Raw genomic sequence first — 72,089 nt, 5'->3', positions numbered from 1 at the left:
GGCGACCCTTCATTGTATTTGTTCATTTGTGTATGGAGAGCCATTCTTGGAGCCCATGGGACTCAGGCTAGGTCCTCAGGTAGAGTCAGACGCTGTATATACTAGAAACGCATATTCTTAATTCCGCGTTTATTCAATGTTAGCATTAAATTTGTATTGCCCGGCAGCGCGCAATGGAAAAACCTGAATTTGTTACATAAAAAGAAATGAAAATTAAAAAAAGCCGGGTTCCACCTGAGTACATATTAAATGGGTGTAGAAATTGTTCTGAAAATATTAATTAATTTAGACAAACATACGGGATATAATGAACCTTTGACATGACGCCATGATGACATGATTTTATTAGTCGTTTTATATCACCTATACCGTGTGTCATAATACCAATATTTTGTAATTTTATATAAGAACTAATATTTTGCATCATAAATGCGCAGTCCATATGTACAAACGAATACTAATCTTCAAGATATTAAGCTTTAGAAGACTTCAAAATAACATGTCACTAAGCAGGTCATAGGTGCTGGCCTTGTCCTATTGTACTTGTTCATTTGTGTATGGAGAGCTCACTGACCTGTATAGAGGTCAATGGGAGCTAGAGCTTCTTTACGGGGCACTATCGGTTTCAGGGCGTAGTTCATTGAACTCAACGGGCTGTTATTTGAAGTGCTTTTATGTTATTGCAAAACGGATCGTGGCGAAAGCTAATAAATAATTCATACCAGGGTTTAATTGATCTGGGATGCGGATATTTCATTATTCGCAAACCACCGGGATTCGATATAGGTTTGCGTTGTAAAATGAAAATGTGAATAAGAGTGTCATCCCCCTGATACAGTGAAGCAGATAATTACGCATTATGACTGAACGGAGGTGCAACTTGACAAAGGAGTGAGTACTGGCGCAAATAACCTCAGTAGTTGAAAGCGCCATACAAATCAACCAAAAAAACAAAAAACAAAGATACCATCACGGAGTTACGTAACTACTTCGTGGTCTGATAATTATATGATCAATGGTCTGATCTACTTCGGTTTGATCCTTTTAAGAAAAAAAAAATAGCTGATCATTTATAATGCATAAATGAATAAAGTAATGTAGTTACACAATTTGAAACATTGAGGCCGTTCTATTTTTCAAAGGTCATTTAACTGTTAAATGTAGTGGAATGTATCACGCATTGATAGGTAGCAGGTGGACCAAACTTTGTCAGCGGGTTTTGTTGCCGTTTGTTCGCAGTACCTATTTATCTAAAAAAAATAAGAAAATTAAAATTAAATTTAAAAAAATTCACAATATTCTTTCGTAAAATGGGGACAAAATCTAAAAACATTTCTTGACCCTTCTTCACATAAAAATGGGGGCAGAAATCAAGATTCGAACAAGTACCATTCACCATTCAAGGCGCACCCTCTACCGACTGAGCTAACGGGTCAGACAATAGAAGGGTGTAATTTTGAACTGAAGAATATTAAAAAATATGAATAAATTACAATGTTATAAAAAGATTTACCAAAATGAGTTAGGTACCGCACAGTGTCATCGACCCTATATCTTCATGGCAGGAATCGCCATGGTAGGTTGAATCCACAGCCACGATTAGCCATTTGGTTCAAACCTTTAAAGCTCTTTAGAACTAATAATTAGTCGAGGGACATAACTAAGGCTACTCACAATAGCCGGGTTATTGATCTTGGTTGTGCGTGAATAAGCTTGTATCAAGGGGGTGACACTAAATTCACGGTTGTTCTATTAGCAACGCAAAACCTATGAAAAATTCCGCTGGTTTACTAGTTAGAAAGTGAGGCCAGTTATCGATCCGTTATGAATAATTCATGTTCGACCCGTTGTATCAGGTTAATTGCTATTGGCAAATAACAACGTGGTTAGTTTTGCGAACTTTGCCTGTGCAATGAGAGTATAGCGCGCCCTCAATACATCTGGGCGCAAACCAGGCGAAAACGATCCAGTTTAATGAAATGGCGGACGGATATTCCCATCAGGCACCAGTGATATGTTTGTTTCAAAGAAAGTCTACTAATTTGATATGAAATGACATTTTGCAATAGCAAAGTCAAAATTAGGACTTGAGGTCAATAACATGAAGGAAATACGTGACAGAGGCAAGGTGTGAAACACAAGTAGTATTTGAAGTTAAAATAACCTTTGATACCCGACCTGACCTTCCATAGCTTTCCATCATGGCGCCTTATTCGTCTTTATGTATTTCTATATGCTCTCAAGTAAAATAAAATACCAATATGCACTAAGCAGACAGAATGTTACTTGGCTCCCAGCATGAATTATTGATTTTATACGGAGGTAAAGAAATACACAGTTGCCTGCAAGCCGTGCACCATACTCCAAATACTTCGGTAAATCTGAATAATGGTCACATGTAGACATATCATGTGTTCGGGAAATCACGTGGCAACATTTTAAGATTTCAGACTTGTTTACTAGTTAAATTGTCATTTGTACTGTTGATTATTTATCTTTGTTAATTAATATATCTTTTAAATGCTGATAAATCGTGGTTGGCTGCCCATATTATATGTTAAATTCAATGTTTTATGAATATAATTCTACCACGCAGAGGGGGTCACACAGCATAATTTCACACTACACGATTTAGCTAGATTTGGAGCTCTGCACTTCAAATTCACGTCAATTTCAAAGTTTATACACTTAATATATTTAATATAATACTTATTTTTTTTTTTTTTTATAACAAACTGGAACACGAAATGTACTAGCTTATTACCTATACAGAAAGGGGATTTATACACATTCACTCAGCAATTTGACATGCCTGGCGCATCAAGACATTCTCTGTCTGGATAACATGACTGTCGCCCTCAATACGTCTGGGCGCAAATTTAAATAACAATACGCTATTTACATATGAATGCGGCTTCATGCTAATGTCTAGTGCCGCTTCCAGGCCTATTCCGTGCTTGTATACCCCATTGAGGTCAATGGTCATCGACTGTTATACTGCCTACAGTGAGTGCAGCTGTACTACACGCTGTAGTCCATACAGGGTATTACAGGACCAACGCAATATAAAATGGTCAGATTTTGAGTTCAAAGCGCACGGCCAATTTTCAAAGCGCATTCTAGCGACTATCATATCTGTTCAACACGTATTTTCAAGTTTATGAGACCACATCTGGTTTCTTGAGAAAAATTCATTTGCGGGAGATATTCATCAATTTCTAACCCAGTATTCGAAGATTTTCGTCTGATATCAAAATCGTGCATAGCAATTCACGTGTATCGATCCCGTGTATTCATTTTAGTGTCCCTGCTCCACCAAATAATTATTAGCCAGGCGGTGTCGGTGTGTACCGTATAACGTATGAATCGATTTACAAATTAAGTCCAATGACACTTTGAGAAAGAATACCTGAAGAAACCCCAAAACATTTGCTGCTCTAGCGACTAACCTAGTGACCTTAAGCATTGGGTCATGTCACGATATTTTTTTCTGAGGCATTATGTCCAGGTTGCTCAATTTAACATACACGTATCCTTAATGCTGTTGTGATTTTACAAGGATGGCGCTCTCACATTTCTAAGAATCCAAAAGCGCCATTAGGCGACGGTTTACGGTATTATACTTAAACCAAAACTTGGCCACTGCTTTGAGTGTACATGCCTGCCTCGGCACGTGAGTTCGGGGCCCCTGACCCAGGGCCCCCATATAGTAAATACCGCCCTGGTTAAATAGGCCCGGGCCGTACTGCTCCTTGTCCATGGGCCCCTGATGCTCTTGCTTCGCCCCTGTAAGTTTGTTGTGTTTAACAGGTCACCAGAGCCATTTTTACATGTAATATTCAGACATCAAGTCCCTCATACAGAACTCCATATTAAACGGCCATGGTCTTTCGCTTAAAATGGACAGAAATCTGGCAGTTATTATACATATTATATCAGCATTGTAAGTACAAAATTTTATTTTGATGGAAATCTTACATTATGGTTTTAGGAGGCCGGCCTTACGGCGCCCTTCGACGTGATCTCGCACACCGATGAATACAGGATTGCTGTAAACCGTACCTATCTCATGGCAGAAGCATCTTTATTAATAGAGATAGACTTGTCTGTTGATACAAAGTGTCACGAAGGCAAACTAACCAAATAAATTGAGACCCACTTCAAAATGTCCAGCCATATGTATCAAAAAATAGGTGTTTACTGCGCCTTGGTGGGGTCCTAATTATGCCCGTTATATGACAGGGCTATAATATCAGAACATTGGTTAAAAATTTTAACCAACTTGGTTAAAATTTTAACCAACTTGGTTAAAATTTTAACCAACTTGGTTAAAATTTTAACCAACCATGCATTTACAGGTGAACAGCCCAACAGTTGGTTATATTGTTAACCAACCTGGGTTGGTTAACAATATAACCACAGGTTGTTAAAAACATTGACCAACTACTGGTTAACATTACGGTAACCAACCAGTTGGGCAAAACATGTTGGGCAAAATGGGCAAAATATAACCAATAGTTGGTTAAACACTATGAATGGGAATTTCTTTTCATTGTTCATATTTTAACCAATTGGAGACATTTGAAGGTAGGAAATTATATTATAAAGTATATCATTTTATCGGGTATAACACTTAGTTTAAGTGTGTGCGAGGCCAGGACTACGAGCAAGACTTACGATGCTTTATCGACGACAGCTACCACCACAACCGGTAAGCTTAAGCTTAAGCTTACGGTGGTAGTTGTCGTCGATAAAGCATCGTAAGTCTTGCTCACAGTCTCGGCCTCGCACACACTTAAACTAAGTGTTATACCCGATGAAATGATATACTTTATAATATAATTTCCTACCTTCAAATGTCTCCAACAGATCTTGAAGACCCAGATCCACAGCTTTGCAGCAAGCCACTCATATCGGCCATCTTGTTTTCTGAAATGCATTTTTGCCCAACACAATGACCAATCACAGTTCGCAAAGGAACACCATGTGACCATGGTTGGGCAAAACCATACTTTGCCCAATTTTATTGGCGGGAAAAGGATGTTTTTTACCAAGGTTGTGTAAATACCATATTGACAGGTTTGACCAACCATGTATTAAACTGTATTTTGTCCAACTTCAAGAATCTTAACCATTGTTGGGCATTTTTTAACCAACTGTTTTCTGCCCATTCATTTTTTATCCAATGTTCTGAGAGTGATATACTATACTCTCTATAGTCACCCTAACCGGGACTGAAAAATGCGGCTTCATTTAGAGTTGGGTGAACCTGTAACGTTTTAAAAGCATTTGAGTTCATATACTTCGCAGTCAATTTTGTAAAGAGTAGGGTGTATACCCCTGGCTGTTCCCAATCAGTCCCAGTTTGTTCACTGTTTATGGGGAGCCTTTGAATTGTTATTCTGGCATGTCTGGTGTCCTTCTGTTTAACTTCAAGTTTAAGCAGTAAAAGCTGAATAAATAGTGATAATGACATAAAGATCACAACTTGTGAGGTTGCAAAAAAGAGTCACACCCTTGCCGATACTTTTAATACAGAAAGAAACTAGTCTCTTTTGTATGCTATCGAAGACTTTCATCCCCGGTCTTTCATCATGATATTGATTCTCTCAACAAGATTTCATTACGGCAAAGTAGTCCCTGGTATAAGTAACACACGATGCAGGCCAACCCGGTACCTGGGCCTGGCAACCGTAAGTAAATTTACTAACAAGCCAGATCGGGTCAATTCTGCTCCAACGGATGTCGACTGAAAAGGGTTGCACTTACGTTTTGAACCAAATGTAGGATATCTTGACTGCCACCTCCTGGTATGGCAGTCAAATGGCATGACGCCCTCGTTTGCATTGAAATGAGATTTTCAGCAGATGAACAAGAGATTGCGATATCTAAGTTTAGTAGGCCTACGTCAACGCACTCGACTCCGCGTAAAGCATCATCATCATTATCATCATCGGCTGCCCATCGTGGTCGATGAAGACACAGTTGTCGAAGTTGATGGATGCCTCTTTCGCATATCCTTCAACAAGGTAGGGCCTACTTCTTTCGCTTCCGCTCCACTGTTTTCCCAGCATCGTGGATCTTCTTCCTCCAAGCGACCCGGTCACTAGCTTTCGTCTCCCATGATTCAACAGCTAAGTTTGCTGTCTTCAGATAACTCTTCACAACACCTCTATACTGAAGTTTCTGCCCACCACGTGAACAGCTCTGAGGGAATTCTGTCCATTCCATGAGCTTACCATTCTTTATGGACTTGGTATATCCTGGGTAGATAAAAGGTTAATCAAATGTCTGGGTTTGACTCAGGCCTCGAAATAAGAAGAAAATCCGGGTGCTTGCCTTTGAAATTTCAAGGGTCCTCACCAATTTTCAAGGGTCCGACCAAGATCCCTTCCCTTTGAAATCTCAAGAGAGAGAATTAGCTACGGTGATCACGGTATGTAGATTGTAGAAAATTGAAAATCCGGGTTGAAAACCAGATTTTCCAGTGGAACAGCAATGATTTTCTGCTCTTTGCTTGGTTCAATTTTTACGGATCACACGTTGAAGTGGGTCCGCGCCTGTTTTCACGGGTAGGCCTATTTGAAGCAAGGACGCGCCTTATTTCGGACGCTGGTTTGACTCCAGAGAGATCACCCAGCATACACTGGAAAGAAAACCAAATAATCTCTAAAATCATCTCACCCCAGAAAAACATTGACTTTATATTATGCCTAAACATAACCCTTATACTCTAACCATACACATAACTCTATAGATTAACTTTTGAGAAACAAGCTTATAAACAGCGCCACTCTTATTTTCAGCGTGTACGAAAATATGGACAAGGCACTTGGATATGGCGCCAGAGGGCGCATAGGACTTTGGTTTATGTTTATACAGACGATGGTGGACTACATTATTCAATGTGGCAACAGCCAAAAGCGTAAACAAAACAGACAATATGACGGCAACACTGTAGGGGGAAATTTTCAGTATATATCGTAACATATCGTGCGTTATTCATACAAAAAAATTTAAAAACAGTATTTACAATGAGGTTCACTGGCGAACCTCAACGGATTTAGACTGATAAAATAGTGCTTAATAACATACGTACAGTTTTGGAATAATTTGAGACATTTTTGTGTTTACGTGTAAAACCAATGACGACGTCAAAATTGAGCCAATAGAGACCTTGCGGAATGAAGTTACTTTAACTTTAACTTTAACGTCTAGAGGATTATAGAGGATTATGTATTCAAAACCACTCTGCCATTAAAGCCGCTTGAAGTTAAAGTTAACGCGAGAATCTATAGTGTGCCGTAAATTATGATGAAATACGTCATACTTTAGAACAATAGTTTGCCTATTTCCTCATAGACTACATAATTACCACTTATGTATTATCTAGTTAATAGACCAATTATTGGAAATCTAATTTGGTTTGGGTAAAAACATGCTACATGTTGCTGAAAATTACTGATTGAATTAAATCAAAATAAATTTTGTTCCAAACGTCACACTTGATAAATAATTTTGTGTGTGCTCATGACGTACACCAAATCAGCTTGCGGAACCAAGTTTTTGGCTTGACTTCAACGCCAAGGGGATTAAGTTCCCGTAAAATGGTCTGGTTTTACTTGAGCCAGCAGTGTACGATACTTCTGGAAGAGTAAAGCAGGTGCATAACATTTTTATATATAACATGTCATAGGTTGTGCCTGGTAAGAGAGAGAGAGAGAGAGAGAGGGTAGGGGGGGGGAGAGGGAGGGCATTGGAAGGGGACAGGGAGGTGCTTTGCTGGTAGCCAAGGGGGGGGCTCCCCCGAGGGACATCTTCTCTTCCTTCTTGACCCTTCCCTTTTGGATGCTGGCCGCCGTGATATTTTACGCTTTTATGCCTTTTTCTGCCATTTTAAGCCCATTTTTGTAAAAACGTTTCCCTTTGAGAATCGGCCCACGCCCTCCTAACAGAAAAACCCTGACAAAATCACTGGGGAGGGGGAAACAGGAGTGCGAGTGGGTAATTATATGAGGGTCAAGTTTGAGAGAGCGAGTACAGATAGAGGGGAGAAGGAGGGGAAAATAAGGAGAATGTAGGGAAGGGGAAACAGGAGGGGAAGGGGGAGAGAGATTCAGAAGGAGGGAAAGAAATAAAGAATATGTATTTCATTAGGCTTTGCGAAGTAAATTGGAATATGGAATTGACAAAGCTGACGAGCCTTTATTAAATAATTATATATATATATATATATATAGGCCTATAACTATCGTAAGAATATTAATTGAAACGTATAGGGCCTAGCTAGTTTCAAAATAATATGATAAGGAGATTAACGCTGGGTCCCGACATAATCCATGTTGAGTGGTATCGCGAGTTCATTCATGTTTACTCAAACGAAGCTCTTAAGGTAGAGTCTTTTGTCTTGAAGTGGGACTAATAACCATTTGACTAAACAAAAGAGAGAAATTTGGATGTAGTTGGTAACAAGCTCTTACACATGCCCTTCTTTTGAACGCACATTGATACACATGTCCGAGTTTAAGCAACAAGACGCTGTTGGTACAGAAACCAATCTGACGTTCGCGTTGAAGTGAATTTGAGCAAGAAATCCAATCAATATTTTTGAAGTTGCCGTTAAAGTTCCAGTAACTTCATTCCGCAAACGCTCTATTCTTGGCCAGCCCCCTGTGTTTATAGGACGTCGCGTCGTCGAACATTAGCTTTGTCGTCCTCATTTGTCAAGTTTTTGTCCCATTTTACATTTAAAGAATTTACCTTTTGTCGTCCCCATTTTACCCCTGAAAATTTCTGGAGGGATTCCCCCGGCTCCCCCTGGCTACCCCATAAAAGACACTTACAGCATTTTTAGGGCGCCCGCTACGGCGGTGCCCCTATATTGGCTTGACTTTGCAAAATGCTTCAAATTTCAGTCTTTTTAGATTTACTCTGCATCTGTTTTGTGTAAAAGTATGTGCTTAGAATAAATAACATAACTAACTTGGTTTTGATTTTGATTATATTACTGTTTACTAATATGCATTAAATGCAAGTAAAGTAGTTCTATACAGCGGGAATTAACGCTTGAAATACGAAATTAATAAAAAATGCCTTTTAGGTCTTCTATTTTAGGTCTCAACACTTTTCAAGAGATGGCGCTATTACGAACACAGAGTACGATCCAGGTGAAGAGCGGCGTGCTTTACTGGAATAAACAGAGATGGCATAACCGCGCACTCGTATGACACATATTTTGTCCAATAAAAGAGAGAGAAAAGACTGGTTTCCTCGGTAAAGAGCGCGGTGTCCGACTTCTTGGTCCAGAAAGCTGCTATGTCGATCAAGGAACCAGGAATTCCATCGATAAACCACATGGTTTCTTATTAAAAAAAAAAAAAAAAAAACCAAAAACAGGAATGGTCTCATATCCCTGGAAAATCTAGCGCGGTATAGTTGCAATATTGACAAAGTGGCAAAAATCCTTAAAATCCTGTGCGTATATGCTTGTCATCTTTGTTTGAAATACAAAATTAATGAGTTAATAAAAACACCCAATACACCATGACCTTGGTATCGCAACAAGTTCAAATGCTCTTAAAACCTGATATCCGTGACGACTTTCCGTTAAATTAATAACCAGGCGTGCAATATTGTCAGGTATTACAACCGACCGTTATCACATGTCCACTTGGAAAACAATCCTTAACAATTAAATATGCAAACGCAGAATAAAACAATTCTGCTCCACCCCCCCAACATGATTTCCTAACAATAGTAACCGAAATGGTAACCTGATCTTTATTCCATTTTAACCAATCCTCTTTCATCCAATGCAGTACGATTTTACACCACTCTCACTGCAATAGATATGTTTTACATTTCCAAATCTTTCTTTGCTTACTATGACATTATTGTTTTAAAGATGATCATGTACCCAAACGGTTACAATTCAGCACATCACATCAAAGCTCCCATTGGGCACCCCATTCCTTTTTTAAAGGAATTTTTATTGTGTTTGAAATCTACAGTGTATGATTTATGGTGTGATTAATTTGGTTTATGATCAATACAATGGGTTTGAAAGGTTATTTGTCTAACTTGTGGAAATTTGCTGCCTATCGGAGATTTATAAGTACCCCAGACATGCATGGCTGCCTTCCTAACCTTTATTTGTTAAACTGCGGTGTTTACTGGGCTTTTACTTACTTATCTGGCACCCTTGGGCAATCTGAGAATTATAAAGTCAAAGTTTACAAAGGTCAGAAATTCCTTGCTCAAACTGTTGCAATGTTAATGTATAGTTTGACACATCTACGATTATACCATGTATACACCATTTTGAATATTTATGTTCTGTATAGTCTCAGGGAGGATCGATCAGATCGCCCCTAATTCCGTGAACTAAAGCACTGTGACTGAAGTAATTAGTGAATCAACGAGTCAAGTTACTCAGTGAAGACAATAATAGAATTGAATCACATGACTCTATCTAAGCGAAGATAATTTGCAACACAAGTATTGAGTATTGCAATGTTTGTTCTTCAATTAATGCATTGTATAACTTACCCAAAATGGAAGGTAACGTTTGCTTGTTTTTTGTTTTGTTCTTTTGATATTGTTGTTACTATCTAGAAAGGCCAAGGTTAAATAGAGTGGTTACCACACCACAGCTGAACCATGGGGCTTTGGCATTATATTGTGGTATACCACTTTCACCCGGGACTTTCACTCAGGTGTCATACAATCTTGGGATATTTATATATGAAAAAGGACCCAAAATAGGAATATTGACCCGAGTCTTATGATGAGTGCCGCCTCGCTGGAAATTATTTTTATTAATATTATATTCTTTACTTTCCCCCCTTTCATTTGACACCACTCGGAGGGGGGGGGGGGGTGGTCATACCTTCTTGGCATTTCAAGATATGAGAAGGACCCAAAATATGAATATTGACCGGGTCTTATAATGAGTGTCACCCCGGTGGGAAAACTTATTTTAATACATTCTTTACTTTCTTCTCTTTCATTTGCACCACTCAGGGGGTAATACCTTTTTGGCATTTCAAGATATGAGAAGGACACAAAATATGAATATTGACCCGTGTCTTATCAGGAGTGTCACCCCCGGTGGAGAAAATAATTTTAGTACATTCTTTACTTTCTTCTCTTTCATTTGCCACCTCTTGGGGGTTCATATACCTTCTTGGCATTTTAAGATACAAAAAGGACCCATATGAATATTGACCCGGGTCTCATGTTGAGTGCCATATATTTTTATTATATTCTTTACTTTTTTCTCTTTAATTTGACACCACTTTGGGGGTCATACCTTTGTGGCATTTCGAGATATGTCCATTTCAGGCCAAAAGGTTAGTCAGTGATGACAAGTTCAGCAAAAACTATACCTGTTTCACATAAGGATGCACAGCAAAGCACACCGTGTGTACATTACCAAAATGTAGTCATCTTTCATGGAAAGTAGAGATGATGATTGGACAATGTTTTCAAATCACTGCTACATTAGCATCACATTGCAACATGTTATAACAATAAATTACACTGTTGGCAGCACCATGATTTTTTTGGGTGGGGGGGGGCATGGGGTAGGGGGCAACGTGAATTTCAGGGGGGAAAATCGACAAAAAGTGCAAATTTACGTAATTTTGGGGTTTTGCCTCAAAAGTGTATGTGTGTGTGGGGGGGGGGCAAAACTATTTAGGGTGCCCCCTGACTATGGCCCGGACGTGTCTTATCATAAACCAGACTTTGGCGTACTCCAAATCTCTTTCGTTCTGACTGGAATAGTAGCACCTTGGCTTCGCGCTTTGCAAGTGTTCTTCTTTGAGAAATCGTATAGTTGCATTCTTATTTGCTCACACTTGGAATACTCTAACCCCTACCCACTCTTGTTTTCTTTCAATAACTTCAAATTTCCCTGTCCCCTATTATCAATACGTACCAGTTTACATTGTAAGCGACTACTGTTATTTCATTCATGCCCAATCCTAATAACTTTTATTCCAATTCAATTCCAATGTATTGAAATTAAAATCCCAAAATTCATTTCAATTCAAATTTCAATTTCAATACTATTATTATTATTATTATTATTATTATTATTATTATTATTATTATTATTATTATTATTATTCCATTTAATCTGAATTTGTCTGACATGAAAACAAGTTGTCATTTTTTTTATTGTAAGATAACTTTACTTCGTTGAAAGTTCCATCGATACCTGACTTTGATAATTTGAAAAATCGACACATCGATTTTGGCAGATTTTATCGAAGTTAAATTGGGTTTAATTTGATATTTAATTTATTATTATACATATCATAATAAAGTTGTTCCCAGGTGGCACAAAATTATGACCCTAAACATTGTGTTTCAATTTTTTTTGTTTACTTAAACTCCTTTCAAATAAGCAAATGAAATACGGTACCTTGTCATGTTAACCTACTTTGCTTTGTAAATTTACGTGTCCGTTAGGTCAACATTGTAAAGTTAGGTTAAATTTCTTGATTCTATTTTCTTCTAAACTTTTCTTTTACTCTTATATTTATATATATTAAATTTGGTGAACAATACAAATTACAATGGAAAGAGACGCTTAATTAAGTAATGTGTGCAATTTGATTATCAGCACGTAGCTAGGCCACTAACCTTATTATTTAATGGTAAATACCCAACCTGTTATGCGATATTTCCTAGTTTTACGCACGATTCTTGAGGTTCGAGTAAACTTTGAGTTTTATATAGGCTATATTCAAGTATATATTCAAGTTTATTTATTAAAACCAACATATTGTGACCCGAAGGTCAAATTACATGTCAATGTACAGAGTAAAAGCAATCATTAAAATTGATATAAATATGAGTTTTGATTGGTAACTCAAGATGTGCTCGACATAATTGTTCAATTGCGCAGTCTCTCTCACTGTCACATATCATAAGTAGGGGCAGCCTATCGTCAGCCTACACGATAAATTGAAAAAGCAGTTTTTGTAACTATGAGAACAAAGTACAAAATATGGTTCAAGCATGCATTTAAACAACCTTTGCACAAAAAACCGGGACAAAAACAAATGATAATAAGACAAATTAAATGGAATAATCAGAAATAAATTAGTGTGATCAATTGATTATGGTTTTTTAGCAAAATTAAGTATCTTTTAACCATTTTTGGTGATAATTTTGCTTTGGCATTCTAAATATGTATACTTTTGTATTTTGTATACAATTTAGTACTTATGAGGCATAATTCCAGAGTAAAAACCAACCGTAACCAATTTTACGTGAGCAATGAGATCGTTTTACCACATCTTGCACTACCATGCACTAAATTCGAATCAGTCACGACATCGACAGCAAAGGTGTCTGACCTGAAACTGAAGGCACCTGACCATTTGGAACGTTTCATCCAATATTGCTTTGCAGACAGTAACTAATAGCAGATTATTGTAAATAACAATTATTGGGAATATAATGCGAACTTCACAGAAAACGCAACACCCGAGACGCAACAATTCGAATTGTCTAGTCATTTAAGGTCACTAATTATACGCTTGATGATTTTTGCCCATGACTTTTACCCGTGGTGGGTCTCGCTTTGGTTTGGGTGGGATATGCAGCTGAGCTGGGACTCACAAAATAATACCCGACTTTAAACCAAATTTTCCGAAAAACAGATCAGATATTTGACTAATTTTTGGAAAGTTTTGCCATCCTCGTACCCTCATTACCATTAGAATGGGCTTCTTTGTCATATATTAGTTTACAATTTTGTTTACGTGTTATACGTGGTGATGGTATAATGGACATGACAAGTTGACGCACCGCGTCCACACGTCCCGGGTGCGTCATATACGAAAAACAAATCCTAATGTCCTTTTAGTTTTACCATATCCCGCAATACCATGTGCCTAGTGTAAATACATGGACCGAATCGTCAACTCCAATGCCAGTAATAAATCATGGTAATCACCTTATGTAAAGGTGTCTGGGGTGTCTGGCATTCTGAAAAGCCGGGCTATTAAAAAGCACCCGACCTTTTGTAAAGCTTCACGCCATGTGGATTTCAAACAGCAAGTTAAAGTGTAAACACAAACAATTTCACAATCACTTTTGAATATGCAATGTCAGCCTAAAACACTTCTATAATAACCAGATAATGACCAGAAAAGATGAGAATCTTCTCTGAATTGACAGGCATAAACATGACTCATACTCTCGATATAATGACGAGTGTGAAAATAGTGTGAAAATAGCAGAATAGTACATGCATCCTCTTCTATCTTCTATAGGCCTGCAAGGGAGCAAAAAGGATTATTTTACATCATCTTCAGCCTATCTCAACATATCTTGACCATTAAAAGGCGACGAAAAAAGAAAACCTGTTCTACGGGCGGACGGACCTGCCAAGTAGGGTCGGTCGGTCAGGCCTTTTTTGGGTGTTTTTTTTAATGACCCAAAAATCACCAAAATCTGTAAATATTTGCAATTTGGGAAAATACAAAAAAAAATTGTTCCTGAAATTGTCGAAATTTGGGTCGGTATTCATTTGTACAGGAAAATTTTTTCCCAATTTGTTCAAAATCTGGGTCGGTCGTGCCCGTAGAACAGGGTTTTCTTTTTTCGTCGCCTAAAAGTTAAATAATTGTTTAAGTATGATGCTGACTCAAATCAATGCAGCATGTGCATTGCTAACCACGTGTTATCTACTGAAGATAGCAACATAAGATATGATAATTAGTCTGGGCCTAATTCGTAGCATCTTAATCTTTTATAGGTGCTTTTAATTGAGTCACAGGACACACGTAAAACAATCTGGTTAAATATTATTGTAAATGACTATTTTCTGTCGCGGAGATGTAAACAAAGCGTGTCGCCTACACGACTGTTCCTATCAGCCAAATGCAGGGAGCAAATATTTTTCAAAAGGATTATTTTACATCATCTTCAGCCTATCTTAACATATCTTGACCATTAAAAGTTAAAGAATTCAAGGGTAAGTATGATGCTGACTCAAATCGATGCAGCATGTGTATGGCTAACCACATGCTATCTACTGAAGATAGCAACATTAAGATATGATAATTAGGCAAGACCTAATTCTTTGCATCTCAATCTTTTAGATGTTCAGGGCATAATTATGTAAAAGTAAAACAAATGTTAACATGGTTAATATATCCAGATCAATTTTCAAGTAGGCAGTACCATAATTAAACTTACTCATGGATACCAGCATCCCCTTTTAAAGGCTTTTTTGTTCAGGTTTTTCTTTGTCAATGCAACACGTGCATTAACCACATGCTATCTACTGAAGATAGCAACATTAAGATAATGATAATTAGGCAGGGCCTAATTCTTTACATCTCAATCTTTTAGATGTTTTTAATTGAGTCACAGGGCACATGTAAAAGTTGAAACAAAATAATGTTAATATATCCAGATCAATTTTCATGGCTATACGTACCTCCGTGTAAACAAAGAATTGCACAATAATACTATTGTTCCTCTGTACATTATTCTCTCTAAATACGCTTTTTACTTAGAAAGTCGCAGCCTTACACATGCATCCAGTTCATATTGGAAATATTGAAATTGGTAGGAAAGTTATGGAATACAAAATGCATGCTTCCAATAATCATAATATAATGCTTTATTTTTTACATATAGCACAGTACATCACAACGCGATTTACAACATGCAAAAAATATAAAGATAAAATAAGATAATTTGCAATTAAAAGTAATTAAAACCAGCATTTAAAATGAGCAAATTGGCAAAAAGACATAATGAATCTAAAGACCTGAAACGAAACATATTGTACGTGCAGACATGAAATATCAAAGGAGCAATAGCGTGTGAGCCAAAGGTCCATTAACATGGATGAATATAAAAAGGTCTATAAAAAGGTCCATGAACATGATGAATAATGTATACGAACAATGTCGTTTTACCACATTTTGCAAATAGAAACACACATAACTACGGACTAAATCGCTTGAACTCGAATGTCAAGTAGAAAATTTTGGGCCTACTTTTGACAATGGTGCGATATGAACCTGAACATCTTTTAAAGGTAGACATAGAAAATTTGACAATGGTGCGTTATGAACCTGAACATCTTTTAAAGGTAGACATAGAAAATTTGACAATGGTGCTTTATGAACCTGAACATCTAATCAGAAAAGAATGACTCATTTAGATTTGGGCTATTGACGCTCTCGTTTTACTGTTAAACATGTTATACGTGACTTACTTCTAAATATTTGCAATGTCATGGTAATCAAACATATCACGAAAAAATGCACCTTCATTTTTTTTTAAAGACAACAACTTAAAATCTACACAACAAATATAAACGAGAAAGAAAAAAGAAGCACAAGAGGTATGTTCTGCAGTGTGTTGCTTATCTTCGAGTTTCGAGTCTCGAGTCAAATTTTCGAGTCTCGAGATTAGGTCTTAATTTCGAGTCTTGATTATAACTCTCTCGATAACTCGATATTATAAACTCAAAACTCGAAATTTGACACTCGATACTCGAAACTTGAAATATGAGACTCGAAACTCGAAATTTGATACTCGAAATATGAGGCTCAAAACTCGAAATATGAGACTCGAAACTGGAAATATAAGACTCGAAACTCGAAAAATGTAACTCGAAACTCGAAATATGAGACTCGAAACACGAAATATAAGACTCGAAACTCGAAAAATGTAACTCGAAACTCGAAATATGAGACTCGAAACTCGAAATATGAGACTCGAAACTCGAAATATGAGACTCGAAACTCGAAATATAAAACTCAAAACTCGAAATATGAGACTCGAAACTCGAGACTCGAAACTCGAGACTCGAAAATTTGACTCGAGACTCGAAACTCGAAGATAAGCAACACACTGTTCTGCACATGTTGATAGTTGATACTACCGGTATTTCAACATGTTCAAGTTGAGACAATACCATGTGAATGAAAAAGATGTGGATTTCAAAGCTTATTGAAAATAATGCACTTTTTGCTATTTTAGAGAGTACTGTACTCAAAAAATGAAAGGTGAGAACATAAACTTTGAATTTTATACTTTGATAGTTCAAAATAAAACTGGAAAAATATGACTCTGGTCATGTTTCCACCACTCGCCTTAAATCTAGAAACACTATATTTTTGTCAAGTAAATAAATGCTGGCAAATTACTAAACTTTGCCTCATCGGATTCATTCATAGTCAAAACAATGTCACAGGTTTTCTCATTGTGGGTTTTCTTTATTTCTTTAGCTTGACTACTTCAGTATCGTATAAAAAGGAGACATCAAAATGACTCATTGACTCGAGCTAATAACCACGATGACGAGTCATACGGATAGCTCTTTTTTTGACGCGAGTAATAAACATGAAAATTGCAATATCATTACGGTGTTATTATATTCTAGCTTACTAGTATTCTCAAGTTCACAAAAATAATCACAATAATCTTAAATCTTTTTCTGGAAGAGACTAGTCCCGGGATTTATAGTCTATTCATCACAGGTCACAAATTATACGGTAGATGATTTGAACTGCATTCCTGACATTGCCAGGCCCCTAGATGGTCACGTAGGCCTACCGCACGAAGACCTATATGCAAGAAAATGACAAGAAAATAGACCACAGGACCTCATGCACCAAAGGCTAGTAGGCCTAAAGGTCTACTCTATACCATTATTATACTAGACGGCGATTATGTGTAGGGCCCCATGTATGTCACATGGGAAAACGCGGTAAATCATACATTATGTTTTGCAAATTCGGCAATTAGCCGATTGATCAAAATTTGAAACAATTTTGTAAAATTTACCTTAATTTGCTATCAAAACTTAGCACGATTCGATCACAATTTAGCATAATTTTAGTCACTTTACTGTGATTTTGCCAGAGGGTGGTCCATTAAATCACCCCCACATTTTGACGCCTGTGTATGGGTTTCTGTCGAAATCAACCTCATATATCTGACCGTGTTAGCCACAAAAATGCCATTTCTTTAGTGCTTCGCGTGAATTTATTCCACTTTTGTCCCATATTTCACCAGTTTAGTTTCAATGGGCCTATGGTAAAATTTTGTGCGCGCATTTGTACCATAAAGCTGCGTTCACATAGAAGTATACTATTCGGGTATACGGTGCACGTTTTGCAGGTGCACGCGTATAGCTTAAATCGAGCAAGGTAATTTCATAGTACCGGGTCACATGAGAGGGCACTATTCGAAAAGGCCGTATACCTGCGTATAGTAGTATAGTGGGAATAAGTGGGAATCGTGCGTGTTCGATTTTAGTGCAGTGTATACCGTCCTAATTTTAAAACTAAACCATATGTGGGTAAATTCTTTTTTTTTTTAAATAGATGCATTATCTAATTCTGCACATTATGACACCTCATTGAATGCAATGTGACCTCAAGAAGTAAACTTACAAGCATTTGATTAGACGAAGAAAATTGGTGAACTGACCTATCATGCCTATACTCGCTAATCGTTATATGAAATACGCTCATTCGATCAGGCTGAGTTCACATAGTATACTCCTATATGAACTCAGCCTGATCGAATGAGCGTATTTCGTATAATAGCGAATACTGTATACCGTATACTTCTATATGAACTCAGCCTTAGGTACAGGTACTGGATTCACTATACCGGGTAGGCCTACAAAAATATCCCACCCCCGTGTCAAAAAGAATTCTATACGCCACTGCTAAAGTGTATAGGCATAAGAAAGAATAGACTGCAGAGAAAGGAAAAAATAAACAAAATAATAATTATTATTATAGAAACTAAGCATATAACAGCACTAGGCAGCCATTCAATGATGCCAAAACCTTTATGCGTTACGCAATTAAAACACCCAGTCAGGTATATTTCACACCTGCCAAACACAAGTCACCCAATTTCGATAACTGGACGTTGAATGTACCGGGGAATGTACACTCTCATGAATATTAATTGGCAACATTTTCCAATATGTCAGCGCTCTAATAAGACACAATAGAACAATGAACGTTGCAGCCCGCTGATTTTACATGTGTTGTTTGAAAGACAAAGGTACAATGTTACGTTTATGTCACTCCTCTCTACGCCATACATAAATTCTCCCATCGACATTTCCCTATAAATAATCGTAATTATAAAAAAAAATTAAAGTAAATTAAGTTCGGCAGAGGTGGGGCTCGTACCCACGTCTCACGGCTATCATCATTCATGGATTCTGAATCGGCCACCTGAGTTGTTGGTATCCATCTTAGAACTTATTGAACATATAATCACAACTTCAACATAGGCTTACCAGGTGACAAGCAAAGACAGAAAACGTCCCATATTTTGGAATGTTTTTGCTTAAAAACATTAATGTGTAATTAATAGCGCTCAATTGTTGATAACTGCGTGTTCTACATACAGAAATCCGACAATAAATGAGCCTATACATGCACAATATATCAATTTTGACTCGCACGTGCGCTACTCGTATGTGGGTCAGTATAAAAAAATTATGGAGCCTACCATTTTTCTTGTAGCTTCTTGTATACACGTCGATGTTTTTATCATTTATACAAAAAATCCACATTAGACCCCTAATTTTATTTCAGGAAATAAAAAGATCAAATTACAATAAAAACGAAACAGTAATCTTTGGCGGGGTCTAATGTAATTTTTACATTGAATTTTCAACGTTTTTTCTATCGTCATTCACAGTAAATTAAAAAAATATTTTTGCGTATTTAAAATTGAAATAAAATTCTCTGGAATAAAAAAAAAAAAGCCCGGGGGGCCTCAACTTTAGTGACGGGTATTTGCCTACCGGAGTCGCGAAGTAGGGGCATATCGGGTACAAAAACGTTATTTAAAAAAAAGGGGGGGGGGGGTCATTGAGTACAAACAAAATAAAGAAGGGGGTCATTGGGTATAAGATTTCAAAAAAGGGGTCACCGGGTAGAAAATTTTGAAAAAATGGAGCAAAATTCTCTTTTCTTGTTTCAAATTTCCAATACAAATTTGTTGAAACAAGAGAATTTGAAAGTTTCAACATTATTTTGTGGCATTTTGATGATGCTATTCTAGAAAAAAAAGGGGGGTATTGGGTAAGGCGCAAGCAAAAAAGGGGGTCATTGGGGTAGCCGCAACTAAAAAAAATGGGGTCATCGGATATAGTCGACTTCAAAAGAGGAGCCTATATTGACAGGCACATACCGTCACTTTCAAAGTTGAGTGCCACCCCCCCCCCCAGAGGTGGCGGAACGATTTTGAAAGTGGGGGGGAGGGGGCAGTCAGGGTGATGTAAAAATCGCGTCTCGCTTGCGCGACGCAGGGGGTGTCCGAGGGGGGTGTGAGCCCCTCAGAAATGAGAAACTTTTGGAAAATGAAGGCGCAATTGAAACCATTTGATGGACTATTTTGGTATTATTATTGTGCACAATTTGAGTTTGAAAAAGCCGAAAATTGGTGAAAAGAAGCTATTAAATCATTCATGGACAAGTTCTCACTATTATTAACTGTATAAATTATTGCTGTAAACATTAAGTGTCGGGTGTCCGAAGCAGAATAAAGGGCAAAAGCAGAGGGTGTCTGAAGGGGTGTGCCCCCCTTAAAAGTGAGAAACTTTTGCAAACTGAAGGTCCATTTGAAGCAATTTGGTGGACCATTCTGGCACTATTATTGTGTACAATTTTAGTTTGAAAAATCCGAAAATGGGTTAAATGAAGGCCCAAATTGAAGACATTCATGGATAAGTTTTCACTATTATTGTATAAATTATTACTTTTAGTGTTGGATGTCCTAATACAGGGGAGTTGGAAAATTTTGCAAAATGAAGGTCGAATTGAAGCATTTCGTGCATCATTTTTTTACACTTTCTTTAAGCATGTTTAAGGCCCAGTCACACTATGACGAATAGGGGTGAACGGCAAGCGACGTTAAGCTGCGAATTGCAATTTTGAATTTACCGTTACTCATCGTGTGTTGCCGTTAGTTGTCGCTGACGAATCCGTTAGTGATCGCAGACGGCCGAAATTATTCGTCGCGTCCGTCGGCAAATTTTCAACATGTTGAAAATTTTGTGATGGCAAAAGAAGTAGTTGTGATTCCGTTCAGATTTCGTTGGAGGCCGCAACCCTCATTTCTTTGACGTTTCTATACCGTGCGAAGCCGTCTTCAGTCGTTTTGAGGTCGTCACAGTTTCGTTGGTAGTCGTTGTCAACGACCATTGACGAAAAAACAACGGCAAGTGACGTCACATCTCGAACCATGTCGACAAATTGTGGCAAGTAACGAAATTGTAACGATCTTGGTGCGACAGTGACTTGCGAATTTTGTCCGGAGGGTGACGGATGTTGACTGCTGATGGCGGGTCGTTTGCGAGTACCTGCGGCATTGAAACGGTGGTCTGCGATGGGTTACGAATTTTGTCCGGAAAGGTGACGGATGTTGACTGTTGATGGCGGGTCGTTTCCGAGTACCTGCGCCATTGAAACGGTGGTCTGCGATGGGTTACGATTTTTAAACGATGGTCCACGTGCGATTTTTGACATTTTTTGACGTCATTTCGATTTCAATAGACTCTCTAAGATATTAATATCAATATCAATAATAATAAAAAATATTACACATATCAATAATAATATAAAAAAAATTAATAGGCCTATAAATATCAATAATAATCAAAATATTAAAATCAATATCAATAATAATCCAAACTATTATATCAATATCAATAATAATCAAAAATATTAACATCAATAGGCCTATATCAATAATGATCAAAAATATTATCATCAATATTAATCTTAATCAAAAATATTAATATCAGTATCAATAATAATCAAAAATATTAACAAACAATATCAATATCAATAATAGTCAAAAAATATTAATATTTTTGATTATTATTGATATTTCTTTTTATATGAATTTCAAAATTGCATCGTGCCGGAGAGTCTATTGAAATCGAACTGACGTCAAAAAATGTCAAAAATCGCAAAAAAAGTTTAAAATCGTGGACCATCGTTTAAAAATCGTAACCCATCGCAGACCACCGTTTCAATGCCGCAGGTACTCGGAAACGACCCGCCATCAACAGTCAACATCCGTCACCTTTCCGGACAAAATTCGCAAGTCACTGTCGCACCAAGATCGTTGCAATTTCGTTACTTGCCACAATGTGTCGTCATGGTTCGAGATGTGACGTCACTTGCCGTTGTTTTTTCGTCAATGGTCGTTGACAACGACTACCAACGAAATTGTGACGACCTCAAAACGACTAAAGACGGCTTCGCACGGTATGGAAACGTCAAAGAAATGAGGGTTGCGGTATCCAACGAAATCTGAACGGAATCACAACTACTTCTTTTGCCGTCACAAAATTTTCAACATGTTGAAAATTTGCCGACGGACGCGACGAATAATTTCGGCCGTCTGCGGTTGCTAACGGATTCGTCAGCGACAACAAACGGCAACATACGATAAGTGACGGTAAATTCAAAATTGCAATTAGCAGCTTAACGTCGCTTGCCGTTCACCCCCTATTCGTCATAGTGTGACCGGGCCTTTAAGGGTCTAGAATAGAGATTTGATTATTTATGTTCACCCAGACATGTTACACACAGCACTTTATGGGTTAAAAGTGCCCCCCCCGGTCAAAAAAGTGGAGGGGCCACTGGCCCCTGCCCCCCACCCCACCCCACCCGGTTCCGCTGCCTATGCCCCGGGTAAAAACTCGCAAATTGGCATGTCAACCAATTCGTGAGAATACTTCTCAGTGAACCTGATGAAGTGTTGAAGGCTATTTATATTCGTTATTGACCGTGAAGTAGCACGCATGTCAATTCGATATGACTGGCTTCTTTTTTCTACAGTAGGTAAATATATATTAAAGCTTTTTTTATGCAGGTTATCGTGACTTTTATCCTATAATATTATCCAAATCGTTTATATCTTAATTGATATTAAATATTTAACATTTAATTACAACAAAGCAATCGTGCCTATTTGTTCTCAACAATTCGATCAATATGCAATATAATTCAAAAGTTCAATTAGCGTTGTTCTTATATTTGTCTGATATGGGCCACAATTTTTACTTTCAACTTTTTCAAACGTACTTCCAATTTCTTTGAAAGGTAGACGGTATGGCCCAGTTTGCTCAATTTTCTCACGAGTAGGCCTACAGAAATGGGGATTTCATCGCCTCATCGATTGAGTAGTAACTGGGCATGCTGGGCGGCGGCTATGCCTATACACTAGTCTGTATGCCATCATGTAGCACACAGTGCTCCTGGAGTACAAGAATAAACAGTATTTCTTGATTATGGTCCCGGATTATGGTACTTAATTTTGTACGAACTTTGTCTTTTTTAAAGAGCATTCTTTTTAATATTAATCTCTCACCGAATAGCTGCAGTTACATTTTTGCCACATTTTTTTTATATTCTATAATAATGGCAATTAAATGAAGTTCAGACATGTACGGGGACATGTAACAATAACAACTATCACATGACAATTATATACGTATTCTATACTATTTTCATTGTTCAGTTATGCGTTAATATGGGAAAATATGCAAAGACCAAGAAAGGGTCCATGCTATCTATTAATTATTTTGCACTTTACGATATGGGTACGCAATATCCATCCACAATATCCCATGATGCACTGCGAATGTTGGCTGCAGATTAGTAAGTATTATCATTTTTAGTTATTGCTCTAGTGTTTTCAATAATGAAGTTACAATTCTCCCTTTTTACCAGTTTTAATTGATTCTTAAAATAAATGATCGGTTTGTATCAGGATCCTTCGACATTCCAAAACGTTTTGCCCTGTGTATACGGTATATTTTCTTACGAAGCATTGAGAGTATAGTCTGTGTACTGGGAAACTGATTAATACACACGAGCTACCAACACGTGTAGGAGTATAATACAGACTTGACATTTAGTATGAAAAAAATTTTCGCAAAATTCCTGGACTGGTCTGGAAGGAATCTGCATATAAAGAGTTCTTCGACATTCCAAAACGTTTTGCCCTGTGTATACGGTTGGCATTCATCACAGCTGAAGTACACTTGCAATGTACCAATTTTTTTAACATGGGAGGAGCCTAAAATCCCGCCTAAAATATGGCTCTTAAAAGTAGTACGTACTCAGAAAGTTTGAATGGCCCTGAGGTAAAATGTTATAAACTTACGTCACAAAACAACTGCGCAGATTCTTGGTTGTCTCACGCTGTTTCTTTGTGTACAGTAAGTTTATAACATTTGGCCCCAGGGGGCCATTCAAACTTTCTGAGTGCGAACCACTTTTCAGAGCCATATTTTTAAAGCTCCTCCCACGTTCAAAACTGGTGGATTACAAGTGCATTTCAGTTCTGACGAACACTTATTGGTTCAGTAAATATCACCTCAAACCTCAATAATTAGATCAATAATATCAGAATAATGTTGCTCAAATTCAGAAATTTTACCCCCACAAAAATCAAATTCAGTCCCCTTAAATCCGCTATTTTCGGCTAATTCACTAAATTATTATGAGCGCCATAACGTAAACTATTAAATGGAAAAGACTTTCTGTCAAATAATAATTACTTTACCCCATCTCCCGACGTGCGGTTTATGCAGATTCCTTCCAGACCAGTCTTGAATTTTGTGAAAAATTATTCCATGCTAAATGTCAAGTCTGTATATACCCGTATTGTAATGGCACATATGCCATCGAATTATTCTACTAATTTCATTAAAATATTTCCATTTGTTTTGGCGTGACATTGCCATTAATATTGAAAATCGATGAAAACTGGTTTTGTTTAAAACAGCGCAACAGACTCATATTTACATGGATAATTTATCATGATTTTTACCTCTTACAAAAAATGTCAATGGGCAGCCTATAACTTAATCGCTGCAAGTCTCGTTTTCACTTTCGTAGAACCTTTGGGTATTTTTGGTACATGGCCGAGAAATTTGAGTTGATGAATCTTGACTCTGGCAACCAGTGGAGTGGTGTTGGTCAGATTGTTGATGGTTTCATTGGGAATTCGATCCACACGCTTGATATTTAAGATGTTGGAAAGACATTGATCTTGTTTTCCATGTCCTTGGTGATTACCCATGACCCCCACACCCGTACAGAAAGACAGTAACACAAATCGTCTCAAACAGCTTGATTTTTTGTTTCGATTGCTAGGGATGGGCTTCTCCAAAGGCGTTCCAGTTTCCAGAAAGCTGCCCAGGCTAGTGTTGTTCTTCTTTTTAGGTCTCCAGCACTAGAGCCCATCTTCGAACCCAAGTACTTGAAGTCTGTGACATGGTTGATGGTACTACCATAGACTTCAAGTGCTGGTTGGGCGTTACAGTTTGCAGTCATCTATATTGTCTTAGGTGCGCTGATGAAAATGCCTAGATCTGCTGCTGCAGTTGCAGTCCTAGTAAGCTGTGACTGGGCAGGGGCTGTGGAAGATTCCCACAGGGTAATATCATCAGCAAAATCCAGGTCATTCAGCATCCTAGCAGGATACGTACCTGCTTGACCGACGAGGGTAGGTAACAGTACCAGCGTCAATTCCAGAAGTTGATTTTTTAGACGGTAATCTACCAGAATAATGAACAGGCATGGTGCTAACACATCACCCTGAAGCACTCCAGTTGTTTCTTGGAAAGGCTCTGAGATACTTCCATTTACCATAACGGCACTATTAGAGTCCTTGTAGAGCACCTGGATGGCATCTACCACAACCTTTGGTATTCCATAATGCCGCAGCATTGAAAACATGACGGACCTGTTGATGGCATATATGGAAAGGTTTCTATACGTTTGCGTTTATTTGAAGAGGGTTGGTGCTTTCAGCTGCTGCGGTTATGTGTACCACAAGCTTTACAATTCTGTCGTGAACAATACCTTTGTTTCCATACAATACCATGAATACTTTAAATGCCTGCACTGCCCCTTGGTTATGCTATGCTGTATGTTTCCAAACGATTGCGTTTACGTTAATTCCTCTCGGATGCTTTTCTTGTCATTTCCTTGCACTTATTTCAAAACCAAACGGAGTCTTCTCAGAGCCACACCAAGCCGAATCAGCAGAAGAAGTGACTAGACCGTGGCCAAAACTATAAATGGTCTTCGCCTACGCCGAAATCTTCGCTTCCACGCCTGTTCCGCATTGCCCAAGTTAACGTTACCCATCCGACACCACGTGGAGGTTTGGGTTCGGTTGCCCGCGAGCAATTACTATGCCAGCTCTACGGGCCTTGACGGACGAAATGTATCTATACAAAAATGATTCTCTTATTAACCATCATGCACACAGTTTCCACCTCGATACACCTGAGCACACGTTTTTCGTCCAAGAGCTTCCAAGCAGAGAACAACAAGCAGTGAATGTCTCCACTACAGTCTTTGATTACACTACACGGTTGAGTGCATAGCAATGTGAGAGCTGTGGAGATTCTAGCTGAAAATGGGCTTCTTTGATTGTTTTTTGTCGAAACCTCAAGTGCTCCCTTCATGCAATCAGAATTTTTGTATATCAAACGAAAGGTAACACTTTCCCCTAAAACACTTGCTGCCTTGTTGGTCTTCATGGCTGCTAAAAAATAATGCTTCGACTACTTTTTCACGAGTTGGGGGCTCAGTGGTGATAGGAAGATCTTCAACAGCTGGTGCAGGAAGTTCTGAAGCTGCTGTGCCACTGTCGTTGTTAAGGAGTGAGCTAAAATATTCCTTTCATTCCTCAAGCAATTCAAGGTCACTGGTTGGGGCTATTCCATCTCTCTTTTTGACTTTCACTCCATTCTTTGGGTTTTTCCCAGAAAGTGAGTGAATGATTTTCCAGGTGGCGGTGTAATTTCCCATCTCGTCGGCCAGCTTAAGGTCTTCCATATCTGCTTATTGAGGGTAGCAAGCTCGTCAGCTTTATAAGAGTTGTTAAGGCTGGTGTTCAAGTTCCTCCATCTTTCTCTAGCTTGACGAGACTTTGAAATGGAGTACCGTGTTTTGGCCTCATCCCTTTCAAGTTTAAGTCTGATGGTTGAATCTGATACCGAACTTGGCAGTTCGCATTAATACTCTTGCTTTCCAATAACATTCTCAGCAACTCCACGGACCGCTGTTTCAAAGGTCTCATATCTATCAGAAGTGGTTGTGGTGTCATGATCCATGCTTAAGACCTGGAATCTGTTTGATAGCTGCAGCTGAAATTCCTCCTTTGTATCAGGATCTTGCAACTTCTTCCAGTTGAATTTGGTCTCTTGCAAGGTTTTCCATTGCTTGTTCGCAGACTGGCAGCTAGGCGGACGCTCACAATACGATGATCGGAGTCCACTTGTACTGAGTTGTATGCTCGACAGTTGCGGAGAGAATTTGTTTATTAGAATGTGATCTAGCTGTGCATGGGTTGATCCAGCTGGATGGGTCGAAGTCCAGAGGCGGTTCCTGGGTTGGGGGGAATCTCATCTGGGCTGGTCTGAGAATGTACTCCTGGCAAGTGTTGACCAGACGCTCACCATTGTCATTGGTGGACCCAAGGATGGGAAAGATGACTATCTGTTCCTCTTCTGGCATTAAAATCGCCGAGGATGAGATGGATGTTGAACTGGATTTTTGACCATACTTATATTGCTCAATCTGGTGACCTTGAGCTTAAGAGAAATAAATTGCGTTAGAAAAGCAGTATTTTTATACAGTAAGTCAATAAAGAGCTAGCTGTGCATCCATTAATGCCTTTGTTGGTTTTCCAGGTACCTATACTTTGCTTTTGGTAACCATGGTAACTGCTATTTATTCACCGTTTAATTAAGGGAGGACCTCAGCATTTATGATATTTGAATTTCAAAAACATCGTGCCCAGATCTAGAAGCATGTCCATTCAAATCGTTAAATGTCAGTTAAACATTTTATAATGTTCAAATATATACCAGAAAATGTGACACAAGGCAGCTATTGGATTTAGCGCCTTTTTGGAAACAAACTCTTCAAACATTACATTACAGCCCATGCATGATGATGGGGAAGGGGTGTAGGGTTGTGTGGATATGGATGTGGAAGTGGGTCGGGTGAAAGTTTGTTTATTTCTGTCAACATAGTAAATGATCATTCTGAAAGGAGACACGTTTGGGTATAGAGATGGGATGGGACTGGGTTCAAACTAAATACTCACCTGTATGGAAAAGCAGAGAAAGAACATTGAAGATAAAGGTAAATGTGAGCATTTTACTGTAAGGCAGAAAACACCCTATTCAAAATGGGGGGGGGGGGGCGCCTTGGCCTGTACAAAGAACATTGAGCATTTTACCGTAAGCCAGAAAAACAACCTATTCAAAATGTGACACCCTGTGCAAGTCTATGTAGTATATGATTAGGTTCGTCTCAATTTCGACACTTGCGCATTTTGGTCGCCGCAGTATCGAATCGTTCGCGTAAAATTAATCGCCCTGAGTGTACACGCACCCGTACAGGGGCGGTTTGTCGGCTCGCTAGCGACGCAACCGCGAAAGAGCATTGGCGTCACTACCGAACTTAAAGGCGCATATTGGAATGTCATCTTTCCCTGATGGGTAACATCTGACACCAGGCTAGCCCATGGCCAGAGGGTAACATGTTACATGAGTAGGTTTGTTTCACCTTGAAGGCAAGGATAGTCTTGCAAATATGGGCTATCTTCCCCTAGGCCATCCATGCATATGTCATGTACAGTATGACTACAACTGCTCCTTTAAGGTGAACCCATTGATTTTAAATACAATAGACTTCGGTGGGTGAATCAAATTATAGTCTCTATAGACTTGTTGTACAGGGACACATTTTGAATAGGTTGTTTTTCTGGCTTACAGTAAAATGCTCACATCTTCAATGTTCTTTGTACATTGTACCTGATAGTAGTCACGGTTTTTACCAAAAGGGGAGAACATAGACCTATTGTAGAAAGGGTCTGTGGTGGGAATGATATCCAATCTGAGTGCCAGTGCCATACAGATGCTTGGTTGAGTGAAGTTTAATAATTGAAACATGTCAAGACCAAGGCCAAGTATGAGTTGCACTTCATTGAATAACAGTCAAATCTATCGGATACGTTTTCTATAGAATAAAGAATAATATTTGCAACGCATTGAATGACACAATTTCTAAAATTAACACGTAAATTGGTTTCATAATACCGAAATGCATGCTGGGATTGAATTCGATATTAACGCTGACGATCGGAATCGTTGGTGAAGGGCGTCATTCGTCACCAGCGTCAGCTAGATTCAAGACGTAATTTTTTGTTAACCATAACCCTCCCCACGAATTGACTGATCGAGGCACTCGCGAGATGCAGTTCTCCATGCAGACCGTTCTTGGGTTGGTAACTCTTCTTGCCTTCAGTGACGCTACTCACACTTGTCTTGATGGTTATGGATGTGCACGTTACCCAGCAAATTGCGGTGATACTGGTCAAGCAGCGTGTGATATTGTAGTTAACTGGCAGGCAGATGACGCCGATGGTATTCAGTTTACCACTCAGGCTAAAACTACAGGAACAAATCCCAGATGGTTGGGGATCGGGTTCTCTGAGGATAAGGAAATGGTAAGCTAATCGTTATCAGAAGTAGATTCTTTAAGCGGCGTCGTAGACAGGTTTTCGGAACGGGGGTTTGGGGGGCATGAACTGTTGAATGCACAACAAGAAACGTGATATTACGACGCGACGTTTGTAACTAGTGAATTGTTTATACCAATTTTTTTCGTTGGGCAAATGGGGGTGCTTAAGAATCTAAAAAGTGTAGGTGTGGGGGGGGGGGTAAAGAGAGAGAAAGAGAGAGCAAAATTTTGCAGAATTAACCCTTTTATTCGCCAACATTTAATTATTTTGGAACTAAAACAAGCCAAAGGAAAGAAACACATCGCAGATTTGAGCAAATATCCCCATGGACTGTCGTTTTACATGGTCCGCCCGCGATCACGATTTGCTGGGGCGGGGGATCACCGCCCGCCCGCCCACCTGCACACACTGGCTACGCCACTAGAGTTTCGTTTATATTTTTAAAATTTTAGATACTACATGCAATGTACTTTTCACACGTATTCCATGAGAAAAGGTGTTTTTTTTTCTTGAAAATGCAAAGGAAAACAAACAATAAAGGTAAATATTAAATCACTGCAGTATTTTGAAATGATTGCGTTGTACGTGATTTTCTTTATACAAAGACCTATTGTGCTGAGATTTAATAATAAATATATCTAGGGACCTTTCGGAATAAGCAAATTGGTGCCAAGGAGAATTCGAGAAAGTGAATGCTTTACTAGTATTTATGCAATAAAAGAAAATGAGATTTTGACATGCGCATGTACGTATGCACTCAACCTTAAGCGTTACCGTTAGGAACGTGGTGCGAATGGTTCCGTAATTAACCTAGCATGTGACTATCAATAAAGGTGTGGCCAGTCAAATGTCCAAACACTATGGCTTTGACAATGAAAAAATGAAATACGTCATAGGAGGAGGAGCAGGAGCAGGGCCGGATTTACCTTTTTGGGGGCCTTGGGCCAGGCCAAAAATTTGAGGTCCCCAGCGCACCGTAAGGAAGACATGTGTCCTCAAGTGGCTATATTAAAGTTTTAAGATTTTACTACATTTGCGCGCGAAGCGCGCGAAAAAAATTAAAATTTAGACTATTTTAGCCCAAATTGAAGTTGAAATTTACTATTAAGAGGTTAGTGCACACAATTTTGCAATTTTTGTTCCCTATTTTGGCCCAAAACATAGTGTTTTCGGCTAAAATAGAAAATACACACTGAACAGGGCAATTTTGGGGCCCCCCAAAATTTGAGGGCCCTGGGCCCGGGCCCGGGCCCATCTGGCCCTATGGTAAATCCGGCCCTGAGCAGGAGACAAACCTCTTTGAGAAGATTAGATAAATTTGAACTTATTTTGTAATTGAAATTATATATATTTTATACACGGCAAAAAAAAGCAGCACATGCAACATACTATAAAAGAACACGTATGGCTTGTACGAGGGGGTATCAAAAAGTTTTAGAAATCGCACAGAAGCGAAAGAGCTATATCAATGAAATTTTGTCAGCGCTATCACTGGTCCTTATGTACATTATGGTCCAAAAATGGTCTCGTAAGTATGTTTACTTTTTTTACAGGTGGCACTAGATGCCAATAACCCGCTGCTCCAGTTACTGCGCATAAACTGCAAGATTAAGAAAATTGAGGCAAGCAGCGTTATTAAGATCCTGCTTTTGAAGGGTTGCAGTTCCTAGAAAATCGATGATGAAATGAAAGTTATCTTCGATGGTGATTGTGATATTGTCACTGTCGCTTTTTGCAAAAGGAATTTTTATTTCATCACAGATTTTCTGGGCACTGTAACCCTTAAAATGGAACTTAATCATGCTGCATGCCTCAATTTTCTCCATTTTGCTGGTTATGCGGTTACATAGGCAGGTAGTGACATCTAGCTCCTGTAAAAAAAGTAAACATACTTATGAGACCATTTTTGCACCATATTGTACATAAGGACCAGTGATTGCACTGACAAAATTTCATTAATATAGCTCTTTCACTTCTGTGCGATTTCTAAAACTTTTTGATACCCCCTCGTACAGTGGATATTAAGAGTGTTAATATCAACACTCAAACACATTAACAATAAAACGAATTGTGTTATTATTAACACAATATAGTGTTTAAAGCGTGATTTTAGCTTAAATATCTTCATATTTTAACGCGTTTAAGCCATTAAAGTATTTAAGTTAACACTATTAACATAATTAAAGGCCTATTCAGTGATTTGCTCATCCGCAGGTTCGTAAGAATCAGAGTTTTGGCACCTTTGTTAGTGTCATATGTGTGCTAACATAGCCTGCTAACCTGTGAAGCTCTATTATTAAAGACAAAATAAGACATTTTACATTTTGAATCTGTAATTTCTGTACTTGAGTAGAGAAATTAGCTATATATATCTGACTGGAGCTTCAACTTTATCAATACTCCTCGTTTTTTGCCAAATTTTTTTTTTCAAAAATACATAATGATAATTGCAATGATTTCGCCTTGATTTTTAGGTAATTTATACAAATTTTAATTTTATTACACTTTCGCTGGGATCACTGAAATTGGCCATTGTTCTGCTGTTTTCGCACTGTATTTAATTAATATCTTTCTGCAAAGATATTTGTCTACATACCTTTGTTATTATCACAGTACACATCATTGTATTTTCACGGTCAGTAATTTCATTATTACAGTGTACATGTACACAAATAACACACAAATAAATAAAGAGTTCAGCCGCCAGGCCCGCCAAGTCCGATATCACTGCTATTGTTTTGTTTTTTGAGTATGGATACAGTCATATTACAGTGGCGGAGGAAGCGTTACAATTTGGTATTTTTTTAGTGGGGGGAGGGGAGGGCGGCGGAAGTGTTACAATTTGGTAGGTTTTTTTTTGGGGGCTCCAATTATTTTGTTCCGGTTTTATTGGGACAATAATCAATAATTCTAATTTCAATAACTTTTAATCAAATATATTATCCAACGGTAAAGATCTTTTAGAATCAACAAAATGTTGTAATTAAAACATGTACAATTGCGTTTGATACTGAAGTAAGGTGACTGATACATTTCTTGCTCTGAATTTTAAAGTGTGCAGCGTGGGTTATAAGTATAATGGTACCCAACATTTAATTCATATGCCCAATATTATAGTTTGCCAACTATAGAGGGCCTTATTATTTGCACACAATAATCAGTCTAACAATAATACCCCATATGTTTAGAACCCATTCTTTGCCTCTTTTTCTTCCTAACTAATGCAATCATGCTTTTTGGGGCGCCCTCTACGGAGGCGTCCCACAATATTGGCATGTACTTGTGAGTAGCTTCTAATTTCAGTCTTACTAGATTTACTCCGCAATTGTTGTGCTATTTTGCTAAAATTATGCCCTTGCTCAGAAATAAATCCACAATATGCTTTGATTTTATTTTATTATTGTTTTCTGTTATGCACAGGATAAAATGGTGTGCGTATATTCTTTGTTTAAAAGACAAAATTAATGGATTTGTAAAAACACCAAATAAATCGAGACCTTTGACCTTTGTAACCACTTTGACCTTTGTAACCAGTTTACCGCCTCTTAGAACCCGATAGACGGTGACCAACACTTTGGATTACAATAGCCTAATCTGAATGGCATAGTCCAATAAGCTCAAATAAACAATCATAGTGCAAAATTTGACCTAACTTGCAGAGTATGAGTTTTTGTACCCAAAGTTTCAAAGTCAGGCATCTTATCAAGATCAAGATAGTGATAGTGACATAACAATTAACACGCTTATCTTACCAAGGTCTTATCTATCTGCATGGGGTAATTGGAAATTATGGTGTAGCCTATTTGTTTTAAGGATGAAACAACTGGCTCCTTTTGCATGGAAATTAGAACAAATTACTATACAAGCTGTATCAAAAAGTTTGGTACCCAGCAGTTTTGATAGTAATTGAAAAGCCTGGTTCTTCCAAATGCAATATCGGGTCCCCCTTAAAATGATAAAATGATCAGACCATAAATATTTTGTGACTGTTTATGACATTAATCAACAAATTATGCGGATCCTAGATGTGTCGAGGATGTTATGTTTATGAACAAAACGTTACGTTTGTATTTTCAACATTGTTAATCATTGCTACGTGTATGTTAACAAATGAAAGTTCTGTAATTATTTTAATTCTTCAATGCTAAGTTAGTAAGTATTCTTTTGGATATCATCAAATTGTAAATCTCTAGTCAGATTTTCAGTGTGTTAACAACTATGTATCAAAGATGTTACGTTCATGTACAAAACATTAACGTTCTTATCTTGTAAACATTGTATACCCATATAGCTACTTTTGAAGAATGAATGTTCTGTAATTGTCTTTTATCCTTCATCTCTATTAGATTTTCAGTGTATTAGCAAGTAGATGATGTATATGTATCACAGACGTTATGATGTATATGTATCACAGACGTTATACATTCATACAAACTTTTCTTTTGGTCAACATAGGGGTAGATCCTCTTCTATACTATCCATCATATACCCCCTGCATAACGAAATTCAACAATATTCAATATCCAAAGCAATATCATCACTACAATATGCCCCAAAATTGAACTCCCCCACCACACATAATCGCAAATTGACACGACAGCTTCATTCCAATTCAATTTATTTCATCCAAAACGGTCCTGTGATACACCTTCCCCAATCAAACACATTTGTCTTGCATTTGATCATCTTCTACTCTTCCCTAGAAAAAATCATTATGATACCAAATCCCCGGGACCAAATCTAAACACCATGCCATGGAATTCACCATATCACGTCCAAGCTCACATAATTTGGGCGCCCCATTCCTTTTTAAAGGGATTTTTATTAAGGGCCTTCTTGGATGTAACTGTTTATATTTTGATACATATATCTCAGTTTATTGGCCGGGGACACTTATCACAAATAACCATACGGGCATGCTCCTTCGGAAAGACCCCTGTTTTTGGACAGGGCCGCTCTGAAAGATAAGACAATATTGATTTTGAAAATGTCAGCTCTAATAGACCCTTAAATAGCTCATTCATCACATATCTGAGGGTTTTTTTCCCAAGAAAGTCCATTGATTGTGACTTTTCGCCGCTCCAAAAGACCACCTTTTACTTGTTCGAAGCTCCAAAAGACACCGTTTATACAGGTACGCCATCAACTCCCTAAGATCCCTTACCTCAAAATTCCGGGAGAAAACCCATCAAATTATTTATGATGTACCCCCCTCCCCGGTCTGGCTTGTGCATCATATGCCCTTTAAGGGTGATCTTAACCATGGAATCATGTCTTTTGTTATTGTTTTGTTTTTGTCAAATCTATAGGGACAAGATGATATCTTGATTTGCCGCCAGACCGACAACCAAGCTGATGTAGTCTTGGAGCATTATTGGAGTGTAGGTCCTCCAAATTCAACCACCAAAAGCATAGTCAAAGAAACTGCGAGTATAACTGCGGTAAGTACATGAATAGGCTTTGAGAGTACCCAGCACTCTCTGGCTATTGTATTCAAACGGTTTCTTGGCCAAAAACCTTCAAGTTAACAAAAAAACCTAACATTTTGGTATATCTTCGAATTTCTCATATAAAATCGATCTGTAAAAGTTGAGGTTAATTGTGATCGTTTTTACAAGGTTTTACCTCAGTACTTGAAAAGTTATGAGCAAATTAGCATAAACCAGAGAAGATGTCTGATTATTGACATTCCGTTATTTAATTAAGGCGTGGTGTATGGGCAAACTTGAAGTACAGGTATCTGGAGAGGGGAAGCAACGAGTTACCCCTAATCACAGCGACAGGTAGTAACTCTGCCACCGAGAGCGATTATATATTTGTTTTGGAAGGTTCGTGTTTGTTTTAAATTTTGGGGTGTTTTTCCAAAATTTGATATTTTTGGTGATATTTCAAAAAAGCGACATGCCAAAGACAACTTTTTGGGCACATACTTTGTTATTGTTATTGCAGTTCTTTTTCACATACCTACGTTACCATTCGCTTTGGTGATTTATTAATATTATATATTTTGTGACTACAATTTGGCGTTTTCAATGCGTTTTAAGTTTATCATGAAATTAAGGCGAATATCTTTTCACGCTCCTTTTAGAATTTTTACCTGATCGTCGGCTTTTGCAGGCAACAGAATGCAGATTGGCTCACGATAGATGTCGTATTCCTCTATGCGTGTCACTTGATGATAAAATTACTTTGAATTCCTTGTAACAACACACAAACTTTCGTCTGGAAACAGGAATTCAGGTTAATTATGGAACAGCTGTAGTCTTCGGCGTCGTATCAAATCTCATAAAAAGGGCACGACTGGCGAGTATGTTTCGCGCGTCTACATCTATACCATATTTCTTTGGAAACGTTGACCTTTGGCCATATATTGTATAATGCCCTGCTATGACCAGTCCTCCCTACGCCATACATAAATTCGCCCAGCCCCATTTCCCTAAAATAAAATTTTCAAAAAATTACCCTTGGCAGAGGTGGGGCTCGAACCGGCTGGACAGGTTTCCTCCCCTTGTTGCTTAGGTTTCCATCCCTGTTCTGCAATTGAATTATTGCTCTCCTTTGGTGAGCACACATACATGTAGATCATCAACACGATTCAATGGAGATGGAGAACATGAGCGTTTCAATTATACTCTCTAAAATGTAAAACCTCCACAAGTTCGTACTGCTCAGGCTTTTGTCAGTCAGATCCTTCTTGAGCACAAAATCAGATTTTGAGGTCTGTAAAATTGTCACCCTCGGCCAATTCGAGATATCCAAGGTCAAATTTTATACAGGGGCGATATTAAAAACTTTTTATCCAAACCTATATCAAATTGTTCTTCTCGTCATATCTAGTTTTATATACAGACTTGACATTTAATATGGAATATTTTTTCGCAAAATTCCAAGACTGGACTGGAAGGGGTCTGCATAAACAGCACGGGCTAAATGTAATTGGGGGTGTGTCGGGAGACGGTGTAAAATATTTGTTTGATAGGAAATGTGCTTTACATGAGTTTACATTATGGTGCTCATACTGTAGCGAATTTGCCTAAAATGGCGGATTTAGGGAGGCTGAAATTGACCTTTTGTGGGGGACACAATTTCGGACTTTATGCAACATTGTTCTGTTATTATCAAATTTATAGGGGTTTGAAGTGGTATTTCGTAAACTTCGTCAGCAATTGGCATTTATCACAGCTGAAATACGCTTTCAATGTACCAATTTTTTGAACAAGGGAGGAGCTTAAAATATGGCTCATAAAAGTTTTACGTATTCAGAAAGTTTGAATGGCCCCCTGAGGTCAAATGTTATTAAATTACAGTACAAAACAACTGCGCGGATTCTTGGTTGTCCAATCAACTCACGCTGTTTCTTTGTGGACAGTAAGTTTGTAACATTTGGCCCCAGGTGGCCATTCAAAATTTCTTAGTGCGTAACACTTTTCAGAGCCATATTTTTAAAAGCTCCTCCCACTTTCAAAACTGGTAGATTACAAGTGCATTTCAGGTCTGACGGGCACTTATTGTATTTAGGTTCAGTAAAGATCACCTCAAACCTCAATAAATTTGATAATATCAGAATAATGTTCCTCAAATGCAGATATTTTCCCCCCACAAAAATCAAATTCAGTATCCATAAATCCGCCATTTTAGGCTAATTCAGTACATTATGAGCGCCATTATGTAAACTAATGGAAAGCACATTTTCTGACAAACAATTACTTTACACCATCTTCCGACACACCCCAATTAGTATTTACCCCGTGCGGTTTATGCAGACCCCTTCCAGACCAGTCTTGGAATTTTGCCCAAAAATATTCCATATTAAATGTCAAGTCTGTATCTACGATTTATTGTTGCGGAGTTATGAGAACTATAAGGTGGAAATGGTCTCAAATGGGTCTTTCTGTACAACAAATCTAATAAAGGATAGTTTGAACCACCTAGAATGATTTCTTACTTAGGTAGCACATCACTATAGGTCATTGCCAATTGAGTCCTTTTGCTGTTGACCTAACTGGTGTTCTCTGAATGGTGAAACGAGTCATTACAGTTGGTTATAACTATTCTTTATTATATAGATTGAGATGACAGTGTCAACAATTTGAGACCATTTTCATCAAAATCGGAGCATTTTATCTCTTTTAGCCCCTGTGGCTTTTAACCTTTGATCTTAAGTCGAAGGTGTGTCAACCTATTAATTTTGATATAGGTTTAATCAAATTCCGCAGTTTTGAATTTGGTTCCTGTTTAAACTTTGGCCTTAGAAATCTTGAATTGTCCAGGGTGATAATTCTACCCCCCCCTCACCCCCCCCTATAAGCTCATTTTGTACCATATAGAATATTAATCAGCGAAGACTGGCTAAGGAAATTCCGGGAGGGAATTATTGAATTACAATATTATATTATCTTGTGTTTGTATTCTTTTCTACAGGACGGTTTGACTAACGTAGTGACAGCGCAAGATGAGGGCTACGTTATCTGTAACTTTACTCGTGCTGTCATGGTACCAGGAAAAGATCATGTTTACGATTTGAGTAAGACTACCACGGCAGACATGATGCCTTTCTATTATTGGTTTATTGGAACTGGATCGGTGGTTAGCGATGGTAAGTATAGACGAATCCAACGAGCCAAGTCATGGTCAGGATTTGGTCGGCCATTACCATGATTACTAGGCCCGGGGTTACTAGGTCCCCGCAGCACCAAACTGGTGTTGTGACTGCCCAATAGGGTGGATTAAAAAAGCCGCTTAAAATTCGATGTTAGATTCTTTTGTGTTGTAAACTGTCATCATTCTTTTTACGGGTGATAAAATGCAGTTTAATAAAATACCCTCCAAGGCCGCATCATTTCACATTTTAGGTGAGATGGAGCCGACGGAGACCCAGCTATGGCTGCCATTGAGGTGTAGGAATGCGTGAAATTGGATTCGTCTGTCATGTAATATACTGCGCCATAAAAGTACCCTTACACTTGGTAAAAATATCCTCATTTTAAAATGTAACCATATGTGAGTAAATTATTTTTTTTAATAGATGCACTATCTAATCCTGCACGTTATAACACTCAATTAAATCCAATGTGACGTCAAGAAATAAAGTTACAAACATTTGATTAGACGAAGGTCCAGTTTTAAAAGTGACAAACTGGCATATATCGGGAGCATGCAACCACATCCGTTATATGGATAATAACGGTCGCCGTACAAGATATTGATAGGATCAAAAGAACTTTAAAAGAGGAACTAAAGAAAACTGAAATACAAGACAAAAGTTGTGAAAAGTACAGAGAAGAAAAAAAGAAAAGAAAAAAAGGAAGAAAGCTCCAATCCTATTGATTCATTGTTTTGATCAAGCGTATTTTAAACAACAAATGTATAAAACCTTTTAAACAACTGGTGGTTGAAACCGCTAGACGTTTTTATTGGTTAAAGTTTAAAGCAACAAAGTTGTAAACATTAACAGCAGCAAAGTTAAACATGTTTAAGGCTTTCAACCAATATTTAGAAGAGAGGGCCACGTACCCAGCGGGTATTTAAGATTGGTAATAAGGATTGTTATATAGAGAAAATAAGAATTCAACGTCTTTGCTTTGAATTTACTATAGATTTTTTACAATTTTAACTTTGTTTTTCCTACAGCTCCCCAACAACATGATGTAGACCCATACATTAGTACCGCTGCAATTGACTATACTGCGACCGGTGAACAAATGGTAGAACCTGGGAGTAGTGAAGAAGGAAGTGACAGTCACGAAGCTGCTTCTAATATCATGGGTGAGGTTTAGACAATTGTGTTTGAATCAGTCAACACGCATCTAGTCCTATTGATCCCGCTTGTTCCACACCCAATCAACATGATCAACAACAAAATTCGAATTTACACTTTTAAAGTCGTGTTCACACGGTCGGACATAAGTGACTTATTACCGGTAATAAGAGACTTATTACCGGTAATAAGTGACTTATTACTGGTAGGTCGCTTAAGTCTGACCGTGTGAACACGACTTTAGACTGTTAATCAATAGGTAGGGGAGAGCGGGGAGTGTTCGCCCTATTTTTTCTGACCAGCCTAGCGATGTCAATTTTAAGGTTAGGGATGACCTGATTAGCCCATGTGAAAGCCCTATGTCTTAGCTATATATGACCACAATCTCAGAACTATAGGCCTTACAATAGCAACAGGATAGAGCAAACAAAAAGTTTTGCAAAGTGGCGAACTTGCCCCATATTGGGGCAGGTTCGCCCATATGGTGGGGTAAGTTCACCCTAATCACAAAAAAGGTTTAAACATTGCGTAACAATAACATATTCAATGCAAACATTTAGCAAGAGTATACAGGGCATTCATTCTCTTCTGGGGAATCACTAAATTTGTTGCAGGGGTTGGGTCAAGGCAAAATGTAGGGGTCCAAAGTGAGCTTAAACGTATAATGTTTACAACTTCGGGGGGATTATGGATTAGGACATAAACGGTGGTATGTGTAATACTGATACCACATAACTTTAAAAAATATGCTTTTCAGTAGTTTTACCTTGTTTAATGGTATAATTATCAATGTTTTGCATAATAGGCTGATGGGGCAAGTCCGCCCGGGGAAGATATAGGGCGAACACGCCCCATCCTCAAAAGGGCGAACGTGCCCCTTGTGCACATTTTTGTATTTTCTTCAGGGTATGCAAAAAACAAATCGAATAAGGAGTTTATAACTACATTAAATCTTTAACAAATCCCATATGTTCCAAATACAGATTTCCATTAAAACCATCTGTATTTATGTATCAATGATAAAACAACATTATTAATGCAAGAATTGTTTTGGCTGCAGATCGATGAACACATCCCTATATGTCGCGTAGCTAATATGAGAAGTTTATCATGACCTATGTCACCTAATTTTGCCATTACCAAATTCCTCGATAGCCGTAGTGCTGAGAAACAAGGGGGGGGGCGAACCTGCCCCTAGGGCGAACACTCCCCGCTCTCCCCTATATGGTGGTTGTGGTTAGGGCATGGCGGGATTCAGGGCTGATGGGCTATAAACCCTTACATGTTGGCCTGGCCAGTAAATATTCAACAATGCTTGGTTTTTGAGACGATGAGAATTTCCACACATGAGGCACCAATGTTGATTTTAAGAAGTGGAACCATTTTAGATTTGACAGGCTGGTGACCGCTAGAGGTCACGAAATGTCATACAGGGGATAACAAATTGTTGAAAGATATACCAAATTACTCGTCTGATCACAAGGATTAATAAAGATTCAGTTTATGCTATCTACGACCTATTGTTAAGATTTCACACCACCAAATAGAATTATATCGTTGGGCGCCCTTAATTTCACTTCTTAGAAAAACCCATGCATTCTCAATTTAAGCATTAAAATGAACAGAAATTTGCATAATTTTAGCCAAATTTGGATTGGTCATGATTAGTAATATTATTTCCTGCATGTGTACCACAGATGGGCAAGATCAAATAACTTTTAATGATTTTAAGCAGCCTTTTCTTTACAGAAACACTGGCATGGTTTTGCCTGTAAAATAGGCAATTCCTAGACATCGTAGACTTCGAGGGTCAGTCGTAAAAAATAATGACGGTCAACCTATATTTTTTCCCAGCCAGAGGGATCAGGCAAGGGCTGATTTCAACCATCATAGCTGCCGCTTAAAACTGAGTCGCTCCTGTGAAGAAAAATGACGTTTTCTTAAGGCACATTTAGCACATATCTCTATGGGACTCTGATTTGGTGGTGTGAGATCTTAAGGAGTTATTGTGCAAAAACTTCATTTTTGGGAAAATGTCACATTTTTGGTTGTACAGGGGTAAAAATTTCAATTTGACAAAATAATTTGATGTCAAATTACTTGTCTCGACATAAGAATCAAGAAACGATATAGATCTAAATTCTTAACTTGATAGTGGCATTTGACCACCCAATGGCCTTTGACCTTGTTTGCCATCTATCTCTGCAGGTGAACGCGCGCAGTACATAGGCAAAACTATTATTTTTCTGATTCGTGTCAGCTTTACGCAACAATTTGCCACCACTTTATCCGTCATGGCGGTTTACCCTGAATTTACACTTAATTTAGTCTTGGGTCCAATTTCTACCATGGAAAGTTTGCGATATTTTTATAAATATAATGATTGAAGACATAAGTTTGGGAGTTACGAATGAGAGAGTTGACAGGAAGTTGCAGGATTTAGACATGGACATGATGGGTGTAACATGAAAAACAGCGGCTTTTTTCGACAGGAATAAGCAAACTATGATGCAGTTTTTATCAGTTTCGCCGTCAAGTAATGATTAAAGGAGGAAATAGGAAAAGTGATCCCGTCCGGGAATTGAACCCTTACCCAGGACCTCTGGTTTACGAGACCAGCGCCTTAACCACTTGTCCACGGGAGCTTCATGATTAGGCAGACTGGGAATTCAACCTATAAGCGGTCACTTAACCCTACCTCCTTCGTGCAAGTCATCCCAATGTGGGATGATGCGTTCAAAGTCATCCCAATGTGCATCATAGTATGATGGGTGTAAGTGCGAAAATGTTGAAGGTCAGGTCAATGTCATCCGATGTGAATTGGGTATAGATTGTCAGATTGTCGATCACAATTTTGCACCATGTCATTTGAGGTCGACTAAGTATATATTGTTGGATTGTCAGAATGTTCAAAGTCGTGTCAAGGTCATTTGAGATGTCAACTGAGTATTGACTGCGGCGGATTGTCATAAAACATGGTGCATGTAATCACAATTGAGTGTCAAAACCATCAAAGTCATATCAAGGTTAACAGTTACTGATAATAGATAGTTTGATTGTCATGAAACTTGGTTGATATGATCACCCTTGAGTAGCAAATATTCTTTAGGTTGTCTAAATATAGAATGTTGGATTGTCGTGGAAAATGTTGGATTGTCATGGCTGTAATTCTATTGAGCCATTTGTTACAAGTATGAATTAAATGTAGACCTAGTTAGGATACATTTTTCAGTTCAGCTTTCGACATGAAAATCCTTTTTATAGTATGTCATAGGTGGTATTTACCAATAAATACCGATATATCACACCTGGTTAGTTGTGCCACACACTCAAAATTACCGTGAATATTCCAAGTACTTGTCAATGCAAAATTATGAAACATGATCTTCATCCATGATGTTGTCTTTTTTTAAAGACAGTTCTTGTTTTAGTTGAAAAGTTGAAATTTATACCCCTGTACAACCCCCCAAAAAATTACCCCAAAATATTTTGAACGATAACTCCATAACGATAGATCATTATACATAATTTGTTTTAATCCTTGTGATATGAGCATTTTCATTTTTTACCCCTGTATGACCTACCGTGACATCTTAAAAGACAAAACGGGACTATTTCAGAAAATAGATGCATACCCCTTATAGAGGAGTTCAGGTATCCGGACTTTTTGTCCAGGCATTGTTGGAAATCCAGACATTTAAAGTGTTCAAATGCGAAAAAAATCCTATACAGAAAAATGTTTCCAATCGGAAATCCTCAAATTGAGAAGCTCATTTTGGAAAATTCCGTGAGTTTTCATTCATTAATTGCACTGGCAACTGGAATTCCAGTCGTTTTCAGAAAGCAAACTTGGAAATCCAGACATTTATTTTATTGAAAAGTTACTCGATCCTCTAGAGGGGGTGTGCACTTCATGTGTGGAAACTCTCATGCTTCCACTCGCCGTCCATATTCTAGATAAATCAGGAAGACGTTGAAATGTGATGCGTAGATATCTCAAAAGTCACCGTTATATTGGATAGATTTACCAAAGAATTGTTTAAGGTATTACTACACCCCTTGATAAATGTGTTAATAAAAATTGTCAGTATTGTTGCATGTTTCTCAAAAAATAATAACACACTGGTAACAAAAGTTATGTATATTTTAGGGGCAAGTAATCCGGTTACTACACTGGAATTTCAGAGACTCAAGATAAGCGGTACGTTATTTATGATAAGAAAAGAGGTACCGCTAGAATGTACCTCATTTCACAACATACATCACTTGTCTTGAATCACTGAAATTTCAGTGAAGTAATTGGATTCCTTGCCCCTATAATATACATAACTTTTGTTACCAGTGTGTAGTTATTTTTTGGGGGAAAAAAAGCAAAATTAATAGTCACAAAATTTATCAGGGGGTACAGTACCACCTTAAGTACTACACTTATATTCAGTAATTATAGGGAATCGGGAATTCTACCAAATCAATGTTTTTACCCTGCAGTATTACAAAACATGAATTATTATTAGAGAGGGTGACTGGGTGACCTAATCTACTAAACCTTTAACGTTTGCACTACAAATGTATGAACTCTAACCCTCCTGCAATATGGCGCCTATTGTCTAGACCTTGGATACATGTTCTTGATCGTTACGTCATTGTCGTTGCCTTTCCCTAATTTATTCAAGGTCCCTGTACAAAGAGCTGCGGTGGCGGACTGTTTATTCGCCGTAGAAATAGCGATGTAACAGGATTTTAAAAGTAGGCCTACCATAGCAGTGGGTTGGCACTATTTTTGAATGTAAATTTGGCCTGTACTAGACGTTACTCCGTACAGGGATAAAGACCTGCATCGTAATTATATAAAATTTTCACATCATGCTGATCACCCGCACTTGTGATGTGTGCACTGGCAATACATCCACATATAGTGTAAACCCATGGTAATTCCGTTACATCACTACTTCTACGGCGAATAGTTGGATACTATGTCGTAATCACGACGATATTGCCACGCTTGTGTAAATAGTAACATTATTATTATTTTATCTATTTCTTTTCAGCTTCTATGATGCTTCTTGTGGTTATGACCTGCCTGGCAATCTACCTCCACTAGGGAATAGAGACAGCCGGCTGTATCAGTACTTCATTTAATCATTTAAGTGGATTTCGGGGCAATTAGGAAAAATAAATAAATTATTTGTCAAATCATAGGTTAGCATTTGTTATTGATTTTTGAGATGGAGGATGGGGACTATTTGACATGTTTCATCTTCGATAGCTTCCGTTTTAGTTAAGAGACTAAGTGGTTGAACATTGTCCGTATGCACAAGACAAGTTAGACCAGGTCTAACGTAAGCTCTCGTCTAACATTGTCTAACTATGGAAGTTTGACTTATAGGGAGGGATCCTTTCAATCTTTTCCCTTATTAAAATCCATAGATTAAATGCAGCTATTATAATATTAAGCTACATGTATTTGCTCTAAACAGGATCTATAATATTATAGAATAAGGTGTGCAAACACCAAAAAGTTCCTTCTCCGAAGAACTAACCTCCATAGTTAGACCAGGTCTAAAGTTAGACCCGGTCAAACTTGTTTTGTGCATTCGTATTTATAGCTAGAGCAAATGTACGGTACTTCTGTGGGGTCACAACTTGTCTGGAAACTCGTATCGGGAATGTACCACCAAATGTCTTGTCTTAGCCGGTTTGTGCTCCTTCGCCATTTATTATATTATGACGTTACAAATGAGTACAAGCCGGCTGTGATATTTGCGACGTGTGTTTAAATTACTCCTCGAAACCAAACAATTCAGTGGCAATTTCGGAGCAATGAGCGAAATATGCGAAGTTCTAAATTAAGGATCACTGAATAAAAGGTTTTTTGCACAAAGATATTTCAATGATTGATCTAAGTTGGAATGATTTTAAACATGGAGACCATTTTAGATTATGAAGGAATTTTGAGTAGTAATATTTGCGGCTGTAAGACAAAGAATCGCAAAGATCTCATGCTTGTTCTCTTGTTACCATTGGCTTTGTTCATGAGTTGCTGCAGAAGTGCCCAAGTGACCAATTTAGTTATTATACCAGTTCTGATGTTGCTACAATTCAGAGAAAAATAGTGCAAACCTTTTTTAAACAAATTCATAATATTTAAAGTTTTTAGAATGTCACATTTGGTATCGTCACCATGAATCCGAGCTGCAGAAGAAGTGAATAAGCCATATTGTGGTTGAATGAGGTTTGGTAGAAGTAGGCCTACAGCATGTCTAATATGTAACTTATGTTAGGGTGTTTTATCATACATGTAGTGTTATTTTCAAGGCAATAACACTAATTTCTAAGGGTTTTATATAAAACAAAATAATGCAATAATTGAGCAGTACATTGATATAACCTGCGAAAGTGCCTAAGTCCAAAATCAATATACTATTGGTTTTAAGAACAAAATATTTCTAATCAGCATACCAAATTTTATTTGCATACTTGCTCCAGTCATTTACAATATTCTGAAAACTTTAGATGCTAATGCTTATCGCCGAATGCCATCATTGGACCTACAATTGAGGACAAAATGTGTTGGATCACCCAAGGTGTTTTTGAAGCTTCAAATGACCTCACAGTCACCATGGAATTTACTTATGAAACATGTTGATTTGTAAGTGACGTAGAGCTTATAACAATACATATCCCCTAATCCCTCCCCCTTTCCCCAGTCAATGTTGGGTACTGGGTACTTCCACAACATCAGAAACGAAATTCAGGTATTCAACATTGTAAGGGAAAAGGGGGACCAATTACAAAGCAAAAGTGATCCAACAATTTTGTCCCGGATTGTAGGCACTTCAGTAGGTCAGGTTTTCAATATCATACTCATGGGTTTTGTCCATGTACTCATATGGGCTTCGAGGTGTCGACGAGTTCTCCGATATTTATACCCAAATGATTGTTGTTCCAGGTTTTATAAAGTAACATGTTAGTAGAGATTTGCCTGTTTATTGGAAAGGAACCTATACATCGTTCAATCATTTTAATAATTAATGTTCAGGTGAACATGAAACCCAGAATGTATCTCCTGCGCTTTATCTTGCCGAATTATTCATTTGACTTAAATTTCAGTTAATCGGACCTTGCCACAGAATGAATATCAAAATGCCCACTTGTGCTTTCATGGCTCAAGGCCTGGGGTCTGCCTTATTTCACACACCGAATTTCACCGTGATTTGCACGCTGTAAACAAATTTTAACAGTAAATATAAACAGTGTAAGAAAGAACATTATGTATACCTCTGTATAATTTGGCACTGTAAAATATATAAAGTAATAAATATAGTTTTCATAGAAATAGCAATGTGTCGTTTATCAAGTTATTGTGACTGTCGTATAATACAACCACTCACGTAGGCCATGTGGTCTCTTCCTATACGCCGTAGAAGTGACGTCATAATCGGATTAACTACCATAGCAATTGCACTAATCACATGTGTATGTCAGCAAACATAGATTGAATACAATACCGCTCTTTTCAAAGATACTTATCTCACAGGTGCGAGTGATCAGCCTTTCTTTGACATCTATGGTTCAATGCATCGGTACCGCGTGAACGTTGCAGTGCAGGGTGGTAGAGTCAAAATTGTATCCATCTATTGCTATGGTAGTTAATCCGATTAACTACGTCATTTCTATGGCGTATTTAATTGACTGAATTAGTTTTCATATCTGATATTCAGTATCGAAGTTACGTAATGTTACTATGTCAACGGGATCACGCGCTAGAGTAATGAACCACGATCGAAATGATCACCACATAAAGTATATGGCACTCGAAGGCATACCAAAGTAGCGTGATCCGGTAACCAAGAGAATTACGTAACCACTTCGATGCTGAATTGCTTGACCGACGCGCGCTTTTGTGATTTTACCTGTTTCCGCGGGTGTAAGTTGCGAATAGTGCAGTAACAGAAACCGAATATACGAGCTGATTATAGTAATAGGGGAACGATTGGTTGCAGCTGCATCACGTAACATCTTGCGTCCGAGGGCCCGTCACTGATCTCTATACACTGAGATCAGTGGGGCCCGTTCACGTTTATTCATCTAGTGTTGTCTATCAAATCAGTTACGTCACCCGTTCTCGTACCGCACATGATTGGTGCCTGACGGGAAATATGCATACTTGCCTGGGTCAGGCGAGTTTTCCATATTATATACCCGGGGGCACTCCCATTATGGCTTGTACACCATCCGCGATAATAAAAACGCGTAAAGATGGTAGTTTTTTTGCGGGTAGGCACGATACGCGCGTATCGTGTTTAGGGTGTCAAAAAGATGAAATATTGGGAAAAAAAGGGTAGCAAAATTGCAATTGCTATAATACGTGGAAATGAAATTTAGGGTATGAAATTTGATGCAAGGAATAAAATCCCTGTTTAAGGTGTGAAAACAGGTGCGTGTTACTTGTTTAGGGTCTCGTTTTAGCCAAGGGTAAATCCTTGTTTAGGGTGCTTTTCAAAAGTGATGGTGTATAAGCCACAATGGGAGTGACACCCTGGCTTATATGTTACGTTTGTAAGATTGTCCCCGATCTAGACAGCAGCGCGGCGATATCAATTGAAGAGGCTTTTGTGGATAATAATATAGAGCTAACTTCTAAACTACACGCGCAACGTGAAGATAGGACTGGGGTTTGTGCTACTGCTATTATCCTACTGAAACTTACTATTTTATGGAGTTGTCCTACGGCGCGGTAGAGAGACTGACAATAAGAGCGGGTGCTTAAGATCTCAGGCATTTTAAAGTAGAAATTCCTCCTTTATCACAAAATAGAGTAATATAATAAGACACCTTTTCTTTTGGTTAAATTAAGGCGTAAATAGGCGACACGGTAAAATCTCAGTGTCTTCACAACTCTTGCTAGAAGCTGAACAGAACAAGTGCCGTAATTTAAAAACACGTATCATCAAACTGCTATCTGCGATTGTTTTGATTGTTGTTAGGCGACAATACTGTCAATGAAACGCGTATCACGTGTGTAATGCGTACGCGTAAACTTAAACCATTTTTTCATGCGCATACCGCGCCCTGACGTCGACGCGCTTGATGATGGCTCACTACAGCATTGCTATCCCTATGATTGCTATTCAGGTGCAAACAAAAAAACGTATTCGCATGTTGACATTTCTGTTATCTGTGCTTCTGCAAAATGTAAAATGACGATTTTGTTTGTTTGTTTGTTTATTTGTTTGTTTGAGTGTATACCCTATGTCAAGGGGGTGTTGGTTTTATGAATTGTTTAGATGGTGGATGTTTCCCTACTTTTTTGTCTTTTGGTATATTAAATTTGATGTTACATTCCAATTGACCAGTAGGTCTATTTTATTTTATTTTATTTTTATTTTATTTTATTTTTTTACAATTTTATTTATTTATATAGATCGATTTGTTTGATTATATATCATTCATTCATTCATTCATTCATTCATTCATTCATTCATTCATTCATTCATTGATATATCAGTAATTAATTGTTACTTAATTATTTGCCGTCCACATAAGAGAAACTTGAAACTATTGGTTAACCCACTTTTGGTAAGTAGCCATCCCCCCTGACAAGTTGCACATTTTTGGCCCTGTGGGCACCACTCTTGTCATAAAGGGTACATTGTTGACAATAAGATATTCACATCAATTGAGGCTTTGTTAATTGCTCATCTTCCAGTACACTTCAGATGGATTAATATAATTAAAGTAGAACACTAGAATAGATTATCCTTGTAGAAGTTGAACAGTATAAAGCATGTTGACAACACCTGTCTGCATTAAAGACATTTCTTGTGTGCACTGAGTTAGCAGAGGTATATGTATGAGCTCTCCCTGACAAGAAACACACAACTTACCATAGACATACCACCTAGACTGCTGCCCTCAGTCGTCAACCGTCTGGATTGACGACTGAGAAAACGATTCCTGTGGCATAGAGCATGCGCAGTTGTGTCCAAATTGACCTTTTGACCGAGTTTGTTGTTTTTAGAAGTTCAGAGCGCGATCTTGTCACAGCGACGCGGTACAGCGACGCGGTACACGGGCGCCGCTAGTCAGTCGCGCTACGGCGCACAGCCAAAGTCGCATTGAATAGTTTTCAGAAGTCCGTCATGATATTGGCTGTAAGATAATCAGTCGTCACTACGAAGCATACGCAGTACATGCGAAGTGTAGACGGCTGATTGGAATTAGTCTACAACTTACCAGGGGGAGCAGCTATAAATGTTACGGTGGGACATTCTATATAATATTTTGTCTACTGCATTTTATTCCCGTTTTTATTAGTAGTAGTAAATGGTTAATTAACAAGTTTATTTTAAATATCAAATAACATATTATTTCACACATAGACCTATAATTAATGTGAGCAATGCACTACTTCATCAATGATCAATACACATCTACAGTAGACGCGTGCAAGTAATGTACCACTAGGCCTATACGTATACGTCATGCGCGTAACTAGCTAAGCCGTTGGATGAGCGTAAATTAAAATTAGATTGCACCTGTATGTTTAAAGTCCGTTTTAATTTCAATGGTATGGTCGTTCATATATAGTCAATACTTATGGTGTGTGAGACCAACCGGCTGATTTTTGATGTAATCTGATGTTAATTTGTGCTATCTACTGAAGATAGCTCGAGACAAATGGTACGTAACCGAAGTGCCGTATAAGCCTATACATCTATCAGCGAGTTGGAATCTCCTATAATCCTTGTTTGAAAAGTCACAGTGTTTCGAACGAGGAAACGTGCAATACAACTGAATATAATACATTAGGAAAGGCTTAAAAACAAATAATTAGGCCCTGATTCATATTTAATCTTCATTTAGGCCTGTGAAATAGATTGTCTGTAAAAAACGAGCAGGATCCGACTTTTTATGAAGATTTGGCTAAGCTTTCAAAAAGTGTTACATTTCAAAACACCAAGCTATTTGTGAGCCGGCGTAAGCTGTTTATTATATCGGGTGATCTAGTCAGCAATTTTCTGGGAAAAAAACGCTGGACTCCGTAAGATTTTTCTGGACTGGATGTCTTCAGCTGACCTTCAACTTGCAGAAAGTGAACGTTTTGAAAGTTTTTGCGACGTGTGTTTAAATTACTCCTCGAAACCAAATAATTCAATGGCAATTTCGGAGCAATGAGCGAAATATGCGAAGTTCTGAAGGATCACTGAATCAAAGGTTTTTTGCGCAAAGATATTTCAATGATTGATCTAAGTTGGAATGATTTTAAACATGGAGACCATTTTAGATTATGAAGGAATTTTGTGTAATAATATTTGCGGCTGTAAGACAAAGAATCGCAAAGATCTCATGCTTGTTCTCTTGTTACCATTGGCTTTGTCCATGTGTTGCTGCAGAAGTGCCTAAGTGGTCAATTTAGTTATTATACCAGTTCTGATGTTGCTACAATTCAGAGAAAAATAGTGCAAACCTTTTTAAAACAAATTCATAATATTTAAATGTTTTTAGAATGTCACATTTGGTATCGTCACCATGAATCCGAGCTGCAGAAGAAGTGAATAAGCCATATTGTGGTTGAATGAGGTTTGGTAGAAGTAGGCCTACAGCATGTCTAATATGTAACTTATGTTAGGGTGTTTTATCATACATGTAGTGTTATTTTCAAGGCAATAACACAATAAACTTTAGATGCTAATGCTTATCGCCGAATGCCATCATTGGACCTACAATTTAGGACAAAATGTGTTGGATCACCCAAGGTGTTTTTGACGCTTCAAATGACCTCACAGTCACCATGGAATTTACTTATGAAACATGTTGATACATATCACCTAATCCCTCTCCCTTTCCCCAGTCAATTGGGTACTTCCACAGCATCAGAAACGAAATTCAGGTATTCAACATTGTAAGGGAAAAGGGGAACCAATTACAAAGCAAAAGTGATCCAACAATTTTGTCCCGGATTGTAGGCACTATAGGTCAGGTTTTCAATATCATACTCATGGGTTTTGTCCATGTACTCATATGGGCTTCGAGGTGTCGACGAGTTCTCCGATATTTATACCCAAATGATTGTTGTTCCAGGTTTTATAAAGTAACATGTTAGTAGAGATTTGCCTGTTTATTTGAAAGGAACATACACATCGTTCAATCATTTTAATAATTGATGTTCAGGTGAACATGAAACCCAGAATGTATCTCCTGCGCTTTATCTTGCCGAATTATTCATTTGACTTAAATTAATCGGACCTTGCCACAGAATGAATATCAAAATGCCCACTTGTACTTTCATGGGCCAAGGCCTGGGCATGGGCGATGACCCCTGCAAGTGCTTATCCTGGTTGAGGAATCACCAAAATTTGGTGATTTTCCAGAGGGCGCTAGACCATTTGCTGAATTTTACCATTTTAGGGCTAATTTCAAATTTGTCCATCTGTGGGCCGATTTTAGAGCTAATTTCGGCTGATTTTAAGTTAATTTGTTCTTACATTATGAACATCTTATTTCTGCTTCGGATCTGCTGAAAATTTAAGCCTATCTTTTAAATAGCAATGCACGTCTTCCACTATTTATTTTATTTATAGCAACAGCTTTATAGAAAAAGGGTAGCAATTCATGTTTTCCATTATGTTGGACGATGGTTACCTATATATATAAGTTTTAAAAACACAAAAAAGAAGACAATTCAACACAAAAGTAAACGTATTTACATCCTTTTATTTACATATTTACATCTTTTTATTTACATACTTACATATTTACATAATTTACATAATTACATTGTTCATTAGTATTAATGATCTATATAAATATATAAATATTCATGAGTTTGGTAAAAAGAGGGAATATTCATGTGACCTGATTAGCATTGGTGATTAAACATTCATGTAACAGATATGTAACAGATATGTAGAAAATACATGAATATTAATGAGGTCATGAATACAAATGAGGTCATTAAGTCATGTGACCCCATTAGTATTCATGATCTCATTAATATTGCTTTTACCTAATTAAAATCCAAGTCATTAATATTCATGAATTAATAAACATTCCTGTAACCTCGTTAATGTACACAAGTACATTAATATTCAACAGATATGTAGAAATTACATGAATATTAATGAGGTCATGAATACCAATGAGTTCATTAATAGTCATGTGATAGTAATAGAAAATTACATAATTACTGTCTTCAGTAGATAGCAATAATAAATTACATAATTGCTGTTTTCAGTGGATAACAATAATAAGTTTCATAATTGCTGTCTTCAGTAGATATCAATTTAATAAGTTACAGTCATTAATATTCATCACTTAATAAACATTCATGTAACCTCATTAATATACACAAGTACATTAATATTCAACAGATTTGTAGAAATTACATGAATATTAATGAGGTCATGAATACCAATGAGGTCATTAATAGTCATGTGACCTTATTAGTATTCATGATCTCATTAGTACGCTGTTACCTAATTAAAATCCAAGTCATTAATATTCATCACTTAATAAACATTCCTGTAACCTCATTAATATACACAAGCACATTAATATTCAACAGATATGTAGAAATTACATGAATATTAATGAGGTCATGAATACCAATGAGGTTATTAATAGTCATCTGATAGTAATAGAAAATTACATAATTACTGTTTTCAGTAGATAGCAATAATAAGTTACAAGTCATTAATATTCATCACTTAATAAACATTCCTGTGACCTCATTAATATACACAAGTACATTAATATTCAACAGATATATAGAAATTACATTAATATTAATGAGGTCATGAATACCAATGAGGTCATTAAGAGTCGTGTGACCTCATTAGTATTCATGATCTCATTAATACTGCTGTTACCTAATCAAAATCCAAGTCATTAGTATTCATTAATTAATAAACATTCCTGTAACCTCATTAATATACACAAGTACATTAATATTTAACAGCTATGTAGAAAGTTCATGAATATTAATGAGGTCATGAATACCAATGAGGTCATTAAGAGTCATGTGACCTCATTAGTATTCATGATCTCATTAATACTGCTGTTACCTAATCAAAATCCAAGTCATTAATATTCATCAATTAATAAACATTCCTGTAACCTCATTAATATACACAAGCACATTAATATTCAACAGATAATGTAGAAATTTACATGAATATTAATGAGGTCATGAGGCAATGAAGTCATCAATAGTCATGTGACCTCATTAGTACTCATGACCTCATTAATATTGATGTTGCTTTATTAATATTCATGACATGCAATTAATAATCTTGAATGCATCAATAATCATGACTTATAAACATTACTGTAATTAATGCAAGGACATTAATATTCATGAGTTACATGTAAGACATTACATGTGGCGTTAATTTTACAGTTACTGGAACTATGTATTCCCCTGTACATGGTGCACCGGGATGGTGCACATGCAAATCATTAATAAACCGAGAACTAGAGATGGATTTGAACCATCCAATCTCAATGTTGAGATTGCTACCAGAGTCTAGATTTTTGGCGTACTATAAATATAATTTTAAAAAACAATACATGAATAGGCTTCCAAGAGAAAACTTTATTATTTCACCCTGCAATTTACAGAGCTCATTATGTAGACATGCATACACAAGTTGTCAAGGCCGACATGCATAAGGGGGCTGTCATTTTCTTCGGAAGGGGGGGGGGTCATGAATATACTGGGGGTCATAGAATTTTTAGACCAAATATAGAGGGGTTATAATTTTTTTACAACCAAAATAGGGGGGGTTATAATTGTTTTGCAACCAAAATTGGCAGGGTTCGATTTAGAGGGGTTTTACATGCACAAATGCATGTAACTTTGCCTGTGCATGCAAAATTTTGTGTTATTCAACCAATTTTGAGGAAAAAATCAGAGTTGTGCATGTAAATTTTATTTTCTAAATCGACCCCTGAAAATAGGGGGATTATAGAAATAGGGCTAGTTTTCTTTTAATATAACTTATTAATTAAAAGGGCATTTCGTGATCCACAGCCTCATCCCCACTTTTCTCAAAAAAAGTTGAGATTTTTATATCACTGGAATACTCTGGCTACATAATGTTTATGTACAAAATATTTCTTGCAGATTAATTCGTTTAGCAAAGATATCATGAAATTTGAATTTCGTTCTGGTGCACCAGAACGAAATTACAACGTATTGTCTATGGAGCAGTGTAATACACATAAAAATATATAACTCGCAAACGCAATATCGGAATCAACTGAAATTATGGGAATATGCTTTTTTCGTGGATATGTACTGAAAATGTCATAAAAAGAGGATGCTAGGATCACGATTTAACACATTCTTTTAATTTAGCAATCAAAATGTGCGCAAAATCTTTATTTTAATGCACTCCGCTCACTTTCTTCGCGCTAAAGTTTTGGTGCAGTCCTCGCCTTTGTTCTGGCAAAGAATAATTTGTCTTCAGTCTGTGTAGGCGGAGGGGGGTCATAAAAATTTTCGACCCAACATAAGGAGTCGTAAAATTTTTTGCCCGCGATCGGGGGGGGGGCGCCATGAAAATATTTACTCCAGTCACCGACATATTCATGACCCACCCACCACCCCCCCCCGGCGAAGAAAATGACATCCCCCTAACAATGGGAATGCAGCTGTATACAAAGTGTAGCGCACGCTATTGAACTCCCCCGCCGAAGAAAATGACATCCCCCTAACAATGGGAATGCAGCTGTACATAGTGTAGCGCATGCTATTGAACCCCCCAAGAAAATGACATCTCCTAACAATGGGAATGCAGCTGTAGTGTAGTGCATGCTATTGACCCCCCCCCTGCCCCCCAAAGAAAATGACATCCCCCTACTAATGGGAATGCAGCTGTAGTGTAGTGCACGCTATTGAACTCACCAGTGTTTACTTTACGTTTTATTTGTACATGTATACTCCGGTCACCGACATATTCATGACACCCCCCCCCCCACCCTGCCGAAGACATCAACCTAAGGGACGCACCATTAGATTCTCAGGGGGGGGCATGGGAGTTTGGGTTAGGCAGAATTTTTTTTCGCCTCCAAGAGCACCAAATTTTTTTTTTTCGCCGCCTTCGGCGGCGAAGTTATTTTTTTTCAATTTTAATGTAAATTTGTATACAAAGTTGGGGGGAAATTTTTTTTTACTCATCAGTGAGGCAAATTTTTTTTTTGTCTCACTAGTGGGCAAAGTTTTTTTTTTTTTTTTTTTAGTGGGCAAAGTTTTTTTTTTCAAAAACTCCCATGCCCCCCCTGGAAATCTAATGGTGCGCCCCTAACAATGGGAATGCAGAGGTCTGTACATATTGTAGTGCACGCTATTGAACTCAATTGAAAAATAGCTACCCGAGCGCCACCGCATAGCACTAACATTGAGTCGATCGTGGTCAGCAGCTGGGTGGGAGACCAACAACTTTTTGTGTAATTTATATTATGATATGAGGTAAAACAAATAGGCCTACGCGCTGTACTGTTGCCTAGCTATCGTAAAAATGCCAAAAATACAGCTGTGAATCGCGAAATTCAATCAAAGTAACATATTCGCAGCTGAAACTTTATGTTAATTTGCAATTATAATCAATAAAACCAAATCATCATACTGATACTTACTGCTTTTATGGAGTAGGTCTACGGCGCGGTAGGAAGACCGACAGCAGCACGGATAAGAGAGGTGATTCGCATCTCGGCATTTGCAAGTAGATATTCCACCTTTTCACAAAATAGAATGATAGACACATTTTCTTTTGGCAAATTAAAGACGTAATTCGGTGACAGCCAAACCTCAGTATCATCAGAACTCAGTTTTGCAAGCAACTGAACAGAACAAATTGCAGAAGTTTCAAAACACGTGTTGACAAGCTGAAGCAGCTGTACGCGATTGTTTTGATTGTCGTTAAGCGAAATGCGTATCATTGTCACATGTGTAATGCGTACGCGTAAACTTAAATCATTGTTTCACGCGCGCGCATACCGCGCCCTAGCGTCGACGCGATTGACGTTGCGAGCTCACATGCGTGTATTGGACAACACGAAGTCAATGCAATTCAGGCTGCAAAATGAACAAAACAAAACATCGCATGTTAACCTTAATTTGTGTTATCCGTGCTTCTGCAAAATAAAAATAACGTGTTGTGTTTGTTTCTTTGTCGGGTTGTGTGTCAACATGGGTAGGCCTATGTTAAAGGGGTATTGGTGTTACGAGTTGCATTTTTATACTTTTAAAATTTTGTATTGTTTAGCGATTTCCCTACCTAAATTAAAATTTTGTGCGTGAGTGTTTGTTTTTGTGTATCCTGAATGTCCATCCTTGATCCTCATTTCTTTACACTACACTGGTTAATGTTAGCATCTGCAATTCTATACTATAGCGCAGTCACATCCTTGATCTTCAAAACTTCATTTGAGCAAGTCACATCCTTGATCTTCACAACTTTATTTGAGCCAAGTCACAGCCTTGATCCTCATTTCTTTATAATACACTGACCAATGTTAGCATCCGCAATTCTATACTATAGCACAGTCACATCCTTGATCTTCAAAACTTGATTTGAGCCAAGTCACAAAGTCACATCCTTGATCACCATTTCTTTATATATACTACACTAGCCAATGTTTGCTATCTACTGAAGATAGCTCGAACCAAGTAAATCGGTTGCATTTAAGTTTTCGCGCAAGATTTGAAAGACGACCAGTTAACCTTGTGACTGTGACACTGAATTTGGTAAACTTACGCGAACCGGACGTGCAACCCGTGATTTGGTGTAGTTCCTAAAAATGAAAAGACTAGAATCTCATCAGCAAAATTTGAATAAAGTTAGTTAGTTGTAAGATTCATGAAGAGCAAAAAAGTGTTGCACAATTGGCTACAATTACAGAACGTTTGAAAGAAAAGTGAGCAAGCATTCTGACACAGTCAACGCTAGGCCATTATAAGTAAGCTAAAATCGGTGCTTCAAATGTCTACGGCCATACCACGTTGAATACACCGGTTCTCGTCCGAACCCCGAAGTTAAGCAACGTCGGGCCAGGTTAGTACTTGGATGGGAGACCGCTTGGGAATACCGGGTGCTGTAGACTTTTGCATTCAAATTCTTCTTTTTTATTTTTGCTCGTGTTTATGTTTGTTTCCTCTATCGCCTGTGATGTAATTTTTCTCTCTACAAAGCGACTTTGTTCAAAATATGATATTTTTTCTCACTTTCTGGAGCGTACGTCTAGTGTACAAAAATAGCTACCCGAGCGCCACCGCGTAGCACTAACATTGAGTCGATCGTGGTCAGCTGCTGGATGGGAGACCAACAACTTTTTGTGTAATTTATATTATGATATGAGGTAAAGCAAATAGGCCTACGCGCTGTACTGTTGCCTAGCTATCGTAAAAAATGCCAAAAAATACAGCTGTGAATCGCGAAATTCAATCAAAGTAACATATTCGCAGCTGAAACTTTATGATAATTTGCAATTATAATCAATAAAACCAAATCATCATACTGATACTTACTGCTTTTATGGAGTAGGTCTACGGCGCGGTAGGAAGACCGACAGCAGCACGGATAAGAGAGGTGATTCGCATTTCGGGCATTTGCAAGTAGATATTCCACCTTTTCACAAAATAGAATGATAGACACATTTTCTTTTGGCAAATTAAAGACGTAATTCGGTGACAGCCAAACCTCAGTATCATCAGAACTCAGTTTTGCAAGCAACTGAACAGAACAAATTGCAGAAGTTTCAAAACACGTGTTGACAAGCTGAAGCAGCTGTACGCGATTGTTTTGATTGTCGTTAAGCGAAATGCGTATCATTGTCACATGTGTAATGCGTAAGCGTAAACTTAAATCATTGTTTCACGCGCGCGCATACCGCGCCATAGCGTCGACGCGATTGACGTTGCGAGCTCACATGCGTGTATTGGACAACACGAAGTCAATGCAATTCAGGCTGCAAAATGAACAAAACAAAACATCGCATGTTAACCTTAATTTGTGTTATCCGTGCTTCTGCAAAATAAAAAATAACGTGTTGTGTTTGTTTCTTTGTCGGGTTGTGTGTCAACATGGGTAGGCCTATGTTAAAGGGGTATTGGTGTTACGAGTTGCATTTTTTATACTTTTTAAAATTTTGTATTGTTTAGCGATTTCCCTACCTAAATTAAAATTTTGTGCGTGAGTGTTTGTTTTTGTGTATCCTGAATGTCCATCCTTGATCCTCATTTCTTTACACTACACTAGTCAATGTTAGCATCTGCAATTCTATACTATAGCGCAGTCACATCCTTGATCTTCAAAACTTCATTTGAGCAAGTCACATCCTTGATCTTCACAACTTTATTTGAGCCAAGTCACAGCCTTGATCCTCATTTCTTTATAATACACTGACCAATGTTAGCATCCGCAATTCTATACTATAGCACAGTCACATCCTTGATCTTCAAAACTTGATTTGAGCCAAGTCACAAAGTCACATCCTTGATCACCATTTCTTTATATATACTACACTAGCCAATGTTTGCTATCTACTGAAGATAGCTCGAACCAAAGTAAATCGGTTGCATTTAAGTTTTCGCGCAAGATTTGAAAAAGACGACCAGTTTACCTTGTGACTGTGACACTGAATTTGGTAAACTTACGCGAACCGGACGTGCAACCCGTGATTTGGTGTAGTTCCTAAAAATGAAAAGACTAGAATCTCATCAGCAAAATTTGAATAAAGTTAGTTAGTTGTAAGATTCATGAAGAGCAAAAAGTGTTGCACAATTGGCTACAATTACAGAACGTTTGAAAGAAAAGTGAGCAAGCATTCTGACACAGTCAACGCTAGGCCATTATAAGTAAGCTAAAATCGGTGCTTCAAATGTCTACGGCCATACCACGTTGAATACACCGGTTCTCGTCCGAACCCCGAAGTTAAGCAACGTCCGGCCAGGTTAGTACTTGGATGGGAGACCGCTTGGGAATACCGGGTGCTGTAGACTTTTGCATTCAAATTCTTCTTTTTTATTATTTTTGCTCGTGTTTATGTTTGTTTCCTCTATCGCCTGTGATGTAATTTTCTCTCTACAAAGCGACTTTGTTCAAAATATGATATTTTTCTCACTTTCTGGAGCGTACGTCTAGTGTACAAAAATAGCTACCCGAGCGCCACCGCGTAGCACTAACATTGAGTCGATCGTGGTCAGCTGCTGGATGGGAGACCAACAACTTTTTGTGTAATTTATATTATGATATGAGGTAAAGCAAATAGGCCTACGCGCTGTACTGTTGCCTAGCTATCGTAAAAAATGCCAAAAAATACAGCTGTGAATCGCGAAATTCAATCAAAGTAACATATTCGCAGCTGAAACTTTATGATAATTTGCAATTATAATCAATAAAACCAAATCATCATACTGATACTTACTGCTTTTATGGAGTAGGTCTACGGCGCGGTAGGAAGACCGACAGCAGCACGGATAAGAGAGGTGATTCGCATTTCGGGCATTTGCAAGTAGATATTCCACCTTTTCACAAAATAGAATGATAGACACATTTTCTTTTGGCAAATTAAAGACGTAATTCGGTGACAGCCAAACCTCAGTATCATCAGAACTCAGTTTTGCAAGCAACTGAACAGAACAAATTGCAGAAGTTTCAAAACACGTGTTGACAAGCTGAAGCAGCTGTACGCGATTGTTTTGATTGTCGTTAAGCGAAATGCGTATCATTGTCACATGTGTAATGCGTAAGCGTAAACTTAAATCATTGTTTCACGCGCGCGCATACCGCGCCATAGCGTCGACGCGATTGACGTTGCGAGCTCACATGCGTGTATTGGACAACACGAAGTCAATGCAATTCAGGCTGCAAAATGAACAAAACAAAACATCGCATGTTAACCTTAATTTGTGTTATCCGTGCTTCTGCAAAATAAAAATAACGTGTTGTGTTTGTTTCTTTGTCGGGTTGTGTGTCAACATGGGTAGGCCTATGTTAAAGGGGTATTGGTGTTACGAGTTGCATTTTTATACTTTTAAAATTTTGTATTGTTTAGCGATTTCCCTACCTAAATTAAAATTTTGTGCGTGAGTGTTTGTTTTTGTGTATCCTGAATGTCCATCCTTGATCCTCATTTCTTTACACTACACTAGTCAATGTTAGCATCTGCAATTCTATTATATAACGCAGTCACATCCTTGATCTTCAAAACTTCATTTGAGCAAGTCACATCCTTGATCTTCACAACTTTATTTGAGCCAAGTCACAGCCTTGATCCTCATTTCTTTATAATACACTGACCAATGTTAGCATCCGCAATTCTATACTATAGCACAGTCACATCCTTGATCTTCAAAACTTGATTTGAGCCAAGTCACAAAGTCACATCCTTGATCACCATTTCTTTATATATACTACACTAGCCAATGTTTGCTATCTACTGAAGATAGCTCGAACCAAAGTAAATCGGTTGCATTTAAGTTTTCGCGCAAGATTTGAAAAGACGACCAGTTTACCTTGTGACTGTGACACTGAATTTGGTAAACTTACGCGAACCGGACGTGCAACCCGTGATTTGGTGTAGTTCCAAAAAATGAAAAGACTAGAATCTCATCAGCAAAATTTGAATAAAGTTAGTTAGTTGTAAGATTCATGAAGAGCAAAAAGTGTTGCACAATTGGCTACAATTACAGAACGTTTGAAAGAAAAGTGAGCAAGCATTCTGACACAGTCAACGCTAGGCCATTATAAGTAAGCTAAAATCGGTGCTTCAAATGTCTACGGCCATACCACGTTGAATACACCGGTTCTCGTCCGAACCCCGAAGTTAAGCAACGTCGGGCCAGGTTAGTACTTGGATGGGAGACCGCTTGGGAATACCGGGTGCTGTAGACTTTTGCATTCAAATTCTTCTTTTTTATTTTTGCTCGTGTTTATGTTTGTTTCCTCTATCGCCTGTGATGTAATTTTTCTCTCTACAAAGCGACTTTGTTAAAAATATGATATTTTGTCTCACTTTCTGGAGCGTACGTCTAGTGTACAAAAATAGCTACCCGAGCGCCACCGCGTAGCACTAACATTGAGTCGATCGTGGTCAGCTGCTGGATGGGAGACCAACAACTTTTTGTGTAATTTATATTATGATATGAGGTAAAACAAATAGGCCTACGCGCTGTACTGTTGCCTAGCTATCGTAAAAATGCCAAAAATACAGCTGTGAATCGCGAAATTCAATCAAAGTAACATATTCGCAGCTGAAACTTTATGATAATTTGCAATTATAATCAATAAAACCAAATCATCATACTGATACTTACTGCTTTTATGGAGTAGGTCTACGGCGCGGTAGGAAGACCGACAGCAGCACGGATAAGAGAGGTGATTCGCATTTCGGGCATTTGCAAGTAGATATTCCACCTTTTCACAAAATAGAATGATAGACACATTTTCTTTGGCAAATTAAAGACGTAATTCGGTGACAGCCAAACCTCAGTATCATCAGAACTCAGTTTTGCAAGCAACTGAACAGAACAAATTGCAGAAGTTTCAAAACACGTGTTGACAAGCTGAAGCAGCTGTACGCGATTGTTTTGATTGTCGTTAAGCGAAATGCGTATCATTGTCACATGTGTAATGCGTACGCGTAAACTTAAATCATTGTTTCACGCGCGCGCATACCGCGCCCTAGCGTCGACGCGATTGACGTTGCGAGCTCACATGCGTGTATTGGACAACACGAAGTCAATGCAATTCAGGCTGCAAAATGAACAAAACAAAACATCGCATGTTAACCTTAATTTGTGTTATCCGTGCTTCTGCAAAATAAAAAATAACGTGTTGTGTTTGTTTCTTTGTCGGGTTGTGTGTCAACATGGGTAGGCCTATGTTAAAGGGGTATTGGTGTTACGAGTTGCATTTTTTATACTTTTTAAAATTTTGTATTGTTTAGCGATTTCCCTACCTAAATTAAAATTTTGTGCGTGAGTGTTTGTTTTTGTGTATCCTGAATGTCCATCCTTGATCCTCATTTCTTTACACTACACTAGTCAATGTTAGCATCTGCAATTCTATACTATAGCGCAGTCACATCCTTGATCTTCAAAACTTCATTTGAGCAAGTCACATCCTTGATCTTCACAACTTTATTTGAGCCAAGTCACAGCCTTGATCCTCATTTCTTTATAATACACTGACCAATGTTAGCATCCGCAATTCTATACTATAGCACAGTCACATCCTTGATCTTCAAAACTTGATTTGAGCCAAGTCACAAAGTCACATCCTTGATCCTCATTTCTTTATACTACACTAGTTAATGTTAGCATATGCAATTCTATACTGTAGGGCAGTTTCATCATTGATCTTCAAAACTTGATTTGAGCCAAGTCACATCCTTGATCTTCATTTCTTTATATACTTAGCACCTGTAATTCTATACTATACCGCGACCACATCCTTGATCTTCAAAACTTGATTTGAGCCAACCCAGCAAACACAAAACGTTTTCGACATCATTCACAAAAGGTTATAAAAGGTTGTCAGAAAACGTTTAAAAGTATAAAACGTTTTCATAACCTTAAAAAACAAACAATCTACTGCCCAGCAAACAAAAATGTTTTACAGAAAACGTTTAAATGTCGGGTTATATAAAGGGTACAAAAACGTTTTAATAACATTCCAAAAAAATTCTTGAAAACTTGATACAAAACATTCTAAACAGAATGTTATTTTGGGGTTGAAAAAATATTTTGCGAAAAATGTTTGCCCAAAATATTTTCAAAAACGTTTTAAAAACGTTTCCATGACCTTTATATAACCTGACATTTAAATGTTATTAAAAGGTTTAAAACAAAACATTTTAAGAACATTTTTGTGTTTGCTTGGTTCAAATATTTTAACATAATGTTATTTAAGTATTGACACAATATTTGGCAGAAATGTTTGCAAAAATAGTTTACAATAACATTTTTGGAAAACATTTAAAAATATTGTTGTAGTGTGTTTTCATACAAAACGTTTTAAAGCGTTATCATGACCTTTATATAACCCGACATTTTAACGTTATAAAACGTTTTTACCTAAACCAAAAGCCAAAATATAACTTATTTAAAACGTTTTTAAAACGTTTTTGTGTTTGCTGGGAAGTCACATCCTTGATCCTCATTTCTTAGTCAATGTTATCATCTGCGATTCTATAGGCCCAGTATACATCCTTGATCCTCATATTTGTATTTGAGGCCCGTGACATCCTTGATCCTCATTTCTTTATATATACTACACTAGCCAATGTTTGCTATCTACTGAAGATAGCTCGAAGCAAGTAAATCGGTTGCATTTAAGTTTTCGCGCAAGATTTGAAAAGACGACCAGTTTACCTTGTGACTGTGACACTGAATTTGGTAAACTTACGCGAACCGGACGTGCAACCCGTGATTTGGTGTAGTTCCTAAAAATGAAAAGACTAGAATCTCATCAGCACAATTTGAATAAAGTTAGTTAGTTGTAAGATTCATGAAGAGCAAAAAGTGTTGCACAATTGGCTACAATTACAGAACGTTTGAAAGAAAAGTGAGCAAGCATTCTGACACAGTCAACGCTAGGCCATTATAAGTAAGCTAAAATCGGTGCTTCAAATGTCTACGGCCATACCACGTTGAATACACCGGTTCTCGTCCGAACCCCGAAGTTAAGCAACGTCGGGCCAGGTTAGTACTTGGATGGGAGACCGCTTGGGCATGGGCGATGACCCCTGCAAGTGCTTATCCTGGTTAAGGAATCACCAAAATTTGGTGATTTTCCAAAGGGCACTAGACCATTTGCTGAATGTTACCATTTTAGGGCTAATTTGTCCATCTGTGGGCCGATTTTAGGGCTAATTTCGGCTGATTTTAAGTTAATTTGTTCTTACATTATGAACATCTTATTTCTGCTTCGGATCTGCTGAAAATTTTAAGCCTATCTTTTAAATAGCAATGCACATCTTCCACTATTTATTTTATTTATAGCAACAGCTTTATAGAAAGGGATAGCAATTCATGTTTTCGATTATGTTCTCGGACGATTGTTACCTATATAAAGTTTTGAAAAAGACAAATTAAGAAGACAATTCAACACTAAAGTAAACGTATTTACATCTTTTTATGTACTAATTACATATTTACATCTTATTTACATAATTACATATCTACATAATTACATATTTCAAATACATAATAATAAACATTCCTGTAACCTCATTAATATACACAAGTACATTAATATCAACAGATGTAGAATTACATGAATATTAACGAGGTCATGAATACCAATGAAGACATTATAGTCATGTAACCTCATTAGTATTCATGATCTCATTAATATTGCTGTTACCTAATTAAAATCCAAGTCATTAATATTCATCAATAAAATACACATCCCTGTAACCTCATTAATATACACAAGTACATTAATATTCAACAGATATGTAGAAATTACATGAATATTAATGAGGTCATTAATAGTCATGTGATAGTAATAGAAAATTATATAATGTCTTCAGTAGATAGCAATATAAAGTTACATAATTACTGTCTTCAGTAGACAGCAATAATAAATTATATAATTGCTGTCTTCAAAGGATAGCAATACTAAATTACATAATTACTGTCTTCAGTAGATAGCAATAATAAGTTACATAATTGATGTCTTCTATAGATACCAATAATAAGTTACATAATTGTTGCCTTCAGTAGATAGAAATACTAAATAACATAATTATTGTCTTACGTAGATAGCAATAACAAGTTACATAATTGCTGTCTTCAGTAGATAGCAATAATAATTTACATAATTACTGTCTTCCGCAGATAGCAATAATAAGTTACATAATTGCTGCCTTCAGTAGATAGCAATAATAAATTACATAATTGCTGTCTTCAGTGGATAGCAATACTAAATTACATAATTACCGTCTTCAGTAGATAGCAATAATAAGTTACGTAATTGCTGTCTTCTGTAGATAGCAATAATAAGTTACATAATTACTGTCTTCTGTAGATAGCAATAATAACTTAATTGCTGCCTTCAGTAGATAGCAATAATAAATTACATAATTGCTGTCTCAGTGGATAGCAATACTAAATTACATAATTACCGTCTTCAGTAGATAGCAATAATAAGTTACATAATTGCTGTCTTCTGTAGATAGCAATACTAAGTTACATAATTACTGTCTTCTGTAGATAGCAATAATAACTTAATTGCTGCCTTCAGTAGATAGCAATAATAAATTACATAATTGCTGTCTTCAGTGGATAGCAATACTAAATTACAAAATTCCTGTCTTCAGTAGATAGCAATAATATATTGCTGTCGTCAGTAGATAGCAATAATAAGTTTCATAATTGCTGTTTTCAATAGATAGCAATCATGAATTACATAATTGCTGTCTTCAGTGGATAGCAATACTAATTACATAATTACTGTCTTCAGTAGATAGCAATAATAAGTTACATACTTGATGTCTTCTATAGATACCAATAATAAGTTACATAATTGCTGCCTTCAGTAGATAGAAATACTAAATAACATAATTACTGTCTTACGTAGATAGCAATAACAAGTTACATAATTGCTGTCTTCAGTAGATAGCAATAATAAGTTACATAATTACTGTCTTCCGCAGATAGCAATAATAATTTACATAATTGCTGCCTTCAGTAGATAGCAATAATAAATTACATAATTGCTGTCTTCAGTGGATAGCAATACTAAATTACATAACTACCGTCTTCAGTAGATAGCAATAATAAGTTACATAATTGCTGTCTTCTGTAGATAGCAATAATAAGTTACATAATTACTGTCTTCTGTAGATAGCAATAATAACTTAATTGCTGCCTTCAGTAGATAGCAATAATAAATTACATAATTGCTGTCTTCAGTGGATAGCAATACTAAATTACATAATTACCGTCTTCAGTAGATAGCAATAATAAGTTACATAATTGCTGTCTTCTGTAGATAGCAATACTAAGTTACATAATTACTGTCTTCTGTAGATAGCAATAATAACTTAATTGCTGCCTTCAGTAGATAGCAATAATAAATTACATAATTGCTGTCTTCAGTGGATAGCAATACTAAATTACAAAATTCCTGTCTTCAGTAGATAGCAATAATATATTGCTGTCGTCAGTAGATAGCAATAATAAGTTTCATAATTGCTGCTTTCAATAGATAGCAATCATGAATTACATAATTGCTGTCTTCAGTGGATAGCAATACTAATTACATAATTACTGTCTTCAGTAGATAGCAATAATAAGTTACATACTTGATGTCTTCTATAGATACCAATAATAAGTTACATAATTGCTGCCTTCAGTAGATAGAAATACTAAATAACATAATTACTGTCTTACGTAGATAGCAATAACAAGTTACATAATTGCTGTCTTCAGTAGATAGCAATAATAAGTTACATAATTACTGTCTTCCGCAGATAGCAATAATAATTTACATAATTGCTGCCTTCAGTAGATAGCAATAATAAATTACATAATTGCTGTCTTCAGTGGATAGCAATACTAAATTACATAACTACCGTCTTCAGTAGATAGCAATAATAAGTTACATAATTGCTGTCTTCTGTAGATAGCAATAATAAGTTACATAATTACTGTCTTCTGTAGATAGCAATAATAACTTAATTGCTGCCTTCAGTAGATAGCAATAATAAATTAAATAATTGCTGTCTTCAGTGGATAGCAATACTAAATTACATAATTACCGTCTTCAGTAGATAGCAATAATAAGTTACATAATTGCTGTCTTCTGTAGATAGCAATACTAAGTTACATAATTACTGTCTTCTGTAGATAGCAATAATAACTTAATTGCTGCCTTCAGTAGATAGCAATAATAAATTACATAATTGCTGTCTTCAGTGGATAGCAATACTAAATTACAAAATTCCTGTCTTCAGTAGATAGCAATAATAAATTGCTGTCTTCAGTAGATAGCCATAATAAGTTTCATAATTGCTGTTTTCAATAGATAGCAATAATGAATTACATAATTGCTGTCTTCAGTGGAGAGCAATACTAATTACATAATTACTGTCTTCAGTAGATAGCAATAATAAGCTACATAATTGCCGTCTTCTGTAGATAGCAATAATAAGTTACATAATTGTTGTCATAGCAATAATAAGTTACATAATTACTGTCTTTCATAGAGAGCATCAATAAATTACATAATTGCTGTCTTCAGCAGATAGCAATAATAAATTACATAATTGCTGTGTTCAGTAGATAGAAGTGGTAACCGACCTGGAGTGGTAACCGACCAGAAGTGGTAACCGACCTGGACTTCGCTGATGACATCGCCCTACTGTCAGAAGAAATAAATCAAGCTCAGGAACTGCTGCAAAGGGTAGAAACATCAGTTGGAAGAGTCGGATTAAAGATGAATGCCACCAAGACAAAGTTCATGTCCTTTAACCAAGATCAGCAGGTTAACATCAGCACGAATAATGGTACAAAGCTAGACGAGGTGAAAGACTTCAAATACCTCGGAGCATGGATGGCTAGCACAGAGCATGATGTCAAAACACGCAAGGCAGCAGCTTGGAGAGCATGCAACAGCCTAAGTAAGATCTGGAAGTCTGCTCTACCAAAGAATTTCAAACTGAGGGTCTTCAGTGCAACAGTGGAGTCTGTGTTAACGTACGGATGTGAAGCCTGGACCATAACTCCCAAACTATCTAAAGAGCTGGACGGCTGTTACACCCGTATGCTTAGGGCAGTGTACAACATCCACTGGAAACAGCACATAAGCAACAAAGAGTTGTATGGAGAACTCCCAAGGCTCTCCGAGAAGATCAGAGAAAGGAGAACACGCTTCGCTGGCCACTGCTTCAGAAGCAAGTGTGAACCTGTCGCCAACCTGATAAACTGGGCACCCAAACATGGAACAAGAAACCCTGGTAGACCACCCCTTACATATGTAGATGTACTCAAGCAAGACACCGGACTGGAAGCATCTGACCTGGGAACGGCGATGCAGGACAGGAGGATATGGAGAGCTGTCGTGGTTCGGGAAAATCACCCGAAATAAGCAAGTAAGTAAGTAAGCAAGATAGCAATAATAAATTACATAATTGCTGTCTTCAGTGGATAACAATACTAAATTGCATAATTACCGTCTTCAGTAGATAGCAATAATAAGTTACATAATTGCTGTCTTCTGTAGATAGCAATAATAAGTTACATAATTGCTGCCTTCAGTAGATAGCAATAATAACTTAATTGCTGCCTTCAGTAGATAGCAATAATAAATTAAATAATTGCTGTCTTCAGTGGATAGCAATACTAAATTACAAAATTGCTGTCTTCAGTAGATAGCAATAATAAATTGCATAATTGCTGTCTTCAGTAGATAGCAATAATAAGTTTCATAATTGCTGTCTTCAGTAGATAGCAATAATAAATTACATAATTGCTGTGTTCAGTAGATAGCAATAATAAATTACATAATTGCTGTCTTCAGTGGATAACAATACTAAATTGCATAATTACCGTCTTCAGTAGATAGCAATAATAAGTTACATAATTACTGTCTTCCGCAGATAGCAATAATAATTTACATAATTGCTGCCTTCAGTAGATAGCAATAATAAATTACATAATTGCTGTCTTCAGTGGATAGCAATACTAAATTACATAACTACCGTCTTCAGTAGATAGCAATTAATAAGTTACATAATTGCTGTCTTCTGTAGATAGCAATAATAACTTAATTGCTGCCTTCAGTAGATAGCAATAATAAATTACATAATTGCTGTCTTCAGTGGATAGCAATACTAAATTACAAAATTCCTGTCTTCAGTAGATAGCAATAATATATTGCTGTCGTCAGTAGATAGCAATAATAAGTTTCATAATTGCTGTTTTCAATAGATAGCAATCATGAATTACATAATTGCTGTCTTCAGTGGATAGCAATACTAATTACATAATTACTGTCTTCAGTAGATAGCAATAATAAGTTACATACTTGATGTCTTCTATAGATACCAATAATAAGTTACATAATTGCTGCCTTCAGTAGATAGAAATACTAAATAACATAATTACTGTCTTACGTAGATAGCAATAACAAGTTACATAATTGCTGTCTTCAGTAGATAGCAATAATAAGTTACATAATTACTGTCTTCCGCAGATAGCAATAATAATTTACATAATTGCTGCCTTCAGTAGATAGCAATAATAAATTACATAATTGCTGTCTTCAGTGGATAGCAATACTAAATTACATAACTACCGTCTTCAGTAGATAGCAATAATAAGTTACATAATTGCTGTCTTCTGTAGATAGCAATAATAAGTTACATAATTACTGTCTTCTGTAGATAGCAATAATAACTTAATTGCTGCCTTCAGTAGATAGCAATAATAAATTAAATAATTGCTGTCTTCAGTGGATAGCAATACTAAATTACATAATTACCGTCTTCAGTAGATAGCAATAATAAGTTACATAATTGCTGTCTTCTGTAGATAGCAATACTAAGTTACATAATTACTGTCTTCTGTAGATAGCAATAATAACTTAATTGCTGCCTTCAGTAGATAGCAATAATAAATTACATAATTGCTGTCTTCAGTGGATAGCAATACTAAATTACAAAATTCCTGTCTTCAGTAGATAGCAATAATAAATTGCTGTCTTCAGTAGATAGCCATAATAAGTTTCATAATTGCTGTTTTCAATAGATAGCAATAATGAATTACATAATTGCTGTCTTCAGTGGAGAGCAATACTAATTACATAATTACTGTCTTCAGTAGATAGCAATAATAAGCTACATAATTGCCGTCTTCTGTAGATAGAAATAATAAGTTACATAATTGTTGTCATAGCAATAATAAGTTACATAATTACTGTCTTTCATAGAGAGCATCAATAAATTACATAATTGCTGTCTTCAGCAGATAGCAATAATAAATTACATAATTGCTGTGTTCAGTAGATAGCAATAATAAATTACATAATTGCTGTCTTCGGTGGATAACAATACTAAATTGCATAATTACCGTCTTCAGTAGATAGCAATAATAAGTTACATAATTGCTGTCTTCTGTAGATAGCAATAATAAGTTACATAATTGCTGCCTTCAGTAGATAGCAATAATAACTTAATTGCTGCCTTCAGTAGATAGCAATAATAAATTAAATAATTGCTCTCTTCAGTGGATAGCAATACTAAATTACAAAATTGCTGTCTTCAGTAGATAGCAATAATAAATTGCATAATTGCTGTCTTCAGTAGATAGCAATAATAAGTTTCATAATTGCTGTCTTCAATAGGTAGCAATAATGAATTACATAATTGCTGTCTTCAGTGGATAGCAATACTAATTACATAATTACTGTCTTCAGCAGATAGCAATAATAAGTTACATAATTGCCGTCTTCTTTAGATAGCAATAATAAGTTACATAATTGTTGTCATAGCAATAATAAGTTACATAATTACTGTCTTTCATAGAGAGCATCAATAAATTACATAATTGCTGTCTTCAGCAGATAGCAATAATAAATTACATAATTGCTGTGTTCAGCAGATAGCAATAAAAAATTACATAATTGCTGTCTTCAGTGGATAGCAATAATAAGTTTCATAATTGCTGTCTTCAGTAGATAGCAATAATAATAAGTCATTAACATTCATCAATTAATAAACATCCCTGTAACCTCATTAATATACACAAGTACATTAATCAAAGTAAATTTAGGTAGACAAATCCAGTAAATTACTCACGCCTTTAGCTTTCGCCATCTCGGATGATGGCTTTCTCAAAAGTGACTTGGTTCACTGCTTCTCCCGCGGAAAGCGGCTGTAGCCTCATTCCCAGAGTGTGATGGTGCAAGCAGTGAGTCATATACGTGATCTAGAGTGTACGAGCCTATGTCCCGGTTCATGGTGGCGGCCCCTTTCTCCTGATCCATATGGCCTCCCTGACTTTTCTTTTGAACTGATTTGCTTCCTTGTCAAGTATTGTAGCTCCCTCCCAATCTATAACATGGTTGTCGGCAGCGACATGGTCCGTAATTGCTGATTTGTTGAATTCTGTGGTAGATTCTTTCCGTCTTGCGCGGGTGTACTTCTTGTTTTCCGCTTTCTCTGCATCTTTCTGGTGCTCTTTCAACCGTGTGCCAAACGCTCTCCCTGTTTCACCTATGTATGATTTTTCACAACCCCTGCAGTCGATGTTATATATAGACCACCTCGCACATCTGGTTGGTTTCTCTCTTGTCTTTAGGGTGCACTAATAAGCTCTTAATAGTGTTATGAGGTTTCATGGCTGTTGCGATTTTGTGCTTCCAAAAGATGCGCTTGAGCTTCTCTGAGAGGCCTGCAACGTACGGTAAAACTACCATACCCTTTGACGGGTTATCATCGGTGCTCTTCTTTGAACTGTTACTCTTGATCTTGCTTGTTGACATTTGCTGCTTAACACGGTCCATTGCCCACCTTGGATAGCCACAGTTTTGAAGTGCGGTTCTGATCTTCTGTTCTTCTTCCTTTTTATCTTCCTCCTCTGTCACTATGCTATCCATTCTGTCAAACAGTGTACGAATGACCCCGAGTTTCTGATGTAGGGGATGTTGTGAGTCAAAGTTCAAATATTGATCCGTGTGGGTTTTCTTTCTGTAATTTACTGGATTTGTCTACCTAAATTTACTTTGAT

The 72,089-nt window shown here is 37.3% G+C and overlaps 1 protein-coding gene, 3 non-coding genes and 1 pseudogene across 4 annotated transcripts; all 5 read left to right on the top strand.

The window, feature by feature from the left end:
* The first annotated feature begins 29,217 nt into the window (after positions 1-29,217).
* On the top strand, positions 29,218-46,682 carry LOC140160900 (DOMON domain-containing protein FRRS1L-like). Its single transcript, XM_072184235.1, has 5 exons — positions 29,218-29,574; positions 34,899-35,030; positions 38,011-38,185; positions 39,220-39,354; positions 44,395-46,682. Exons 1-5 carry the CDS (start codon positions 29,320-29,322, stop codon positions 44,445-44,447), a joined length of 750 nt encoding a protein of 249 aa, XP_072040336.1. The 5' UTR covers positions 29,218-29,319; the 3' UTR covers positions 44,448-46,682.
* A 10,653-nt stretch (positions 46,683-57,335) lies between these two features.
* LOC140161475 (5S ribosomal RNA) lies at positions 57,336-57,454 on the top strand. Its single transcript, XR_011860163.1, has one exon. It is a non-coding gene; the product is annotated as a 5S ribosomal RNA (ribosomal RNA).
* A 1,778-nt stretch (positions 57,455-59,232) lies between these two features.
* Positions 59,233-59,351, top strand: LOC140161478 (5S ribosomal RNA). Its single transcript, XR_011860165.1, has one exon. It is a non-coding gene; the product is annotated as a 5S ribosomal RNA (ribosomal RNA).
* A 1,775-nt stretch (positions 59,352-61,126) lies between these two features.
* LOC140161474 (5S ribosomal RNA) lies at positions 61,127-61,245 on the top strand. The gene has a single exon (XR_011860162.1). It is a non-coding gene; the product is annotated as a 5S ribosomal RNA (ribosomal RNA).
* Positions 61,246-63,985: 2,740 nt separating this feature from the next.
* On the top strand, positions 63,986-64,098 carry LOC140161481 (5S ribosomal RNA; annotated as a pseudogene).
* The last annotated feature ends 7,991 nt before the right edge of the window (positions 64,099-72,089 follow it).

The sequence above is a fragment of the Amphiura filiformis genome, chromosome 9, assembly GCF_039555335.1.
Source record: "Amphiura filiformis chromosome 9, Afil_fr2py, whole genome shotgun sequence".
Lineage (NCBI taxonomy): Eukaryota > Metazoa > Echinodermata > Ophiuroidea > Amphilepidida > Amphiuridae > Amphiura > Amphiura filiformis.
This window is presented reverse-complemented; position numbering and strand designations above follow the sequence as displayed.

Excerpts from the sequence above, each read along its gene's own strand:
- LOC140160900 (XM_072184235.1), top strand. The coding sequence starts at position 29,320 with ATGCAGTTCTCCATGCAGACCGTTCTTGGGTTGGTAACTCTTCTTGCC. Across the intron at positions 29,575-34,898 it reads TCTCTGAGGATAAGGAAATG|GGACAAGATGATATCTTGAT; the intron begins GTAAGCTAATCG and ends TCAAATCTATAG. Across the intron at positions 38,186-39,219 it reads TGGATCGGTGGTTAGCGATG|CTCCCCAACAACATGATGTA; the intron begins GTAAGTATAGAC and ends TTTTTCCTACAG.